Here is a 72,089-nt window from a genome sequence, read left to right as displayed (position 1 = left end):
AGTTTGGGTTTTAGTTGATGCCTGATGCAGTCTAAGTAATATCCCAGAACATCCCAGACCACTGATATACTTGATATTTTTACATGCAACTCTTGATAGGTACGTACAGATCTTTCCAGAAAGTCATCATGGCATATTTGTGAAGGAATAGCCTGTTGCCTTGTTTCCCCCTGGTTGTGAGAACCTGGGACTGCAATTAGCTGATGTCAAGTGCTTAAAATAGTGGTAGACAAAGAATAAAGAATTCCACATAGGACAAAGTCAGCCTAGAAAGCTGTCTCTTGGCAGTCATTGGCTATCAGCAAATAGATCTCAACCCAGCTCTGAGAAACTAAATTGTCTCCCACTTCACCAAACTCTGAACCCAGAAGTCATATAAAAACCAAGAAAATAGCCTGGTGTGGTAGTGCACGCCTTTAATCCCAGCACTCGGGGGGGCAGAGGCAGGCGGATTTCTGAGTTCGAGGCCAGCCTGGTCTACTGAGTGAGTTCCAGGACAGCCAGGGCTACACAGAGAAACCCTGTCTCAAAAAATAAAAAATAAAAACAAAAACAAAAAACAAGAAAGTTTGACTCCCTGTGTAATCCCAATCCTTAGGAGGCAGAGATCCCAACATGGGATTTTGGGGAAAAGATAACTACCTTAGCCTGTGAGTACAATGAGACCATGCTGCAGTGAAGTGTGGCACCATCAAGAAAGACACCTAACATTAAATTCAGCCCTGGACACAAATGTGAATGTGCATGTGCACTTCGACACAAGGTGTGCCCACATATGTGCAAACACCCATACATTCATGCATTGGCACAACACATATACATGAAAAAAAGAAAACTTCTTCACTAAGATGCTGGATTGTCAGTTATCAATTATGCACCTAAAAGGATGGCCCATGGACTCTCTGCAGACATCTCATCTGGTGTTTGAACTCTAATTGTCAGAGGGATTTGTTTATGTAAGGTTGGCAGATGGAAATTAACAAAACACAAGGAGACTATTCTAGTCCCCTTGTAATTTACTGAGAAAGAATTACAAATAAAACTGATACCCCAGTCCTTTTTCAGGGTACCTTACCATGTGACCTTGGATAAATCACTTTCTCTGGGAGCTGTTAATTAATTAGTAAATCAAAAAGGTTTGATTGAAGAAGGACCTTCTCAAGTCTAATTTCAAGATAGCAGGAGAATCCAGCAAGGAATTTTCCATTTGTTGATAGCTCTGTTCTTTTTTTAAGGAGTTTATGTGAAGGAGGGAGACAATGAAGCTTGACGGATATTGCTGTGCAACCTTTCCTGGCATCTCTCACACTCTCAGTAGCAAATTTGCTCTGTTCTTAAATGTTTCTTTACAAGCACATATGGGGACCAGGAAAGTGCTTCAAGATCCCGGGGGGGGGGGGGGAGTTCGCAATGCAGGGGAAGGTATGAACACCTTCAAAACATTTTTGGATCCCAAAAACAGTTAGTGCTTACACCTGTGTGCTGAAAACAACAGTATCTCAAGTACATCTTGAAGACATAGTGGGGAATGTGCTCCCAGGTGGCTATAGGTGATGATGTCAGAGAGAGAGAGAGAGAGAGAGAGAGAGAGAGAGAGAGAGAGAGAGAGAGAGAGAGAGAGAGAGAGAGACAGAGAACTACCTCCATAACTTTGGTCTATGAAAATTTCACTAGAAAATCAATAAAATCTGTTGTTTCAGGACCCATCCTTTATGGGTGCTCAATATCTATCCCTAACATGCCTTGTCACAAAACTTGGAAAGTTAAGGTGTGTTTATAGGAGTCCAGGGATATGTTAATGGGTAAATCGGAACTAGAAATACTATCTTGGACATCTGGAAATAAGTCAACAATATATTTCCTTGACACGGGGGTAGGTTTTGTGTAATTTTCTTCATATAGGATTTCATATATTCTAGGCTGGTGTCAATGTAAGTAACTGGCCTCCACATATCTTTGAATTCCTGAGCCTCAACCCTCCAAATACTAGGACAGTAGACCTGCAGCAGCACCTTATGTGATGCTGAGTGTCACACCCAGGACTACATGCATGCTGAACACACACTCTGAGACCCGTGCACACTGGATTACATCTACTATTGTTCTGTCACTATGGATGTTGCCAGTTGCCAGTGGAGCTTTACCAAACTCAGAAGCATGGAGAGATTGAAATAATATCCACTCCTCTGAAAATATGACCTCTAGAAGAGTTCTTGCCTCCGTATTCTTAACATAAAACATGCAGTCTCTGCACAGGATCCACCCTCACTAATTCCTGGACCATTGTGTAATCTCAACCTCAGCTGCCTGCAGAAAGAGCTGATTGTAGTGAATAGTTCATTCAATAAACTTAGTGAACACACAAATTTAGAATCCTGCACTCACCAAAACAATAGAGGAGATGATGTTGGCCATGGCAGAGTAAAAGAGGAGAGATGAATTTAAATTAGATGTGCATCAGAGAGGTCTGGTGTTCTCTACATTGTCCCTCAGGCTGACCTTCACCTGGTTGGTGCCATGTCCTGCTTGGCCACTGTCTTAGTCAGGGTTTATATTACTGCACAAAACATGACCAGGAAACAAGTTGAGGAGGAAAGGGTTTATTCAGCTTACACTTCCACATTGCTGTTCATCACCAAAGTAAGTCAGGACAGGAACTCACACAGGGCAGGGACTTGGAGGCAGGAGCTCATGCAGAGGACATGGAGGGTCCTGCTTACTGGCTTGCTCAGCTTACTTTCTTATAGACCCCAGGACTACCAGCCCAGGGATGGAACAACCCACAATGGGCTGGGCCCTCTCACTTGATCACTAATTGAGAAAATGCCTTACAGGTGGATCTCATTAAGACATTCCCTCAAGGAAGGCTCCTTTCTCTATGATAACTCCAGCTTGTGTCAAGTTGACACATAAAACTAGCTAGCACACTCACTATTCCTACTTCACTATGTCCATATTTTCTCTAGGTATTTATCTTGCTGTGACACCCTGTGCATCTTTGTCTCTCTGATTTTTAGTCTCATTTTTTATAACTCTCTCTTTTAGAGTCTTTTTTCATTTCATCCCATGTTTTATTAACTATTCTGTTGCTATGTTATGATGCAATGACCTGGGGGCTAGAGAGATGGTTCAGTGGCAAAGATCACCAGAGGTCCTGAGTTCAATTCCCACCAACCACATGGTAGCTCACACCATCTGTGATGGGTTATGATAGCCTCTCCCTGTGTGTCTGGAGAAGACAGTGAAAGTGTACTCATATACATAAAGTAAATAAATCTTAAACAACACAAAAACTCCCAAACAAAACCAGATACCATGACCAAGGCAGGTTACAGAAAAATATATTGGAACACATTTCCAGAGCATGACCATTATGACCACGAGCATGAAAATTGCTCTTTCTAACTCTATGAAGAATTGAGTTAGAATTTTGATGGGGGTTGCATTGAATCTGTAGATTGCATTTGGCAAGATGGCCATTTTTACTATATTAATCTTGCCAATTCATGAGCATGGGAGATCTTTCCAACACCTAAGACCTTCTTTGGTTCCTTTTTTCAGCGACCTGAAGTTCCTGTCATTCAGATCTTTCACTTGTTTGGTTAGAGTCACACCAAGGTATTTTATATTATTTGTGACTATGGTGAAGGGTGTTGTTTCCCTAATTTCTTTCTCAGCCTGTTTATCCTTTGAGTAGAGGAGGCTACTAATTTGTTTGAGCTATATTTTTCAATTTAATTTTATTTGTAATTCATTTTTACACTCCATATTCTATTCCTTGCCATTTTCCATCCACTCTCTGACTACTTCACATCATACACCTCCTCCCCACCCCACCCCTTCTCCATGTGGATGCCTCCACCACCACCACCCCACCTGACCTCTAAATCCCCTGGGGCCTCCAGTTGTGGGACCATGAAAGACATCCTGTTTTGGTTGAGCAAGGCTTGCTCTGGAGACACAGTAGAAAATTCTACAAGGGACAGAACAGTGAGCCACATTCTCAGAGACAGTTACCTGACATCACAGAGCCCCCAACTCCATAATTCTGTGACTATCAGTCACGAAGACAAAGCCCCAAGCTCCTGGCACTCTAGCTAGACTCTACCCTCACAGTTACCTGACAATAGCTAGGTATGCTCCTCCCCACAGCTACCCTGCAACTGCAAGATAACCCAGCCCACTATAAAAGGGGCTGCTTGGCCCCTCCTCTCTCTCTCTTAAGCTCTCACATTTCTTACTCTCATCTGTAGCTCCCCTTCTCCACCCCACTTCTCTCTACGTGGCCATGGCCAGCCCTCTCCCTCTTTCTACCTTCTTTCTTTCTCTCTGCCTTTCTACAATAAAGCTCTAAAACCATAGATTGTCTCTGCTCTTGGAGGCCTGCCGTACTTGAAAGATGGAATAGGCTTTCTCCTAAAGAGCCACATCTAACCTCCCACCGGAAGGCCTTCCTGTGCTCCAGCCATGGACCGACTGTACCAAAGACTCTCACCCAGCGCCCCATCTCCCTCTGCCCTCTCGTCTCTTTGGCCTCAGGGATAACTGAGCTGCCCCCAGGGCCCCCACTTTTGTCTCACTCTTCTGCGACATACAGCAGTAGCTGAGATGTCCAAGACTAGGAACCTGCTATCTCTGGCCTCAGTGAGGCCCAAAGATCTCAGACTGCTCCCTGTCCACCCCCTCAGACTGGGTCTATGGCTTCACACAGCCAGACACCCACTCAGGGCCATGTGGAGAGCACGTGGCAGTCCTCCACGTCCACGTGCCCAGAGCACCGAAACTCTGGTGGGACTCAGGTTATCTCCCACTCCCTCTACTCTCCCATGCCAGTTGCCTGACATCCAGTCTCTTAAGGGTTAGGTGCATCATCTCTGAATGTACACAGACCTGGTAGTCCTCTCCTGTATGTATGTTGTGGGGCATCATATCAGCTGGTATATGCTGTCTGTTTGGTAGTCCAGTGTTTGAAAGACCTCGAGGGTACAGATTAATTAAGACTGCTGGTCCTCCTACAGAATGGCCCTTCTCCTCAGCTCTTTTAAGCCTTCCCCAATTCAACAACAGGGGTCAGGTGCTTCTATCCATTGGTTTGGTGCAAATAATTGAATCTGACTCTTTCAGCTGCTTGTTGGATCTTTCGGAGGGCAGCCATGATAGATCCATTTTTGTGAGTGTTCCATAGCCTCAGTAATAGTGTCAGGCCTTGGGGCCTCCCCTTGAGCTGGATCCCGCTTTGGGCCTGTTGCTGGACCTTCTTTTCCTTAGGCTCCTCTCCATTTCCATCCCTGTAATTCTTTCAGACAGAAACAATTGTGGGTTAGAGTTGTGACTAGAATAACAAACCCATCCCTCATTTGATGTCTTATCTTCCTGCTGGAGGTGGGCTCTATAAGTTCCCTCTCCCCATTGGCAGACATTTCATCAGAGTTCTCTCCATGTGAGTCCTGGGAGCCTCTCACCTCCCAGGTCTCTGGTGCATACTGGCGGGGAGGGTCCCCCCAAACTCCTATTTTCTGATGTTTCCTGTACATTCTTTCTGGTGGCCCTCGAAGCTTCAGACCTTTTCCCTCACCCAATACCAGATCAGGTTCACTTCTACTCCCCACTCCTCTCACCCTGACCTCCATCCACTTTCCCTTCCAAGTCCCTTCCTTCCTCTCTACTTGTGATTACTTTCTTCTCTCTCCCTGGTGGAACTGAAATGTCCTCACTTGGGCACTTCAGCTTGTTGAGCCTTTTGAATTCTGCGGACAGTATCTTATGTATTCTGTATTTTTTTTTTGGTACATTCCACTTATTAGTGAGTACATAACATGCATGTCCTTTTGGGTCTAAGTTATCTCACTCAGAGTGATATCCAGCCAATTTGTTGAATTTCTTTATCAGATTTAGGAGTTCTCTAATGAAATTTTGGGGTCACTTAAGTATACTATCATATCCTCTGTAAATGGGGATGTTTTGACTTCTTCCTTTCCAAATTGTATCCCTTTGACCTCCTTTTGTTGTCTAATTGCTCTAGCTAAAATTTCAAGTACTATATTGAATAGATAGGGAGAGAAAGGGCAGCCTTGTCTAATCCCTGTTTTTATTCAGATTGCTTCAAGTTTCTCCCCATTTAGATTGATGTTGGCTACTGGTTTTCTGTATATTGCCTTTAATATGTTTAGGTATGGACCTTTAATTCCTGATCTTTTCAAGGCTTTTCTCATGAAGGGGTGTTGGATTTTGTCAAGTGCTTTCTCAGCATCTAAGGAGATGATCATGTTTTTTCCCCCCTTTGAGTTTGTTTAGAGAGTGGATTACATTGATGGATTTCCATATATTGAACCATCCCTGCATCCCTAGGATGAAACCAATTTTATCATGGTGAATGATCATTTTTATGTGTTCTTGGATTCCATTTTTGAGAGTCTTATTGAGTATCTTTGCATCAGTATTCATAAGGAAAATTGGTATGAGGTTCTCTTTCATTGTTGGGTCTTTGTATGGTTTAGGTATAAGCATAATTGTGACTTTATAGAATGAATTGGGTAGTGTTTCTTTTTTTTATTTTGTGGAATAGTTTGAAGAGTATTCTTACTAGGTCTTCTTTAAAGGTCTGATAGAATTCTCCACTCAACCCATCGGGTTCTGCGCTTTTTTTTTTTTTTTTTTTGGTTGGGGGACTATTAATGACTGCTTCTAATACTTTAGGGATTATGAGACTGTTTAGATGGTTTGTGTGATGCTGATTTAACTTGGTATGTGGTATGTCTCTAGAAAATCATCCATTGCATCTATATTCTCCAATTTTGTTGAATACAGACTTTTGTTGTAGGATCTGATGATTTTTTGAATTTGATAAATTTCTGTTGCTATTTCTCCCTTTTCGTTTTTTGTATTTTGTTAATTTGGATACTATCTCTGTGCCCTCTGGTTAGTATGGCTAGGCATTTATCTATCTTGTTAATTTTCTCAAAGAACCAGCTCCTGGTTTGGTTGATTCTTCATATAGTATGTATGTAAGTATGTATGTATGTATGTATGTATGTATGTATGTATGTATGTATGTATTTTGGTCTACTTGGTTGATTTCAGACCCGAGTTTGATTATTTCCTGTTATCTACTAATCTTGGATGTATTTTCTTCTTTTTGTTTTAGAGCTTTCAGATGTGTTGTCAAGCTGCTAGTGTATGCTCTCTCCAGTTTCTTTTTGGAGGCAATCAAAGCTATGAGTTTTCCCCTTAGCACTGCTTTCATTATATCCAATAGGTTTCGGTGTGGTGTACCTTCATTTTCATTAAATTCTAAAAAGCCTTTAATTTCTTTCCTTATAGATTCCTTGATCTTGTTATAATTGAGGAGATAGTTGTTCAACTTCCATGTGTACGTGGGCTTTCTGTTGTTATTGACGACAAGCCTTAGTCCATGGTGATCAGATAGGAGGTATGAGATGATTTCAAAATTTTTAGATCTGTTGAGGCCTGTTTTGTGACTTATTATATGGTCAGTTTTGGAGAAGGTAGCATGAGGTGGTGAGAAGAAGGTATATTATTTTGTTTTAGGATGAAATGTTCTATAGATATCTAGATATCTGTTAAATCCGTTTGTTGCATGACTTCTGTTAGTTTCACTGTGTCTCTGTTAAGTTTCTGTTTCCATGATCTGTCCATTGCTGAGGATGGGGTGTTGAAGTCTCCCACTATTATTGTGTGTGGTGTGATACATGCTTTGAGATTTAGTAAAGTTTCTTCTATGAATGTTGGTGCCCGTGCATTTAGAGCATAGATGTTCAGATTTAAGATTTCGTCTTGGTAATTTTTTTCCTTTTTTGAGTATAAAGTGTCTTTCCTTATCTTTTTTGATAATTTTTGGTTTAATGTCGATTTTGTTCGATATTAGAAGGGCTACTCTAGCTTGTTTCTTGGGACCATTTGCTTGGAGAATTGTTTTCCAGCCATTTACTCTGAGGTAGTGTCTGTCTTTGTTAGTTAGGTGTGTTTCCTATATGCAGCAAATTGCTGGGTCCAGTTCATGTATCCAGTCTGCTAGTCTATGTCTTTTTATTGGAACATTGAGTCCATTGGTGTTAAGAGATATTAAGGAAAAATGATTGTTACTTCCTGTTATTTTTGTTATTAGAGGTATAATTATGTTTCTGTGGCTATCTTCTTTTGCATTTGTTGAAAGAATATTACTTTCTTGTTTTTTTTCTAGGGTGTAGTTTCCCTCCTTGTGTTGGTGTTTTCCATCTATTATCCTTTGTAGGGCTGAATTAGTAGAAAAATATTGTGCAAATTTGGTTTTGTCATGGAGTATCTTGGTTTCTCCATCTATGGTAATTGAGAGTTTTGCTGGGTATAGTAGCTTGGGCTGGCATCTGTGTTCTCATAGGGTCTGTATGATATCTGCCCAGGATCTTCTAGTTTTCATAGTTTCTGGTGAGAAGTCTTAGTAAATTCTGATAGGTTTGCATTTGTATGTTATTTGACCATTTTCTCTTACTTGTTTTGATATTCTTTCTTTGTTTAATGCATTTAGCAGATATCTACAGAACAATTTATCCTAAAACAAAAGGATATACCTTCTTCTCAGCACCTCATGGGACCTTCTCCAAAATTGACCATATAATTGGTCACAAAACAGGCCTCAACAGATACAAAAATATTGAAATTGTCCCATGCATCCTATCAGACCACCATGGACTAAGACTGATCTTCAATAACAACATAAATAATGGAAAGCCAATATTCACGTGGAAAATGAACAACACTCTTCTCAATGATACCTTGGTCAAGGAAGAAATAAAGAAAGAAATTAAAGACTTATTAGAGTTTAATGAAAATGAAGCCACAACATACCAAAACTTATGGTACACAATAAAAACATATCTAAGAGGAAAACTCATAGCTTTGAATGCCTCCAAAGAGAAACTAGAGAGAACACACACTAGCAGCTTAACACACCTAGAAGCTCTAGAACAAAAGGGAGCAAATTCACACAAGAGGAGTAGACGACAGGAAATAATCAACTCAGGGGCGAAATCAACCAAGTGGAAACAAGAAGAACTATTCAAAGAATCAACCAAACCAGGAGCTGGTTCTTTGAGAAAAACGACCAGATAGATAAACCCTTAGCCAGACTCACTAGAGGGCACAGGCAGCATCCTAATTAACAAAATCAGAAATGAAAAGGGAGAGATAACAAGAGAAATCTAAAACACCATCAGATCTTTCTTCAAAAGGCTATACTCAACAAAACTAGAAATCTTGGATGAAATGGACAAATTTCTAGACAGATACCAGGTACTAAGGTTAAATCAGGATCAGATTAATGAACTATTCAGTCCTATATACCGGAAAGAAATTGAAGCAGTCATCAATAGTCTCCCAACCAAAAAAAGCCCAGGATCAGATGGGTTTAGTGTAGAGTTCTATCAGACCTTCTAAGAAGACCTAATTCCAACACTCCTCAAACTATTCCACAAAATAGAAACTGAAGGTACTCTACCTAATTCATTCTACAAATTACTCACAGTTACTCTGATACCTAAACCACATAAAGACCCAACAAATATAGAGAACTTCAGACCAATTTCCCTTATGAATATATCCATGCAAATATACTCAATAAAATAATCGCAAACAGTCCAAGAACACATCAAAAGAATCATCCATCATGAACACGTAGGCTTCATTCCAGGGATGCAGGGTTAGTTTACTATATGAAAATCCATCAATGTAATCCACTATATAAACAAACTCAAAGACAAAAACCACATGATCATCTCATTAGATGCTGAGAAAGCATTTGATAAAATCCAACATCCATTCATGATAAAAGTCTTGGAAAGATCAGGAATTCAAGGCCCACACCTAAACATAATAAAAGCAATCTACTTCAAACCAGTAGCCAATATCAAAGTAAATGAAGAGAAGCTGGAATCAATCCCACTAAAACCAGGGAATAGACAAGGCAGCCCACTTTCTCCCTCCCTATACGTTCAATATAGTACTTAAAGTCCTATCTAGAGCAAATAGGCAACAAAAGGAGGTCAAGGTGATACAAATTGGAAAGGAAGAAGTCAAAATGTCACTATTTGCAGATGATAGGATAGTATATATAAGTGACCATAAAAATTCCACCAGAGGACTGCTAAACCTGATAAAAAGCTTCAATGAAGTAGCTCAATATATAATTAACTCAAACAAATCAATGGCCTTTCTCTACAAAAAGGATAAACAGGCTGAGAAAGAAATTAGGGAAACAACACCCTTCACAATAGTCACAAATAATAAAAATACGTTGGTGTGACTCTAACTTAGGAAGTAAAAGATCTGTATGATAAGAACTTCAAGTCCCTGAAGAAAGAAATTGAAGATCTCAGAAGATGGAAAGATTTCACATGCTCATGAATTGACAGAATTAATATAGTCAAAATTGCTATCTTTCGAAAGCAATCTACAGATTCAATGCAATCCCCTTCAAAATTCCAACTGAATTCTTCATTGATACAGAAAGGGCAGTTTGCAAATTCACGTGGAATAATACAAAAACTAGGATAGCAAAAACTATTCTCAACAATAAAAGAACCTCTGGTGGAATCACCAGGCCTGATATTAAGCTGTACTACAGAGGAATTCTGATAAAAACTGCATGGTACTGGTACTTTGACAGACAGGTAGATCAATGGAATAGAATTGAAGACCCAGAAATGAATCCACACATGTATGGTCACTTGATCTTTGACAAGGGAGATAAAACCATCCAGTGGAAAAATGACAGCATTTTCAAAAAATGGTGCTGGCACAACAGGCGGTTATCATGTAGAAGAATGGTAATTGATTCATTCTTATCTCCTTGTATAAACCTCAAGTCTAAGTGGATCAAGAAACTCCACTTAAAACCAGAGACACTAAAACTTACAGAGGAGAATGTAGGGAAAAGCCTCGAAGATATGGGCATAGGGGAAAAATTCCTGAATAGAACAGCAGTAGCTTGTGCTGAAAGATCAAGGATTGACAAATGGGACCTCATAAAATTGCTGTGCTTATATAAGGCAAAAGACTGTTAATAAGACAAAAAGGCCACCAAGAGATTGGGAAAGAATCTTTACCAATCCTAAATCAGATAGGGGACTAATATCCAATATATATATATATATATATATATATATATATATATATATATATATATATATATATATATAACTCAAGAAGATGGAGTTAAAAATGGGGTACAGAGCTAAACAAAGAATTCTCAACTGAGGAATAACAAATGGCTGAGAAGCACCTGAAAAAATGTTCAACATACTTAATCATCAGGGAAATGCAAATCAAAACAACCCTGAGTTTGCACCTCACACCAGTCAGAATAGCTAAGATCAAAAATTAAGGTGACAGCATATGCTGGCGAGGATGTGGAGAGAGGAACACTCCTCCATTGTTGGTAGGATTGCAAGCTTGTACAACCACTCTAGAAATAAGTCTCAAAGTTCCTCAGAAAATTGGACATAGTACTACCAGAGGATCCAGCAATACCTCTCCTGGGCATGTATCCAGAGTATTGTCCAACTGGTAATAAGAACACATACTCCACTATGTTCATAGCAGCCTTATTTATAATAGCCAGAAGCTGGAAAGAACTCAGATGTCCCTCAACAGAGGAATGGATACAGAAAATGTGGTACATTTACACAATGGAGTACTACTCAGCTATTAAAATAAATGAATTTATGAAATTCCTAGACAAATGGATGGACCTGGAGGGCATCATCCTGAATGAGATAGCCCATTCACAAGAGAACTCACATGATATGTACTCACTGATAAGTGGATATGAGCCCAGAAACTTAGAATACCCAAGATACAGTTTGCAAAGCACATGAAACTCAAGAACAAGGAAGACCAAAGTGTGGACACTTTTCCCCTTCTTAGAATTAGAAACAAAACACCCATGGAACGAGTTCCAGAGACAAAGTTTAGAGCTAAGACAAAAGGATGGATCATCCAGAAAATGCCCCATCCGGGGGTCCATCTCATAATCAGCCACCAAATGCAAACACTATTGCATATGCCAGCAAGATTTTGCTGAAAGGACCCTGATATAGCTGTCTCTTGTGAGGCTATGCCAGTGCCTGGCAAACACAGAAGTGGATGCTCACAGTCATCTATAGGATGGAACACAGGTCCCTCAATGGAGGAGCTAGATAAAGAAATGTGCAACATCCTTAGTCATCAGGGAAATGCAAATCAAAACAACCTTGAGATTCTACCTCCCACCAGTCAGAATGACTAAAATAAAAATCTCAGATGACAGCAGATGCTGATGAGAATGTGGAGAAAGCAGAATACTCCTCCATTGCTGGTGGGATTGCAAGCTTGTACAGCCACTCTGGAAATCAGTTTTCTGGTTCCTCAGAAGTTTGGACATAGTACTACCTGAACACCCAGCTATACCACTTCTGGGCACATACCCAGAAGAAGCGCCAACATGTAATAAGGACACATGTTCCACTATGTTCATAGCAGCCTTATTTATAATAGCCAAGAGCTTGAAAGAACCCAGAAATCCTTCAACAGAAGAATGGATACAGAAAATTTGATACTTTTACATAATGGAGTACTACTCAGCTATTAAAAATGATGAGTTCATGAAATTCTTAGGCATATGGATTGAACTAGAAACTATTATCCTGAGTGAGGTAACCCAATTGCAAAAGAACACACATGGTATGTACTCAGTGATAAGTGGTTATTAGTCCAAAAGCTCCAAATACCCAAGATTCAATTCTCAGACCACATGAAGCTCAATAAGAAGGAAGACCATGGCTTTGGTCCTTCTTAGAAGGAGAATAAAATACTCACAGGAGAAAATATGGAGGTAAAGTGTAGAGTCGAGACTTAAGGAAAGGTCATCCAGAGACTCTCCCATCTAGGGATTCATCCCATATACAATTGCCAAACCCAGACACTATTGTGGACACTACCAAGTGCATACTGAAAGGAGCCTGATACAGCTGCCACCTGAGAGGCCCTGCCAGAGCCTTACAAATACAGAGATGGATGCTCACCATCAACCATTGTACTGAGCGTGGGGTCACCAATAGAGGAGTTAGAGAAAGGACCTAAGGAGTTAAAGGGTATTGCAGCCCCACAGAAAGAACAACAATATCAGCCAACCAGTCCCCCAGGAGCTCCCAGTGACTAAGCCACCAACAAAGGAGTATGCATGGCTCCAGCTGCATACCTTGCAGAGGATTGCTTTGGTCTTATGAAGTCTCAATAGATGCCCCAGGGTAGGGTAACTGAGGGCAGGAAGATGGGAGTTGGCAGGTGGGTGGAGGAACACCCTCATAGAAGCAAAGGCGGGGAGGTTGGAATAAGGGGTTTCTGGGAGAGGTTAGGGACCAGGAAAGGGAACAACATTTGAAAAGTAAGTAAACAAAACATTCAATTAAAAAAAAAACCCAAATGGATAGAGCAATCTGTTGAGGATGTGAAGCAAGGGGAACACTCCTTATTTGCTAGTGGGAGTGTAAACTTGTACAACAACTTTGGAAATCAATCTGGCAGTTTCCAGAATATTGAAAATAGACCTATAATTGCTATAGAGTTCCCGGGTATATACTCCAAAAGATGTTCCACCATGCCTCAAGGACATGGACTCTGCAATATTCAAAATAGCTCTATGGGTAATATCCAGCAACTGAAAATAGCCAAGATGTCTCTCAATCAAAGAATGGACACAGAAAACGAGGTTCATTTATATAATGGGATACTATTCAGCTATAAAAAAAAAAGGACATCATAAATTCTGCAAGCAAATGAATGGAACTAGAAATTCAGACCCGAAGGGACATGCATTTAGCACTTATAAGTGGATATTAGACACAAAGTACTGGATACCCATGCTATACTCCATAGATCAAAAGAAGCTAAACTAGAAGGAAAGCCCAAGCAAGGATACTCCAATCACACTTACACAGGAAAACAAAATAGTCACAGTAGGGAAATCAAGGGAGGATCTGGGTGGAGGAGAGCATGGGGAGATGGGAGGACGCGTGGGGGTTATTCATGATCAGGTGTGTAGAGATACCAGAGGGCCAAGAGTATGAGTGGAAATCTGCACTTACCAAAGGTGGGGTGGGGGTGGGGGTATCCTGAGGACATGACAGAGACTTGGGATAGGGGAGGTGCCCAAAACTCAAAGGGATAGCCATACTTACAGCAACAGCAATGTGGAAACTGAAGAGTCTAGCTCTGATAGCCAGACAGGAACCCCTCCACAGTGGAGAGATAAGGACACCAGCCCAACAACAAAACTTTTGACCCAAAACTTTTCCTGTCTATAAGAAATTCAGGGACAAAACGGAACAAAGCCTGAGAGAATTGCTAAACAATAACTGAACCAGCATGAGACCAATTCCATGGACAAGCTCAATACATGAAACTACTAATGATACTCTTTTATGCTTGCAGTCAGTATCTAACATAACTGTCTTCTGAGAGACTTCACCCAGCAACTGATGGAAACAGATGCCAAGACCCAAGGCATTGGACAGAACTCTAGGACTATAATGAAAGAGTTGGAAGAACAACTGAGGACCACAAAAGTGATAAGAACTCCACAGAAAAACCAACAGAGTAAACTAACCCAGACCCTGTGAGCTCTCACAGATTGAACCACCAACCAAAGAGCATACATTGGCTGGATCTAGCCCCATCCCACACACATATGTAACAGATGTGTACCTTGGTCTTCATGTGGGTCCTCTAATAAGTAAAGCTGAGGCTGTCTTGGTCTCTATTTCCTGACATTGGATTCCTATACCCTACTTGGGTAGAACTCAGTGAAAAAGGATGTACCTAGTCCTGCTGAGAACAGATGTCCCAGGGTTAGGTTGTATCCATTGGGGGCTGCAATGGTGACAGGGAATTGTAAGTATAGGTCTGGAAAGAAAGGAGGAAGAAGGGTTATGACTGGAATGTAAACTAATTTTTATTTTTAAAAAAATCTTTATCAACCAAAACAAACAAATAAGAATAGATGGGGTTAGTTGTGGGCCTAGGTGCCAGAAGTTTTCCATGGAGACCTCTATCCAGGCTGGGATAGGTGGGAAGGTCCCGGAGAGGAAAGTGGGTGCAGGCAGGGAGACAGACTAAGCCTCTGCCACACCTTCCAGGTTGCTTGGTAACTCTGAGCCTGAGTTGGTGAAAAGCTACAATCCAGTGAGGAATGTGGTGGAACTCAGGCTAGGCTTATCAGAAGAGAACATAGAGAAAATCTCTTCCCAAGTGTTACAGCTCTTGGAACAAAAGGGTCAGACAATGGAATAGTACTCGCATTCCTTTAATTCCCTGAATGGCTCTCCTATATACAGTTCTGGCAGTGATTTAGAGTTTGACAGCAAGCCCCTCTCATTGGCTTGGGCTGAGAGTTTGGGGGAAACCTTATTTGCATGTGAGAGGGCTTGGTGCTGTTCCTAAGTGGCTGATAGCCACGTCTCTCCTGTGGGGGTTGTGGGGGCGGGAACTCCGACAGGAACCAGGGTCCAGGAGAAATTAGAGAACTCCTTCCATCCCATGTAAGTGAATTATCACTACCTTGTCCCGGGGTTCAAGATCTAGCCTTCAAGATCTGCAGAAACCAGGCTGTCTGCACGTAGCCCAGTGCACCATAGTAACTGGGACAGTTGATGCTGGCTAGCTGGGTGGAGCTAAGGAATTAGTGGTGATTGAGAAGAGATGAGCATCACTGAGGTGAATTTTTCTTAGAAGTGTTTTCTAAGACCACAAAGAAGTTTTGTTTCATACATAGACTGTGATGGCAGCTGGACTTGGCAATATATTGGAATCACCCAAGTGGTACTGGTTTTGAAGGCATGGTTTCAAAGTATGCTTGCTATGAAATTCAAGTTGCCTTGGAGACCCCAAGATGTTAGAGAAAACAGAGCCATGGAATACCTGCTGAGGAAAACTGCTAACAGGGACTGGAACCAGCCCAAGAAAAAGAAGTTGGAGATCTGAAGAGCACTTTGTCATCAGACACAGAGATGCAGAGATTAAAGTTTGCCCAGCTAGTTTTCTGTCTTGCTTTGGTCCAGTATTTCCTCACTGTGACATTTTGAAAAGGTAGTATATGTTAGATTTTATAGAAGATCATAGTTAAGTGATCAGATGAATCTCAGAAAAGACTTTGAACTTTGGATTTTTAACATTGTTGAGTCTGTGATAGACTTTTGAAGTTGGACTAAAAGTATTTTGCATTATGCTACGGCTAGGTATGTTCTCTATGCTGGTTTAAATATGCTTGGCCCAGGGAATGACACTATTAGGAGGTGTGGCCTTATTGGAGGAATTTTGTCACTGTGGAGATGGTATTTGAGAACCTCCTCATAGCCACCTGTAAACCAGTTCCTCTTGGCTGCAGTTGGATCAAAATGCCGAACTCTCAGCTCCTCCTACAGCACCATGTCTGCCTATTTGCTACCATGCTCCTACTATGATGTCAATGGACTGAACTTCTGAACCTGTAAGCCAGCCACAATTAAATGTTGCCTTTTATAAGAGTTTCCTTGGTCATGGTGTCTCTTCACAGCAGTGAAACCCAAACTAATATGTCGACATAGACTTATGTGTATGAATGAACCTATGGGGGCCAGAGAGTAGAATGTAATGGTGTGGATGTGCTTGGACCATGGGAAGTAGCATTATTTGGAAGTGTGGCCTTGTTAGAGTAGGTGTGGCCTTGTTAGAAGTGTGTCAACGTGTAGGCAGACTCTGGAGGGCTCAAATGCTCAATCTCTATCCAGTACTGAAAAGTCTCCTCCTGGCTGCCTGCAGAAGAGTCTTCTCCTGGCTGCCTTTGGATCAAGATATAGAACTCTTAGCTCCTCCAGCACTAAGTCTGCCTGGAAACCACCATGCTTCCTTCAATGTTGATAAAAGACTAAAATTCTAAAAATGTAAGCCAGATCCATGTTGTCTTTTATAAGAGTTGCCTCACTCATCTTGTCTCTTCACAGCAATGGAAACCCAAAGACAAAGACATATGTAAAAATCAGGGAGGTCAGGAGTCTGGGTATTGTGGTGGATGCTCTTGGGTATTACCTTGATTGCACCTGGTATCAACTAAAACTCAAACTGCTGGGTACTCTTGTGATGGAGGAGTCTCTTGATGTGATTATTTAAAACAGGAAGACCCTCCCTAGACCTGGGTCATACCTTCTTCTGAAAGACACAGGAAAGAAGGAAATTGTGCTCTTTTATCCTGCCTACCCTCACTCACTCTCCATGGCTAGCTCATCTAATTTGTTACTATGGCTGGTAATAAATCTAACTTCATCTGTATTGCACCAGACATGGAAATACCAGCAAGTCTCCAGACACCTTCCAGGACTGTAGCACTCATGGGACAGAGGAAACTTAACAACCTCATGGAGCAACAACTACCCAATCCTTAGCCTTTCCATTATGGGACAATCATTGTTTTACTGTTCAGACATAGCCTGTTAGCCAGTCTAATAACTCTCATAGAAAGATGGATGATAGATAGATAGACAGATAGATAGATAGTTTAATCAATCATTAGATAGATGGATAGATAGATAGATAGATAGATGATAGATGATAGATAGACAGACAGACATGATAGATACTTAAATAGATGATAATACACATATACATAAATACTTGATGGATAGATACATAGACAATGGATACATATATACATATACACATACATGAGAGAGATGAGGGATAGAGAGAGGCATATATATAGACAGACTGATGGATTGATTGATTAATTGATTGATTGATTGATTGATTCTGAAAATACTGTTCCTTTAGAGAATGCTTACTAATACAGGCATTGCTTTGATTCTTCTTATGAGATTTCATGAGAAACATATGGAAACCTGAGGCCAATGTTCAGAAACATGCAGCTCAGGGGCCATGGGCTGAGAAGGCCTCTGCCTAGACAGAAGCTGGAGGAAAAGTATGCTAAGAAAGAGCATGAGAAAAAACCATTAAAAAAAGAGAGAGAAAAAAAAACTCATGAAGGTGTGTGACTGTGGCCTGTAGAATAAAGAAACCTAGATAATACTATGTGAAGTAAAGGCACAAGACACCAAAGATCACACACTATGTGATTCTGTTTACCTGAGCCATACATACTAGGCAAGTCTGTAGACATAGAAATCAGACCTTATATAGAGTCCACTAGCACAGATCACAGATCATGGAGAGCTGATAAGTGGAGACTTGGACTGTTGGGAGGAAGAGGGAAGTGACTCAGCATGAGTTGTGGACTCCAGAAATCAAAACAGACAGTTGATTGCTTTCTCCAGCGCCATTCCCAGGGAAGAAGAACATGCCTTGGAGCTTTGGAGAACAACAGTAGAAGGAAGGGTGTGAGCAGCTACCAATGGCCTGGTTTCCAGCAGCTCTCTTAGAGGCACAAAGATAGAGCCATTCTCAACATAAGTGGTGACACCTGGCTCCCTCACCCCAATTAGCGGGCTAAGAAGTAGATCTGGTGTGCTGGAGGTATTTTTCCAATACCACTCTCTTTGGGAGTGAGGTCAATGTCCTTTGGAGCAACAGGGCTTGCCACAGAGAAGTTCTGGAGAATGGTTGTGAAGAAAATGAACAATTCGTTGCGGGCAATGCTTTCACCAAGACAAATGCGCTTTCCTGTGGGCACAGAAAATAATCCAGGTGAGCACCCATCCATTGTATAGCCTTTGGATTGTCACATCCCTAAACCCATTTAGACATCCCTGTCCAATGCACTAAACAACAAGGACTTTGACTATCACCCTGCAATTCAAATAAGAATGTTAAGAGGATTTTATAGGCAAATGGAACTAAAAAATACCATCTGAGTGAGATAACCCAGACCCAAAAGCTCATGTGCAGTATGTACTCACTGATTAGTGGATATTAGGCACAAAGTACAGGAGGATAGCAACTATGTACCCCAAACACCCAAAGAAGCTAAACAAGAGAAAGGCCCAAGTGAGGAGGTTTGAATCTCGCTTAGACAGGGGAATAAAATAGTCATAGAAAGAAAGAGGGAACTGGGTAGGAGATGGCATGGCAAGGATAATGGGGGGGGGTGTCAAGATCATTTAAAGCAAAAAAGAAGAGGGGACCAGGAGAATAAATGGAAATTTGCAGCTGCTGGGAGTGGGGTGGCACATGGGGAATCTCTAGGAAATCTCAGAGACCTGGGATGGGGGAGGTCCCCAGAGGCTATAGGGGTGACTTTAGCTGAGACTCATAGCTATGGGGATGTGGAAACTAAAGACTCCACCTCCTGTAGCAAGGTAGGACCCAAGTGGATGGATAAAGAAACCAAGCCACCCACAAACTTTTGATCAAAAATTTGTCCTGTCTGAAAGAACTGCAGGGACAAAGATAGAGTTGAAACTGAGAGACCAGCCAAGCAATAATCAGCCCCATCATTCCAAGGACAAACACCAATCCCTGACACTATTAATAATACTCTGTTATGCTTTCAAACAGGAGCCTAGCATAGGTGTCCTCTGAAAGGCTCCACCCAGCAGCTGACTAAAACAGATATACCCACAGCCAAATATTGATGGGGCTTGGAGATCTTTAAGGAACAGTTGGGATAAGGATTAAAGGCACTGAAGGGGATAAGAACTCCACAAGAAAATAAACAGAGTCGATGAACCAGGACCTTTGGGCACTCTAAGAGACTGAACCACCAACCAAAGAACATACGTGGCTTGACCTAGCCCCATTACACACTCAGAAGTAATGATGTGCAGCTCAGTCTTATGTGAGTCACCAAACAACTGGATCAGAAGCTGTCCCTTAAGCTGTTGCCTGACTATGGAATCCATTCCCCAACAGGGCTGTTTGTCTGGCCTCAATGGGAGAGGATGTGCCTAACCCTGCAAAGACTTGATGCTTCAGGAGACACCAAGGGGGCCCACCATCCTAGAGAAGAAAGGGAGGTGGTAAGTCTCTTGTGTGTTTCTGTACTTGTAGGGGAGGCATTGTTTAGGATATAAATAAATAAATAAAATTCTCAAACATTAAAAAAACTGGTGCAAGGACCAGTGCCTTAGCATGGGCAGGAGCTTTCCATCAGTCCTGAGGACATGAGTTTAATACCCTGGACCCACATGATGGAAAGAGAGAACCAACCCCACAAGCTATACTCCAACATAAATACATATCAGAGCACACATGTATGCACATGAATCACATATCTAATAAATAAATCATAAAATGAAGTGCTAATTGTTGGTGGATGTTTCATGGTCACTTTTGACAGATTTGTAATTTTTGTTAGATTATCAGAGTCCTTGCTCCAGAACTGTAATAACCTTATTGTGGGTTGCACTGATGCTGTTTGTATTCTGATGTTAATTCTGCTTCCTCAAGAGGGGCTGCCTCAGCCGGGCAGTGGTGGCACACACCTTTAATCCCAGCACTTGGGAGGCAGAGGCAGGCAGATTTCTGAGTTTGAGGCCATCCTGGTCTACAGAGTGAGTTCCAGGACAGCAGGGATATTCATAGAACCCCCCCCCCAAAAAAAGAGGGACTGCCCCCAATAAAGAGTAGATAACACATTCAGATGATTGCATGTGAATCTTCTCTACATTCTAACTGGTTAAATAAAGGCTAGAACCTGTGATTGGGCAGCAGAAGGGAAAGGTGGGACTCAAGGTCTTAGAGAGTGGGAAAAGAAGGAGAAACGATGGAGGAAGAAGAGGTAGAAGAGAATATGGAGCAGGAGCACATAGCCTAGAGAAGCTGAAAGTGGCGAGGGTCCTCATAGCTGGGGAATAAAATAGTATATTGATAGATCTGCCCAATCTAGGTATATAGATTATAAATATAATAACTGGGTTGTGTGGTTTTTATATGGGCTTATTGGGGTAAAAAATTACCACAATATAACCCAATTAGAATAGGTATAGAATATGTTTATGTACACATTATAAATACAACATCTCCAGTGTCCCTCATTTTTCATATGAGGAGATTGATAACCATCTCATAGTACTGTCCTGAGGTTAGAGGTACTGTTTAGAAAGAATCCTATATAAGCTTGACATGGAAGTGCATGCCAGTATTCCCAGAACTTGGCAGACTGAGGCAGGAAGATGATGTGTTCCAAATACTCTAGACTACAGAAAAAGTCCTATGTGTCTCGCATCTTTCTCTGTCCCCTCTGTCACTCATGCCCCTCTCTATCTCTCTGCCACTTTTCTTCGTCACCTTGATATTAATGAACTTGATCATTATAGTTCAGAAATACAATTGTTCAGACCATTGAGAATGGGCAGGTACATGTGATAAGTGTTCTGTGGCTCCCACTGTGTTATCAGAGACATAAGTATCCCTTGCTGGTTTATAAACTAAGGCATGGAGCACCATGGAGCAATGGGAGCCTGAAAGGTCATACACAGGCACCACAGCCTGCCCTGTACCTTAGTTATTCTTAGCTGCAACTGTCTGGAACCTCCAGGTACTAGAGGGATTTCCAAGCAACTCCTGTGCCCTCCATGTTATAGCAAAATTGTGCCTGTATGGGAGTATTTAGAAAAAGAACTTCATACCTTTGGCCATCTATTTTCCATAATTTAGGTGACATAAGCTTAGAAATTTGTGGAATAGCCCTCTGAGATGGTTCTTCTATAAATAGTTTTGTGACCTAGATTTTTCCTAAATAGTTAAATGATTAATATCACTCTAAACATAGTGTTCTCATGTCTGGGGCTGACAATTTGGACACCTTCCATTGTTCTTTGGCTCTATTATTCTTTTAGTTTGTTTACCCCCTTGTTCGCTCACTTGTGTCCCACAGCAGTCTACCTGAACCTGTGTCTATACCTATCATTACTATGTGTCTTTCTTTTTTTTTTAAATTATTTTCCTCGTTTACATTTTCAATGCTATCCCAAAGGTCCCCCATACCCACCCCCCCAATCCCCTACCCACCCACTCCCCCTTTTTGGGCCTGGCGTTCCCCTGTACTGGGGCATATAAAGTTTGCAAGTCCAATGGGCCTCTCTTTGCAGTGATGGCCGACTAGGCCATCTTTTGATACATATGCAGCTAAAGACAAGAGCTCTCGGGTACTGGTTAGTTCATATTGTTGTTCCACCTATAGGGTTGCAGTTCCCTTTAGCTCCTCCACTTCACTCCAGTCAGAATGGCAAAGATCAAAAACTCAGGTGACAGCAGATGCTGGCGAGGATGTGGAGAAAGGGGAACACTCCTCCGTTGTTGGTGGGATTGCAAGCTTGTACAACCACTCTGGAAATCAGTCTGGCGGTTCCTCAGAAAATTGGACATAGTACTACTGGACGATCCTGCAATACCTCTCCTGGGCATATATCCAGATGTCCCAACCGGTAAGAAGGACACATGCTCCACTATGTTCATAGCAGCCTTGTTTATAATAGCCAGAAGCTGGAAAGAACCCAGATGCCCCTCAACAGAGGAATGGATACAGAAAATGTGGTACATTTACACAATGGAATACTACTCAGCTATTTAAAAAAATGAATTTATGAAATTCCTAGGCAAATGGATGGACCTGGAGGGTATCATCCTGAGTGAAGTAACCAAATCACAAAGGAACTCGCACAATATATACTCACTGATAAGTGAATATTAGCCCAGAAACTTAGGATACCCAAGATATAAGATACAACTTGCCAAACGCATGAAATTCAAGAAGAACAAAGACCAAAGTGTGGACACTTTACCATTTCTTAGAAATGGGAACAAAACACCCATAGAAGGAGTTACAGAGACAAAATTTGGAGCTGTGACGAAAGGATGGACCATCTAGTGATTGCCATATGCAGGGATCCATCCCATAATCAGCTTCCAAATGCTGACACCATTGCATACACTAGCAAGATTTCGCTGAAAGGACTGTGTCTTTCTCTCTATTCTTTTTGGCCTGCTTTTCCTAAATGCTCTAGCTATCATCCTAACCTCTTCACCTTCTCTGTCTAACTATAATTTCTGATACATTCTTTCCTTGTATTTCTCTTACATCCCTTTTCCTCCGCATCTCTGTCTTGCTAAACGTAGAGTGTTATACAGACAATTCAGTTTTATCTCACTGCTCCACATGTTGCCAACACTGAAGATGAAGTAAGGCCATTATACCAAACAGAGCCAGGAGAAGGGCTGAGTCCAGGATCACTGAAATCACTTACATTCAAGACTACACAATTCTTTCCTGAGACATGGCTGAGCCTAAGACATCTCAGCAATGGATGAGGTCAGAGAGGCTCACCAGGAAAGGACCTCCTAGAATGCATCAGGGAGAGGCTGGAGGTATAGAAACTTTAGAAGATAATTTGCTTGGCAAACACAGAGCCTTGGTTTTCATCCCTAGGATGAGGGTGAAAGGGATGTGAGGTCTGGGGGCAACTTAAGGTGTGAGAATTGTTTCTAGAACATCCTTTTCTCCAAAAAAAAAAAAAAAACAGCATAGCTAAAACAATCCTGAACAATAAAAGAACTTCTGGAGGCATCATCATCATAATCTCAAGCAGTAATACAAAGCAATAGTAATAAAAAAGAATGCATTGTGTTGGTGTAGAAATAGAATAGGTTGATCATTGGAATTGAATCAAAGACCTAGAAATAAATCCACACACCTACTGACACTTGATTTTTGACAAAGGCAAAACCATACAATGGGAAAAGAAAGCATCTTTAACAAATGACTCTGGTCTAATTGGATATCTGCATGTAGAACAATGCAAATAGATCCATATCTATCATCTTGCACAAAACTCAAGTCCAATTGGATCAAAGACCTCAACATAAAATCTGATACACTGAATATCTTGGAATTGAAAGAGGTAACCTTGAACGTCTTGATACAGGAGATTATTTCCTAGTCAGACCACCAATTGTTTAAGCTCTCAGATCAACAATTGGTAAATGGGACTTCATAAAACTGAAAAGTTTCTATAAAGCAAAGGACACTTTCAATAGGACAAAATAGCCACCAACAAATTGTGAAAAGGTCTTCACAAACCCTACAACTAACAGAGGACTAATATCCAAAATATATAAATAACTCAAGAAGTTACACACCAACAGCCCAAATAACCCAATTAAAAATGGGATACAGAGCTAACCAGAGAATTCACAACAGAGGAATCTTGAATGACTAAGAAACACTTAAAGAAATGTTCAAAGTCCTTAATCATGTGGAAAATGCAAATCAAAACAACACTGAAATAACACCTTACAACCATCAGAATGGTTAAGATAGAAAACAAAAGGGACAGAACAATCTGTTGAGGATGTGGAGTAAGGAGAACACTCCTCCATTGCTAGTGGGAGTGCAAACTTGTGCAACCACTTTAGAAATCAATTTGGCAGTTCTCAGAAAACTGTGAATAGTTCTGCCTCAAGTCCCAGCTATACCATTCCTGGATATATACCCAAAAGATGCCCCAATACACAGGGACACTTGGTCAGCTATGTTCATAGCAGCTTTATTCACATAACCAGAAACTGGAAACAACTTACATATCCCTCAGCCTAAGAATAGATAAGGAAAATGTACATTTATATAATGTAATAGTATTCAGCTATTAAAAAACAAAGATATTATTAATTTTGCAGGTAAATGAATGGAACTTCAAAATATCATCCTGGGTAAAGTAACCTGGACACAAAAGGACATGAATGGTATGTACCCAATGAAAAGTGGAAATTAGCCATAAAGTACAGGATACCTATGCTACACGCCACAGACTTGAAGAATCTAAATAAGAAGGCAAGCAAAAGCAAGGATGCTCTGATCTCACTTAGAAGGGAGAATAAAAAAGTCATGAGAGGCAGATGGATAGGGGAACTGGATGAGAGAGAACATGGGGCAGATAATGTTGGGGGGGGGGAGTCATTCAGGATCAGGTGTGAGGAAAGATAGGAGAGATGGCCAAATGACCATGAGAATGAATGGAAATCTGCAGCTGACAGGGGGAGGATGCAACTTGGGGCAGCCCAGAGACATAGAATAGGGGGTTCTCCCAAGAATCACTGTGGGGAACCTTCACTGAGACTGACAACAGTGGGGATATGAAACATAGAAGAGCCCACCTCCTGTAGCCAGGCAGGGAAAGCGTAGGGACACCAACACACCTGCAAAACTTGATACCCAAAATTGATCCTGTCTACAAGAAATGCAGGAATGGGTGACAGAACAGAGACTGGGGGAATGATCAAGCAGTAACTGGCCCAACTAGAGACCTATTCCATGGGCAAACACCAATCCCTGACACTATTAATTATACTCTGTTATGTTTGCAGACAGGAGCCTACCAAAGCTGTCCTCTGAGAGGCTCCATCCAGCAGCTGACTGAAACAGATGCAGATATCCACAGCCAAACATTGGACAGAGCTCAGGGACTCTTATGGAAGAATTGAAAACCCTAAAAGGGATAGGAACACCACAGGAAGGTCAACAGAATCAACTAAGCTGAACCCTTGGGGCTCTCAGAGACTAAACTACCAATCAAAGTACATACATAGGCTAGACCTAGCACCAGCCCCTGCACATATGTAGCAGATGTGCATGTTAGACTTCATGTGGGTTCTGAAAAACTGGAGTGCTTGCTAACTCTAAAGCTGTTGCCCCTTTGTGAGATATGGTCTTCTGGCTGGGCTGCCTTTTCTGGCCTCAGTGAGATAGGAGGCACCTAACCCTGCAGAGATGTGCCAGGGTTGGAGGATATTCACAGGGGTCCTAGACCCTCACAGAAAAGAAATGTAGGGAAGGAATGTGGGAGGCATTGTGGAAAGGGAGACCAACCGAGGTGGGCAGAGATTTGGGATATAAAGTGAATAAATTTAAAGAGAGAGAAATGGAGGTGGAAGGTAGAAGGAAGGAAGGAAGGGAGGGAGGGAGGGAGGGAGGGAGGAAGGAAGGAAGGAAGGAAGGAAGGAGGGAGGGAGGGAGGGAGGGAGGGAGGGAGGGAGGGAGGGAGGGAGGGAGGGAGGGAGGGAGGGAGGGAGGGAAGGAGGGAAGGAGGGAAGGAGGGAAGGAGGGAAGGAAGGAAGGAAGGAAGGAAGGAAGGAAGGAAGGAAGGAAGGAAGGAAGGAACCTGAAAACAAAGTTTTAATGTTTATAGCCTATCAAGTCCATCAAACTGACTGAACTTGGCTGAAGGCAACTTCTGTATGTAACAAAATAACCAAACACAATACTCAACTGGACTACACCGTAACCTGAGATTACATTCTTCCAACTAAAGACAAGTCTCAGTCACTCTTGAAGTTGACCAATCCTGTCCTGCCAACTCCTCCCACATGGCCAAGTAAGGCAGAAATTGAGCTGACACCAATCAAGATATCTGCATATACCCAGCTCCCTCTTTTGTATATAGATACAGCCTGCTGACACTGATGGGTGCTGTAATTCTGAACTTTCTCTGGATTGGAATATTATCCAGTATGAATGGATTTCTTTGCTCAAATAAATGTCCTTTTATTATTTTATCTTTCTTGCAACATAACAGGTCAGAGTACACAAACAGGGTTTCTGTTGTTTCTTAAGAAAATGAATTTGCACAGATCTAGTGTGTTGGCTTACAGAGTGTCGCTCTAGGTTCCCCCAGGTACCTAGCAACAGCTTGCAGCAGCATCTGCAGCCATTTCCTGACAGGTGGAAACAAGATGTATCAGTGGCAGTGTATAAAAAGGACTGCTCACTACTCCAGACCCCTTCTCTTTCTTTCCCTCTATTCTACTCACCCTCCTCTTTCTCTGTGTCTGCACATCTTCCCAACTGACTCCTCTTTCTGTCCTTCTTTCTTTCCACCTTTGCACCCATTTCTCTGGCCTTACCCCTTCTCTGGGTCCTCACTCTTCTTTCTTCCCCAAATAAACCTCCCTTATACCAGATCTGTCTCATTGTGTGATTTCTCTGGTGAACACCTTGACACGGCCTGCCAGGTACCCCCTTAGCCCTGCCTGTCACTGAGTTATATTTCATAACGTTGGTGCCAAAAGTCTTGGGAGGCTTTCCTGGTGCTTGTGCTTCTCGGGGGTCTAAGTCACACACCAGGACCCTACATCCAACACAATGCCACCTGCAACAACTATGCTTTATGGCTCACAGATTGCTAGTCACCACATCCACCTTCAACAACTACCTACACATTCATTCTGGTCTTAAATTTTATTTTGTTTTATTTTTACTTATTCACTTTACATCCCACTCTCTGCCCCCCCCCCCGCCACCCCCTCACCTTCTCCTCTTTGTCACCAAGTTGGAAGAAATGAACTTTCAGTGCCCAGCATTCCTTTTATACTTCTCACCTGTCCCTATCCCAACATGCCTGGAGCTTGCAACCTGCCATGTGACTTTACCATCTTAAGATTACCACCCAGGATGAAGCAGCAATTATAGCCAGGTTAGATGGGATTGTTCAGCAAGGCAGCTAGGATACATTCAGTAAACAGGGACCTATTGCTGTTTGTGTCTCAAAGGTTGGGCCTGCCCTCTAGTGTCTGGGAAACGAATCACAGGTCTGTCTCACCTGTGGAGAAGGGCAGAAAAGCTTCACATTTCTTCAGTGCCCCATTGGCATCTAGAAAGTGCTCAGGATTGAACTTGTCTGGTTGTTCAAAGTACTGTGGATCATGTAGAGCTGAACTAAGGACGGGGTACACCTCAGTGTTCTAGGAGACATTACAAGATACAAAGATATTAACAAACCCTGACTCTCATATGGAAAACAGGCAGTCCCTAAGTAAAACAGAATGCAGGGAGAACACAGACCAGATGAGCTTGGTGATTAGAAGCATAGTGTGCTCATGGAGTAGTGATGAGGAATCAAAGCTGGTCTCACCTTGGGGAGCAGGTACCCTCGGAACAGTGTGTCTTTGATGACTTTATGTGGTAGACCAATTGGGACAAGATCTGAAAATCTCTGAATCTCATGGATGACTGCATCTGTGTATGGCATTTTGGTGCGGTCATCAAGAGTTGGTAGCCGGTGTGAGCCGATCACCTGATCAATCTCCTTTTGGACTTTCTCTGCACAGAAAAGGTGGAATGTATACCTGTGTTACTGACTTTGTAGCAATGGTATTGTATTCTAACAGCCAACAACCCAGGAAAAGTGTGCAGTAAGGAGACCCTGCTGAGAAACTGAGAAACTGTCCCACTCTTAAGTGCCTGCCTCTCCATGCCCATGTTTAAAACTATATTAAATCTCTCCTCCATGAGCTTCAACCTCATTTCAGCAGGCTTTCACTAAAAAAAGAGAAAAATAGACAGAAAAGGGCTACTGCACAGGGAGACTTCAGAGCAGTCATGATAAGGAAAGAGTGGAGTGGGGAGAGAGAAGCAGAAGATATTATCACGTTGGCAAATAATTGACTACACACACACACACACACACACACCACAACTTTTCATGAGACTTTATATTAAGAGGTTGAAGCTATGTCCTCAGAAATGTGACAGAGAAGTTGGTATATCAGTAAATTAATCATTCAATAGACACATGTAGAAATGAATACATAAGAAAATCATGGATAAACAAATAAATGGACAGATTCATGAGTTAGTAAACACACTAAGTACTGGATTATGTATTCAACTTGTAAGTCAACAGATGATTCAATTAGTGGATAAGTGGGGGAATGGATAAACAAACAGAAGGGGAAATCAAAGGCCGCTTAGAGAAAGGATTAAGAAATGGAACCTGTTGATAGTAGGAGAAATGAGTGTATGAATGAATTTATGGTCAGTAGTTTATTCAACTCTGGTGATCAAAGGAACAATACTTAGGTTGGTTTGATGAAATAAATAAATGAAATATCCACTTTGGTGGTTAAAAATCAATAAGCACACAAATAATCAGTTGAATTTTAAGTGCTTGACTGGGAGGATTCAAGGTATGCTTCTCTGTGTGTGTGTGAGAGAGAGAGAGAAAGAGAGAGAGAGAGAGAGAGAGAGAGTTCACTCACATGTGCTTTCAAGTGAATGCATGCATCTGTGTGCATACATGTGTGTATTTGTGAATAAATGTTAAGTAGGAAGATATAAGGATGAGTGAGTAAATAGGCCTTTAGCTAGATTGATGATTAGTTGTGTGAGAATGACTGGAGAGGCTGATGACAGGTTCATTGATGGGTGGATAAATAGGTGGGTGAATGAGCAGAATAAATAGACAGATGGAGAGGTAGGTGTATAGAAAGATGAATAATAGATGAATGTAAAGATTGGAGAAAGGCAGAAAAGAGATGGATGGATGGATGGATGGATGGATGGATGGATGGATGGATGGATGGATGGATGGATGGATTGATGGATGGATCTATCGATCAATCAATAGATGGACAGAAGAATGGACAAATTGATGAGTGGGTGAGGGGACAGACAGATGGTTGGATATAACTTTTAGTGATAGGAGAAAATAACAGAAAACTGGTCAGCTGAGTATTCATTCACACACCACCCACCACTGCCTTAGTAGAAGTAGAGCAGATGTAAGTGATCCATGTCTCATTCATCCACACAAATCTCTGCAGGCAAAAGGGAGCTAGAAAATCCCCAACGGTCCACATGTGGCATACCTGTGACATGGGGGTACTTGAGCATGAGCAGGACTCCATAGTGGAGGGTGGCGCTTGTGGTCTCAGTTCCAGCAAAGAAGAGAGAGAGCACAGACATCATGAGGTTCTGGTGATGGAACTCTGTGTTGTGGTTTGACTTCTCCTGGTTCCAGATGGGAAAGAGAAGAGATTGTCAAGATTGGCTTGCAAGATGAACACATTTATGAGCACTGTCATTCTGTTTGTGACTCTCACACTATTTGCACCATTTGGTATTTCTCAGCACTTAATACTGTCCCTTGGTTTCTTCTGTCTTCTTTCTCTCTACTTTGATCTTTGGGGGATTATTGGGTTTTGTCTGCCAGCCTCATTCTTCTGTGGTCTTTCTGCTCTACGCCCTTTATCCTGTGTTTCTTTCCCAGCCATGTGACTTTTCTCCTCCCTATTCATTCACCCTTCTTTACTCTGGTCTTTATTTTCCAGAGGTTCTGCATCTCCTCCACTCTGTTTCTTCCTCTCCTCACCATCCTCTTTCCCCTCCCATCTTTTTCTCTGACCACATCCCTATTCATCACTCTCACCCATCCCCTCTCTCATCCATGCAGGATTAACCTTCTCCATCCTCAGAAGGTAGGTATCAATGTAGTCTCGTGGAGCACTGGGGTCCAAGGTGGCCTTGTGCTTCTCCACACTATGGGCAATGTAGTCGAGGAGTTCCTGCTGTTTTTTGACAATTTGTCTGTGTACACCAGGAAAGTACTTCAGGAATCCAGAGAAGAGCTCAAACATCTGCAAGAAAGAAGGGCCTAGGAGGTGACCTGTAGCTATCAGGTCTCAAGAAGTGGACAGTGCTCTACCACAGTAACTGATTTAATATTTTGGGAGACACCATGACCATGGAATCTCTTTTTTTCTTTTCCTTTTTTATTAGATATTTTCTTTATTTACATTTCAAATGTTATCCCCTCTCCTAGTTGCCCCTCCAAAAGTACCTTATCCCTTCCCTGTGCTCTCCAACCAACCAACTCCTGATACTTGGCCATGGTATTCTCCTATACTGGGTCATAGAACCTTTACAGGACCTCTCCTCCCATTCACCAACTAGGCCATCCTCTGCTACATATGCAGCTAGAATCATGAGTCCCAGCATGTGGTTATTTTTTTATTGGTGGTTTAGTTCCAGGGAGCTCGGGGGGGGGGGGGATTGTTAGTTCATATTGTTGTTCCTCCAAGGGGGCTGCAAACCCCTTCAGCTCCTAGGGTACTTCTCTAGCTGATTGATTGGGGACCCTGTGCAACATCCAATGGATGGCTGTGAGCATCCACTTTTTTTTTTTTTTTAGAAGTTACTCAGCCATTCGGTATTCCTCAGTGGAGAATTCTTTAACTCTGTACCCCATTTTTAGTAGGGTTATTTGTTTTTCTGGTGTCCAACTTCTGGAGTTCTTTATTAGCCCTTTATCAAATTTAGTATTGGTAGAGATCTTTTCCCAACCGGTTGGTTGTGGTTTTGGCTTATTGACAGCATCCTTGGCCTTACAGAACCTTTGCAATTTTATGGGGTCCCTTTTGTCGATTCTTGACCTTATAGCACAAGCCATTGGTGTTCTATTCAGACAAGATGGAGTGCGTTCAGGGTGGTATGGCCGTAGACTGGTATTCTATTCAGGAATTTTCCCCTGTGCCCATATCTTTCAGGCTCTCCCCCACTTTCTCCTCTATAAGTTCAATGTCTGTTTTTTTGGTGGAGTTCCTGGATCCACTTATACTTGAGCTTTGTACAAGGACATAAGAATGGATCAATACCCATTCTCCTACATGCTAACCGCCAAGGCAGTTTTTACAAAAGAGAGATTTAATTGGGATTGGCCTATGGTTTCAGGTTATTTCATTAGTATTCATGGGTAGGAAGCACCCGTGCAGACAGGCAGGCACAGAGGTTAAGGCTTACACCCTGATACATAGGCAAGCAGGAAGAACAAAGGGAAACACTGGGCCTTACATGGGCTTCTGAAACCTCAAAGAACACCCCAGCAACACACTTCCTCTAACAAGAACACACCTGTCTATTCCTGAGTGAAATCTCCTCTCCCCTTTTCCTTAATTTGGGACTCCTGTTTCTTAACTACAGGACTTAAAAGACTTAAAAGATTTAAATACACATCCAAGATATGTTTTTTTTTAATCTGTAACTTCCTTAACTTTACTTCCATCCCTACTCTAGCTGTTCCAACAACTTGAAAGCCATTTACAGACTGTTCCAGGAACTCTCCACCCCCATGATTATCCTTGGAATCTACTTCCTTGTCCAGCCTCACAGACAGTATGTTCGTAATCCCAGATATTCCAGAAGAACCTTAATCATAAATAAACAGCCTGTTCTTCCTAAACTTGACCATCATTCTCTCTTCTTTGGGTCCCTAACAACAATGAACCAGTATCAGCAGGAATTACCCAGAGAGAATGACACCCACTTACCTACCATGCATAGGAATCTTGAATGTCTGAGAAGCAGATAAGAAATGTTCAAAGTGCTTAGTCATCAGGGAAATGCAAATCAAAACAACCCTGAGATTCCATCTCACACCTGTCAGAATGACTAACATAAAAACTCAAGTGATAGCACATGCTGGGGAGGATGTGGAGCCAATACTACTTCATTGCTGATGGGAATGTAAAGTTGTCCAACCACTTTGGAAAACAATTTGGTGATTTCTTAGAACACTGGGAATAAGTCTACCTCAAGAACCAGCTATACCACTCATAGGCATATACCCAAAAGATGTATAAACATCCCACAAAGACACTTGCTCAACCATGTTCATAGCAGCTTTATTCATAATAGACAGAAACTGTAAAAAAAACCTAGATGTCCTCAACTGAAGAATGTATAAAAAAAGTGCAGCCCTTCCGGTCAGCGCCAGCACCAGGGCACCTTGGGCACTGAGTCTGAGGACACCCAAAGGTCCCCACAAGACTCTCCACGGGATCTTAGGACCTCTGGTGGGTGGAACACAACTTCTGCTCCAATCCAATCATGCGGGACCTGAGACAGCATTAATTAAGGAAGCAGAAAACCCGGCCTGACCAGGGTCAAAAGTCCCTTCCAGTCGGCACCAGCACCAAGACACCTTGGGTGTGGAGCCTGCAGACACCCCCAAGGTCCCCAGAAGACTCTCCACAGGATCTTAGGACCTCTGGTGAGTGGAACACAACTTCTGCCAGGAGGCAGGTTCGAACACCAGATATCTGGGCACCTTCAATGCAAGAGGAGAGCATGCCTGCAGAGAGTACTCTGAACACTGAAATTCAGGAGAGAGCTATTCACCCTGGTCTGCTGATAGAGGCTAACAGAATCACGAGAGGAACAAGCTCTAACCAAAGACAACTATAACAACTAACTCCAGAGATTATCAGATGGCAAAAGGCAAACATAAGAATCTTACTAACAGAAACCAAGACCACTCACCATCATCAGAACGCAGCACATCCAAACCACCCAGACCTGGGCACCCCAACACAACTGAAAAGATAGACCCAGATATAAAAGCATATCTCATGATGATGGTAGAGGAAATCAAGAAGGACATTAATAACTCACTTAAAGAAATACAGGAGAACACTGCTAAACAGGTAGAAGACCTTAAGGAGGAAGCACAAAAATCCCTTAAAGAATTGCAGGAAAACACATCCAAACAGGTGATGGAAATAAACAAAACCATACTAGACGTAAAAAGGGAAGTAGACACAATAAAGAAAACCCAAAGTGAGGCAACACTGGAGATAGAAACCCTAGGAAAGAAATCTGGAACCATAGATGTGAGCATCAGCAACAGAATACAAGAGATGGAAGAGAGAATCTCAGGTGCAGAAGATTCCATAGAGAACATGGGCACCACAATCAAAGAAAATGTAAAATGCAAAAAGATCCTAACTCAAAACATCCAGGAAATACAGGACACAATGAGAAGACCAAACCTACGGATAATAGGTATAGATGAGAATGAAGATTTTCAACTTAAAGGGCCACCAAATATCTTCAACAAAATTATAGAAGAAAACTTCCCAAACCTAAAGAAAGACATGCCCATGAACATACAACAAGCCTACAGAACTCCAAAGAGACTGGACCAGAAAAGAAATTCCTCCCGACACATAATAATCAGAACAAAAAATGCAGGAAATAAAGATTGAATATTAAAAGCAGTAAGGGAAAAAGGTCAAGTAACATATAAAGGCAGACCTATCAGAATTACACCAGACTTTTCACCAGAGACTATGAAAGTCAAAAGATCCTGGACAGATATTATACAGACACTAAGAGAAAACAAATGCCAGCCCAGGCTACTATAACCAGCCAAATTCTCAAATACCATAGATGGAGAAACCAAAATTTTCCACGACAAAACCAAATTCACACATTATCTTTCAACGAATCCAGCCCTTCAAAGGATAATAACAGAAAAAAAAAAAAACAGTACAAGGACAGAAACCATGCCCTAGAAAAAGCAAGAAAGTAATCCTTCAACAAACCAAAAAGAAGACAAACGCAAGAACAGAATGCCAACTCTTACAACAAAAATAATAGGAAGCAACAATTGCTTTTCCTTAATATCTCTTAATATCAATTGACTCAATTCCCCAATAAAAACACATAGACTAACAGACTGGCTACACAAACAGGACCCAACATTTTGCTGCTTACAGGAAACCCATCTCAGGGGAAAAGACAGACACTACCTCAGAATGAAAGGCTGGAAAACAATTTTCCAAGCAAATGGTCTGAAGAAACAAGCTGGAGTAGCCATTCTAATATCAAATAAAATTGACTTCCCAACCCAAAGTTATCAAAAAAGACAAGGGGGGACACTTCATACTCATCAAAGGTAAAATCCTCCAAGAGGAACTCTCAATTCTGAATATCTATGCTCCAAATGCAAGGGCAGCCACATTCATTAAAGACACTTTTGTAAAGCTCAAAGCACACATTGCACCTCACACAATGAAAGTGGAAGACTTCAACACACCATTTTCATCAATGGACAGATCTCCTCGTAAACAGAAACTAAACAGGGACACAGTGAAACTAACAAAAGTTATGAAACAAATGGACTTAACAGATATCTACGGAATATTTTATCCTAAAACAAAAGGATATACCTTCTTCTCAGCACCTCATGGGACCTTCTCCAAAATTGACCATATAATTGGTCACAAAACAGGCCTCAACAGATACAAAAATATTGAAATTGTCCCATGCATCCTATCAGACCACCGTGGAATAAGGCTGATCTTCAATAACAACATAAATAATGGAAGGCCAACATTCACATGGAAACTGAACAACATTCTTCTCAATGATAACTTGATCAAGAAAAAATTAAAGTCTTTTTAGAGTTTAATGAAAATGAAGCCAAAACATACCCAAACTTGTGGGACACAATGAATGCATTTCTAAGAGGGAAACTCATGGCTCTGAGTGCCTCCAAAAAGAAACTAGAGAGATCACACACTAGCAGCTTGACAACACACCTAAAAGCTCTAGAAAAAAAGGAAGAAAATTCACCCAAGAGGAGTACACGGCAGGAAATAGTCAAACTCAGGGGCAAAATCAACCAAGTGGAAGCAAGAACTATTCAAAGAATCAAACAAACGAGGAGCTGGTTCTTTGAGAATATCAACAAGATAGATAAACCCTTAACCAGAATCACTAGAGGGCACAGGGACAGCATCCTAATTAAAAAAATCAGAAATGAAAAGGGAGACATAACAAGAGATGCTGAAGAAATACAAAACACCATCAGGTCCTTGTACAAAAGGCTATACTCAAAAAAACTGGAAAACCTGGATGAAATGGAGAAATTTCTAGACAGATACCAGGTACATGTGTTAAATCAGGATCAAGTTAACGACCTAAACAGTTCCATATCCCCTAAAGGAATAGAAGCAGTCACTAAGAGTCTCCCAACCAAAAACAAGCCCAGGACCAGATAGGTTTAGTGCAGGGTTCTATCAGACCGTCAAAGAAGATCTAATTCCAGTTCTGCACAAACTATTCCACAAAATAGAAGTACAAGGTACTCTACCCAACGCATTCTATGAAGCAACAATTACTCTGATACCTAAACCACAGAAAGATCCAACAAAGATAGAGAACTTCAGACCAATTTTCCTTTGAAAATCAATGCAAAAATACTCAATAAAATTCTCGCTAACTGAATCCAAGAACACATTAACACACCGATCCATCCTGACCAAGTAGGTTTTATTCCAGGGATGCAGGGATGGTTTAATATACAGAAATCCATCAAAGTGATCCATTATATAAACAAACTCAAAGACAAAAACCACATGATCATCTCGTTAGATGCTGAGAAAGCATTTGAGAAAATCCAACACCCATTCATGATAAAAGTCTTGGAAAGATCAGGAATTCAAGGCCCATACCTAAACATGATAAAAGCAATCTAGAGCAAACCAGTAGCCAACATCAAAGTAAATGGTGAGAAGCTGGAAGCAATCCCACTAAAATCAGGGACTAGACAAGGCTGCCCACTTTCTCCCTACCTATTCAACATTGTACTTGAAGTTCTGGCCAGAGCAATTCGACAGCAAGAGGAGATCAAGGAGACACAAATTGGAAAGGAAGACGTCAAAATATCACTTTTTGCAAATGATATGATAGTATATATAAGTGACCCTAAAAATTCCACCAGAGAATTCCTAAACCTGATAAACAGCTTCGGTGAAGTAGCTGGATATAAAATTAACTCAAACAAGTCAATGGCCTTTCTCTACAGAAAGGATAAACAGGCTGAGAAAGAAATTAGGGATTCAACATCCTTCTCAATAGTCACAAATAATATAAACTACCTTGGCGTGACTCTAACTAAGGAAGTGAAAGATCTGTATCATAAGAACTCCAAGTCTCTGAAGAAAGAAATTAAAGAAGATCTCAGAAGATGGAAAGATCTCCCATGCTCATGGATTGGCAGGATCAACGTTGTAAATATGGCGATCTTGCCAAAAGCAATCTACAGATTCAATGCAATCCCCCATCAAAATTCCAACTCAATTCTTCAACGAATTAGAAAGAGCAATCTGCAAATTCATCTGGAATAACAAAAAACCTAGGATATCAAAAACTCTTCTCAAGGATAAAAGGACCTCTGGTGGAATCACCATGCCTGATCTAAAGCTGTACTACAGAGCAATTGTGATCAAAACTGCATGGTACTGGTATAGAGACAGACAAGTAGACCAATGGAATAAAACTGAAGACTAGAAATGAACCCACACACCTATTGTCACTTGATCTTTGACAAGGGAGCTAAAACCATCCAGTGGAAAAAAGACAGCATTTTCAACAAATGGTGCTGGAACGACTGGTGGTTATCATGTAGAAGAATGTGAATTGATCCATTCCTATCTCCTTGTACTAAGGTCTAATCTAACTGGGTCAAGGAACTCCACATAAAACCAGAGACACTGAAAGTTATAGAGGAGAAAGTAGGGAAAAGCCTCGAAGATATGGGCACATGGGGAAAATTCCTGAATAAACAGCTATGGCTTGTGCTGTAAGATCAAGAATTGACAAATGGGACCTCATAAAACTGCAAAGCTTCTGTAAGGCAAAAGACACTGTCAATAAGACAAAAAGGCCACCAACAGATTGGGAAAGGATCTTTACCTACCCTAAATCAGATAGGGGACTAATATCCAATATATTTAAAGAACTCAAGAAGGTGGACTCCAGAAATCAAATAACCCCATTAAAAAATGGGGCTGAGAGCTAAACAAAGAATTCTCATCTGAGGAATACCGAATGACTGAGAAGCACCTGAAAAATGTTCAGCATCCTTAATCATCAGGGAAATGCAAGTCAAAACAACCCGGAGATTCCATCTCACACCAGTCAGAATGGCTAAGATCAAAAATTCAGTTGGCCGCAGATGCTGGTGAGGATGTGGAGAAAGAGGAACACTCCTCCGTTGTTGGTGGGATTGCAAGCTTGTACAACCACTCTAGAAATCAGTCTGGCAGTTCCTCAGAAAATTGGACATAGTACTACTGGACGATCCTGCAATACCTCTCCTGGGCATATATCCAGAAGATGTTCCAACTGGTAAGAAAGACACATGCTCCACTATGTTCATATCAGCCTTATTTATAGTAGCCAGAAGCTGGAAAGAACCCAGATGCCTCTCATCAGAGGAATGGGTAAAAAAAAAAAAAATGTGGTACATTTACACAATGGAGTACTATTCAGCTATTAAAAAGAATGAATTTATGAAATTCCTAGGCAAGTGGTTGGACCTGGATGGCATCATCCTGAGTGAGGTAACCCAATCACAAAAGAACTCAAATGATATATACTCACTGATAAGTGGATAGTAGCCCAGAAACTTAAAATAACCAAGATATAAGATACAATTTGTGAAACACATGAAACTCAAGAAGAACAAAGACCAAACCGTGGATACTTTGCCCCTTCTTAGAATTGGGAACAAAACACCCATAGAAGGAGTTACAGAGACAAAGTTTGGATCTGAGAGAAAAGGATGGACCATCTAGATATTGCTATATCCAGGGATCCATCCCATAATCAGCCTCCAATCGCAGACAACATTGCATACACTAGCAAGATTTTGCTGAAAGGACCCTGATATAGCTTTCTCTTGTGAGACTATGCCGGGGCCTAGCAAACTCAGAAGTGGATGCTCACAGTCAGCTATTGGCTGGATCACAGGGCCCCCAATGGAGGAGCTAGAGAAAGTACCCAAGGAGCTAAAGGGATCTGCAACCCTATAGGTGGAACAACAATATGAACTAACCAGTACCCAAGAGCTCTTGTCTCTAGCTGCATATGTATCAAAAGATGGCCTAGTCGGCCATCATTTGAAAGAGAGGCCCATTGGTCATGCAAACTTTATATGCCCCAGTACAGGGGAACACCAGGGCCAAGAAGTTTGAGTCGGTGGGTAGGGGAGTCGGTGGGGAGGGTATGGGGGACTTTTGGGATAGCATTGGAAATGTAAATGAGGAAAATACCTAATACAAATATTTAAAAAGAAACAAAAAAGAAAATGCAGTACTTCTACTCAATTGAATACTATTAAACTATGACAAATCAAGACATCATGAATTTTGCAGGCAAGTAGTAGAACCTCAGTATATCATCCTGAGTGAGGTAACACACTCTCTAAAGAACATCCATGATATGTACTCACTTATAAGTAGATACTAGTCATAAAAATACAGGTATCACACATGTTAGAGTCAACAGACCTGAAGAAGCTAAACAAGAAGGACGGCCCAAGTGAGGAAGTTCAAATCTCATTTAAAAGAAAGAATAAAAATAGTCATAGGAGGTAGATAGAGGGAAGAAACTGGGAGGCAGAGAGGATGCAGAGGGAAGGATTCAGGATCAGATGTGGGAAAGGACAGGAGAGATGGCTAAATGGCCATGAAAATGAATGGAAATCTACAATGATGGAGGTGAGGAGGTGGGGGGAATCTCCAAGATGAGTAGAGCTGGGATAAGGAAGGCACCTAAGAATCAATGGGGGAAGAATTTAGATGTTACTCACTATACTGGAGATATGGAACCTGAAGGACCCAACCCTTGTCAACAGAAAGAAACCCCAGTGGGTCAATAGATAAAACAACCCACCCACAAAACTTTAGACCCAAAATTTATCCTGTCTACAAGTAATGAAAACACACATTAGGGATGAAGAGGAGAGTCCAAGGGAAAGGCCAACCAATAACAAGCCCAAACTGAGACCCATCCAGATGGCAAGCACCATTCCCTAACACTATTAATGATAGTCTGTTATGCTTGCAGTCAGGATCAAGTTGCCCTCTGAGGGGTTCCACCCAGCAGGTGACTCAAACATATACATACACCCACAGCCAAACACTGGGTGGAGCTTGAGGATTTTATGGAAGAACAAAAGGAAGGATTGTAGGGCCAGAAGGGGATAGGAATGCCATAGGAAGACCAACAGAGTCCTTAGGAATCTCAGAGACTGAATCACCAACCAAAGAACATACACAGGTTGGACCTAGACCTCCATGCTCAGATGTAGCAGATGTGTAGGTTGGTATTCATGTGGTTCCTGAACAACTTGTACGGGGGCTATCCTACAAGCTGCTGTGTATATGTGGGATTATGTGGAATACCTTCTTCTATCTGGGCTCACTTCTCTGACCTCAGTGGGAGAGGATATGCCAAGCCTCAGAGAGACTTGAAATGCCAAGGTTGGGGGAACCCTGGGGGCTCACCCACTCAGAAAATAAGGGGAGAGGGGATGGAAGAAGGATTGTGGAAGGAAGGAGATAACCAGAGGGGGGACAGTAAATGGTATGTAAAGTGAATAAGTAAAAAACATAAAATAAAATTTAAAAATAAAAAAGGAAATAAAGGAAAGAAGGGAAGAAGAAAGGGATGAGACAAGGGAGGGAGGAGAGAGAGGAAGAGAGAGGGGGAGAGGAAGGGGGAGAGAGAAAGAGAGAGGGGGAGAGAGAGGGAGAGAGAGACAGAGAGAGAGAGAGAGAGAGAGAGAGAGAGAGAGAGAGAGAGAGAGAGAGAGAGAGAGAGAGACCGAAGGACTCTGGCAGGGCAAAGGATGGCAATCATGGCAGACATGGTATCAGTAAATTTTGTGTTTGACCTTTCTCCCCTTGCTAAACCATTAGATTCTATTTCTACAACCAGTTCACAAGGCCCATACCCTCATTTGGCCACTGAATCATTCCTGACACAAAACACCAAGGTTCAGCAATCAAAATTCATTATTTCAGGAATGTGCAGTCAGGTTTTAAGAACTCACCCCAGACAGACTCCAACTTTGCCCTTAAAAATGCCAACCTGCAAAAAAGACCTCCTTGTTGCTGCTGTTGCTGCTGGGTTTTGACTTTGAAGCCTCACCTCCTACTTGTTTCTCAAGGGGGATAAATCTCATTAGTGCCAAGAGCTTGGGGTCTGAATGTGCACATTATACTTCTGAATCTATCTCTAACCTTTGTCATTTATTCTCTGTATCTCCCTTTTCTATTCCTCTACTATCTCTTACAATCTGCTTTGCTTAATTGTCTTTGTTTTAATTTCTGTTTTGTTTTGTTTTGTTTGTTTTGTTTTTTTTTTTTTTTTTTTTTTTGGTTAATGGGCACAAGGTCTCATGTAAGCAAGACTGGCCATATGTATGTGTATGGCCCTGTATTTCTACATTCAGTTCTCACCATCACTCCTGCCCTGCCTCAGGTCACAGCATCCTTGTCTATCCATGATGTCTATGACTTCTTTCCGGCCCTAAGACACTCCCTCTTTCAACCACAAATCAGCTTCTTCTTAACTATACCCTGGATGCTCCTTTCTTCCCAGGCACTGACCTGACCAGAGAATGAGCTTAAGAGTGAAAAGATCTTATACATCAGATTCAGCAGATGAAGGAACTGGTCATCTGTGTAGTCAAAACGCTCTCCAAAGACAATGGAGCAGATGATGTTGGCTGTGATGCACTGGAAGAGAAAGGTGGGATCCAGGGGCACTCCTAGAGGATGAGGAGGCAGGATAGGAGAAATGGGGTCAAGGACATGGGGAACATTTGGCATCAGCCTCACCTCGGTGAAGCTGCCCCTTTCACTACTCAAAGAATAGAAACACCTGCTACCATGTTTGCATATATCATGGTGCAGCCCCTATGGTCAGTGATGCATGTACCATTTTATTTAATTTCCATCAGTGGTGTAAAGAAGATGTGATGCTATTCATATACACAAGCAGGAAGGCTAACTTCAATAGTGGAATTAAACTAATCACAACTGGGATGCGGATTCTGGGACTCAGAGGTAGAGTGTATGTAGTTAGTCTACATACTGCACCTCCTCCCAATCAACATTTTTACTCTGAGGTGATAGTTCACTCCCAATGGCAGGAAAGGATGGAGAAAGGTTCAGGGATTTCCTGTGTGGATTCATGAGTCCAGCCCACTCCACTCCCATCTGCTACTCTTCCTCAATCACTTCTCAGACTTCTAGACTCTGGTGTTCCAGAAGCCATCAGGACCTGCTGCTGGCTGCCTTTGTACTCCAGATAGAGTAATAGACCCAGGTGGTTGGAGGGATGTCATTGGTCAAACAGAATTGGACTCTTGCTCTGAAACTCACCCTGGTATTTCTTCAATTCCTCCACCAAACATTGGGCCTCCTCCTTTATCCTCTCCTCCACACTCCGCTTTCCCATTCCAAACTCTTTCATGGTGGCCAGAGAGAATCGCCGAAGGGTCTTCCAGCGTTGCCCACTGGCAAAAAATATACCTAAGAAGGAAGGAGGAACATAGGTGGGTAGGTTACATTGGAAGTTCAGAGAATCCTCAGTCATTCCTCAGAGCTTGGGTCTCACCTTTCAAGCTCACTTTCCTGGGTCACATTGTCCACTCTACCCTCTCCAATATCTCACCATAGTCCTGCATAACTAGCTGAGCTGCAGCAATGGTCCCTCGGCCAGAAAAAGCCTCAGCGTGGTCCACCAGAGCCTCCCTTATCGTCTGTGTCCCACACAACACAACCACGGGCCTCGGTCCCAAGTGCACTGTGAACACATCTCCATGTTTTTCTTGAAGCTGCCAAGCATAAGTGTAACAGAGTTGTAATTAACCTGCACAAAAGTTCTTGTTAAACTGTTTTTAAAAAAACTTAGTAACAGATTGGTAAATTGCCCCCTCCTACCCTGGCCACACTTACCCATCTGAAGACATAAAAATTAAAGAGTTCTTTTATCACTGACTCTGTAATGATTGATAAGATGTCCTATCAGTGTACCAGTGCTGTAGAGTAGGGGAGCAAGAGCAACACAGGCTTATAATTCTGGCACTGGGGAAGGAGAGGCCAGAGAATCAATAAACATCCTTGGCAATATATCTAGTTGGAGGCCAGCCTGGCTACCTAAGGCCCTCTCTCAAAACACATGCACACCTCTCTCTCTCTCTCTCTCTCTCTCTCTCTATATATATATATATATATATATATAGATAGATAGAGATAGATATATATACACACACACACACATATATATATATACACGCGCACACACACACACACATATATGTATATATTCACACACACACACACACACACATATATATATATATATATATATATATATATATATATATATATATATATACACATATATATATACACACACACATATATACCCATGCCTATGCTCCTCCCTCTGGCCAGATATCTCTGGCATCTCACCTAAGAACCATCCTTCCTGTGACTCAGCTTCAATCTTATCAATGCCTCTGACAATATATATGGAAAACAAACCTGACCCATTCGCTGAGTACTTGGGACAGGAAATGGAATACCCCTGGGGTCTCCTGACTGTCAATCATATCTGTAATACAGATCACTGGGAAACTCTATGGCAATACAACCATCTCTGGACATTTCCAGGGAATTGGTGCCTGGAATATCAAAACCATCCAGTGCAGAAAGCTGTTGAAAAGAATGGTGCATGTTTGCAAATAACCCACCCTCATCCTCTTGAGACCTTTAGCTCAGTTTAGATTTCCATGTAGCTAAGAAAAATTAGAAACTGTGGAAATAGTCAGCACCTGTGTTGTTTAGGGAATAATTCTATGAAAAAACAAAACAACCTCTATACATGTTTGGATTAGCTGTACTTATGGTTTCAGATGGGGTCACCCCATCGAATCTTATGCAACAATGAACTAACAATCCATACCTTAGAATAATGATAAGAATGAAACTTGCTGACTAAATGTTAACATGGAAGTCAACTTTGTTTACATCTGCTGCATCTCAATGATGTTCATACACTGGTACAATCACTGCACTTGTTGAAATGGTGGGAAGGTAGTGACTACAAAGGCATAAAACTGGTCTTCATGTTAACTGATATGCACCTAGATGATAAGCTTGTGTTTATTCTAAAGATTCACTGAGCTGTGTTTTTTTAGATAATGATCCACTGCAACAATGTCTTACCTCAAAATTATAACTGGAGCTAGAGAGATGGCTCTGTGACTAGGGGTACTTATGGCATTGCAGAACTTCTGAACTTAGACTTTCTCCAATGTCACATTGCAAATGACTGCCTGTAATGCCAGCTTCATGGGATTTAAGGTTCTCTTTTGGCTTCTGCAGAAACCAGGTATGCTTTTGTGTACTTTTACATAAACACACAATTATGATGAGAGATGAGAGAAGAGGGAGAGATGACAAATAGATGAATGGATAAATACATAGATGATAGAGAAATTAAAATACTTGACAGAGATGTAGATACATACATGAATAAATAGATAAATGACAGATTAATGGATAAATAAATAGATGACAAAATGGAGAGATAATAAATGATAGAAGGTAGATAGATGGTAGATATGTTATTGACACATAGGCAGTTTAGCAATACAAGAGAGAGAGAGAGAGAGAGAGAGAGAGAGAGAGAGAGAGAATGTTTGGGGCTAGCAGTTACGAGCACTTGCTCATGATGACCAGATTTTGGATCTCAGCACCTATGTAACAAGTCATGGGGTTCATATGTGCTTCTGACCCCAGGTATAGTATTGGAGGGTAAAGATAGAAGATTTCTGAGACTTGCTGACTTCATGACCCAGATTCATGGAGAGACCCTACTTCCAAAAACTAGGTAAAGTGACAAAAAAAGGATACATGGGACCCTCCTCTGCCTCTGTCTCATGAATAGGTGTGCGCACACAATATGAAATATAGTCACACATATATGCACACATACATATACACATAAATACATAATACTCATGAATAAGCATTTTTTAGAAGTTATAGTTAAGGTTACCTTAAAAATGGTATACACCTTCCTCTCCAAGCCCCTTGCTGTTTTCCCTACTTCTCTTCTAACATCTGTAAGAACAGTTTTACCATGACCTAGGTCAGATTATTCACTGAAACCCATATTACTTAGTACTGCTTACCTTCCTCAAGCTCTGTGGTATCTGCATGTTTACAAAAATAAGATCAAAGACTACCATGGTCTGCACAGCAGTACCTTGTAGGGCATTGGGCTATGCACAGACAACCCAGTCTCCATTCGAGTTGAGAGGTGAACCCTAGGAACAGGTGGTGATAATTCACCTACATGGGACAGAAGGAGTTCTCTCATATCTCCTGGATTCAAGGCTCCTGTCAAAGTTACCCACACACACAGCCAGCCCCCACCGGAGAAGCATGGCTAGTAGTCACATAGGCAATGTCCCAAACTTCTGACCTTCAGGCTAGACTCCTCCCTAGTTACCTAGCAATAGTAAAGATAACAGAATACCATAAGAGGGGCTGCTTGGCCCCACCTGTCTTACTCCTCTTACTCCTCTTACTCTCCTCTCTCTTCTCCTCCTTTCTCACTCCCCCCTCTCTCTCTCCTCTCTCTCTCTCCCTCCTTCTCTCCCACTCTTTCTCTCTCTCCCTCTCTCTCTCCCTTCTCTCTTTTCCCCTGCCTTTCTACAATAAAGCTCTAAAACCATAGACTGTCTCTGTTCACAAAGGCCCACTGTGCTTACTCTCACCTGCGTGGGAACCTCTCTCCCTCGGATCTCACTCCCATAACCCTGCAGCACAGGGTGCCACCATGGGGCCCCTGGATTTGGGGACTACCTCTTGTCCATCCCCCATGGGGTGTGGTCAGTGGCTTAGATGCCCATCTGAGGCCAAGAGTAAAGCATCCAGCAGCCCTCCCATATCTGCCTGCCCAGAGCACAGGAGCTCTGGCTGGACCTGGGCAACTTCCCTCCCCCTCTTTCCCCACACCCCTCTGCCCTCTCTCTCATAACCAAAGGGCAACAGGATTTTGCCCGGGGCCCCTGGTCAGGGGCTGTCCCTTGTCCATCCCCTGTCGAGTGGGGTCAGTGGCTTATATGCCCACCTGGGGCCGAGTAGAAAGCATCTAGCAGCCCTCCCACGTCTTCCTGCCCAAAGCATAGGAGGAACTCTGGCTGGACGTGAGCTATCCTCCCTTTCTGCTCTTTCCCAAGCACCGTTTAGTTGCCACAGTACCTGACTTGACTTGAGACAATCAATTCTCCTGCTGCTCCATTTCTCATTGTTTCTCATTTGTACAAGCCCCATGTTGCTCACAGATCCTGTTCTTCTTCATGGCTGTCAGCAACCTGGAAACTTAGCATCCTGAAAATTCTGTCTGGACCAGCTGCCCTTTTTTTCTTGCCTGGTCTATGTACTATGCCTTCAACATGGTATCCTCCATGGGTTCATATGCTAGAAGCTTGGTCTGCAAATGGTTGTATTGCGAGGTGGTCCAGCTCTCAAGTACTAGAGCCTAATGAGAGGAATTGGTTCCCCAAGGCAGATCCACAGAATATATCTATATAGGTCAAGAGGAGAAGCCTGGATTTGTGGGATACTTTATTATAAATGAAAGTCATCCAACATGATGATCTGCAGGGCATGCAGGACCATGCTACCTGACAGGCATTAGAACTTGTAAGGTTCAGTGAGTTCAAACCCCAGAAATCTCAGACATATGAGAAAAACAGAAGTAAAGTTGCTTCCTACTTGTCTCTGTACCTGCTCTGGAAAAGGTAACTAGGACACACACCCAAAAGAACCACAGGCACTCAGTCCTGTAACATAAAATCTGGAGCTCTTCTCCATGGTAAGAAGGGATCTAGATAGCCTCAAATCCAGCCAATACTTGAAGCCAATACTTCTTGGTTATTGTCATGCCATTCCCCCAACAGATATATAAATTCCATTTCATCCCAGTAGAGTGTATGTATTCACATTCTGCCCCCAGTAAAGCAATATCAACAAGCAATGATCATCTCAGACAGCTACTTCATTAAATATTACCTAAAAGAGCCATGACTAAGACTACTAAAGAAGAAATTTCTCTTTTCCCAGCCCTTGGATGCTCAGCAATCACTCCCATTTAGACCACAACCTGTTCAACTTAGTCTCAGATTCTACTTTCCTGCTGCCATGCAGATGCACCAAGGATAAACATAGACCATGGGCCCCTGTTCCTGGTTTTCTCCAGGAACTTTACTGGTGGCACCTGGATAACCAGAGAGGAGATTAGGAACCACAGCATTTGTCTGAGAGCCCACAGTTCCCCTTCTGGTCTGGTGTATAGAGATATCCTAGGACTCAAAAAGCAACAGACAGTGGACTCTCTGTTCCATCCTTTTCTATGTGTACTCTGGGCCAGCATGCAAGCTGCATCCAGACATCCCAACAGAGGTACAACAATTAGCATCTTCTGTATGTGACAGATTTTAATTTTCTCTTATGTTTTGTGACATATAGAGGGATCCTCACCAGAGTCTGGAAAAAATGTACTGTCTGAACTTAGAATGTCAAACTCCCTACAGGGAAAAGATGCAACAAGTCACACTATAGTAACAGAGTATTATCAGCCCTCTCTGTGAGTCTGTGCACAGTTAAAGTACTTGGGGAGGATTCAACTTTCTTCAGTGGTGCAGGCACTTATAAGTTGCTCGTGTTCCGATGAACAGTACATGCATCCATACTGATTAAAGCAGCCATAATTTCTTCCAAGTAGGAAGGAGCTTCAGAGGAAAACATAGACATGAGAATGAGAAAGGAAGAAATTAGATTATCAGAGAATTTTTTAAAATAACAAATTTAAAAAGATGTCAACTTGACATTTACAAAATGTGGGAAGCACATTTTTTAAAACACTTAGGGACAACTGTACCACACATACTGTCATTACAGCCCATGAAACATTTTGTCAGGTGGATCATTAGCCTGTATATAGGGTGACATTGTTCCAAAACCTAATTTTAAAAACATAAAAGTGAATACAACATTGATACAGGTGGTCCTATACAAACCAAGGGGTAGCAGGTAGTTGAGATTATTGCCAGTTGGGTCTTACCAGGACACATTACGCAGAGCAAGTTGTTTATGGTCCCCTGAACTCCATTCTCTAGCTCTGGGCTCACTCATCAGGCCAGAGGAGCCATGTGAGACCCCAAGAGAGTCTACTTCCCTGTGGAAGTCTTCTGGGCCACAAAACTAACCACAGAGGTCTTCCTAGAAGTCAGAAGAGAGCTGATTTGTGCATGATCCCCTGTATGCCATTGTGCAGGTGTGTGCTTACCCTTTGGTCCAGAGGGGCATGCTGGATCACAAGAGCATTCTGCTTCCCCTGTGAGGCATACAAAGAACACAAGAACTACCACCTGGGAATATGGCCCCAACAATCCTTGCCAGTAGGGGCAAACATCAGAGTCAGGTACCCTGACATCCATTGTCTGCTCCACAGCTCCGTACACCTTTCTGAGAAGTCCTGCTATCATCAGGATAATCCAACCAACACCAGGAAAAACCAGATGCCTAAATGACAGCATAAGAACACAATCAATAAATCAGACAGTGCCCAGAGGAGGCTACACTCCCAAGTACTCTAGCACACTGAGGATCTTAGGATCGGGGTGAGTAGGACACAACATCTGTTCCAACACAACCAGGAGAAACTGGGACCATCAGTATCCAGGAACACAGGAACCCCACCTAAACAGTAACTTGGGTTCCTTCCGGTCTTTGCTGGTTTGCCTTGGGCAAAAACTCTGCAGCCAGTGCTATCACAGGCAAGGCACTGGCATGTTCTCATCCTGTGGAAAGTTTCTGATTTGGACCTCTGAAATCTCCCCACCTGGGTCACTAAGTTCCCATTGGCAGTTCAGGTGGCTGCCACGCCAGCCTTACACTTCCAAATTCCTGCAGCTGGCTAGTTTGCCTCGCCACCATACCTTTTCTCTCTAGAACCCAGTTGAGTTACTGAATGAAGGAAAACACCACACAAACGTAGTTCAGAATCAACAGTTAACTCAATCTCAAGACACAACAACTAGCATCCTAATCTTGTAAGCCACATTAAATGTAAATCCTCCAATGGCAAATCCTGGCAGATTTGCCATCTAAACCAGGGGCTACTTGTTACCTACATATTGTCCTCCAAGCTGTCCCTGACCAAAAAGCCTGTATCTCTCTCCTGCCTCCACTCTTCTTGTCCCTGACCCAGAAGTTTCACCTACTCCTTGCCCAGTTATTGGTACCCTGAAAATTTTATTCATTAGGGGAAAGTTCTGCCACAAAACTAAGACTTGGTTCTTTGTGAAAATCAACAAGATTGTAAAACCTCTTAGCTAACATTTCTAGAGGGCACAGAAACAGTATAAAAGCAAACAAAATCAAAATGAAAAGGGAAACATAACAGAAATGGAGAAAAATAAAAAAAAAATCAGATCCTACTACAAAAGTCTACATTCAACAAAACTGGAAAGTCTAGATGAAATATATTACTTTCGAGACAGATGCCAGGTACTAAAAATAAATCAGGATCAGCTAAATCATCTAAACAACACCATAACCTCTAAGGCTATAGAAGCAGTCATTAGAAGTCTCCCAACCAAAAAAGGTCAGGGCCCGATGGTTTTAGTACAAAATTCTATCAGACCCTCAAAGAAGTCCTAATGCCAATACTTCTCAAACTATTAGAAAAAAAAAAGAGACGCTATCAAATTCTTTCTATGAAGCCATAGTTACACTGATACCTAAACCATAAAAAGACCCAACAAAGAATGAGAACTTCAGACCAATTTCTATCATGAAGATCAGTGAAAAATACTCAATTAAATTCTGTCAAACTGAATCCAAGAACTCATCAAAATGATCATTGACCATGATCAAATAGGCTTCAACCCAGAAATGCAGGGATATTTCAATATATGGAAATCGATCAGTTTAATACACTATCTAAACAAACTCAAAACAGAAAAAACACATGATAATCTCATTGGATGCTGTAAAGGCTTTGACAAATCACAACACTCATTTATGTTACAAGTATTGGAGAGATCAGGAACTCAATGTTTGTACCTAAATATAATAAAAGCAAGAGACAGCAAACCAATAGTCAACATCAAACTAAATGGAAAGCAACTCAAAGCAATCCCATTAAAATCAAGGACAAGAAAAGGCTGTCCATTCTTTCCTATCTATTCAATATAGTACTCAAAGATCTAGCCAGAGCAACTTGAGAGACAAAAGATATTTAAGGGATACAAAATGGGAAGGAGGAAGTAAAAATATCACTATTTGAAGATAATATGATAGTATACATAAACCACCCAAAAAATTCTACCAGAAAACTCCTACAACTAATAAACAACTTCAGCAAAGTGGCTGGGTATAAAATTAACTCTAGCAAATCAGTATTCTTCCTCTACTCAAAGGAGAAGTGGGCAGAGAAAGAGAATAGGGAAACAACATCCTTCATAATAGTCACAAATGTCTTGGTGTGACTCTAACTAAGCAAGTGAAAGATCTCTGTGACAAGAAGCTCAAGGCTCTGAAGAAAGAAATTGAAGAAGACATAAGGTGGAAAGATATCTGATGAGTGGATTGGCAGGATTAATATAATAAAAATGGCCATGTTCCTGAAAGCAATCTAGATGTTCAATGCAATCCCCCATCAAAATTCCACTTCAAGTCTTCATTGAGCTAGAAAGAGCAATGCTCAAATTCATTTGGAAGAAGAAAAAAACAGGTTAGCCAAAACTATTTTCAACAATAAAAGCACTCTGAGAGAATCACCATCCCTGAACTCAAGTAGTACTACACAGCAATAGTGATTTTAAAAACTGCATAGTATTGGTACAATGACAATCAGGTAGGTCAATGGAGTAGAATTGAAGACCCAGAAATGAACCCGCATGGCTATGGTAACTGGATCTTTGACAAAGGAGTTAAATCATCCTGTGGGAAAAAAGAGAGCATTTTCAAAAAATGATGCTGGTTCAACTGGAAGTCAACATGTAGAAGAATACAAATTTATCCATTATTCTCTCCCTGTACAAAGCTCAATTTCAAGTGGATCATGGACCTCCACTTAAAAGCAGATACACTGAATCTAATAGAAGAGAAAGTAGGGGAAAGTCTCAAATACATGGGCACAGAGAAGTTCCTAAACAGAACACCAATAGCTATTGCACTAAGATCAAGAATAAACAAATGGGACCTGATAGAATGGCAAGCTTGTTGAGAAAGTAGTTAGGGAAATAACATCCTTCACAATACTCACAAATAATGTAAAATACCTTGATGTGACTCTAACTAAGGAAGTGAAAGATCTGTATGATAAGAACTTCAAGTCTCTGAAGTAAGAAATTGAAGATCTCAGAAGGTGGAAAGATATCCCGTGCTCAAGAATTGGCACGATTATTATTGAAAAGGGGCTATGCTGCTGAAAGCAATCTACAGATTCAATGCATCAAAATTTCAACTCAATTCTTCACAGAGTTAAAAAAAAAAGCAATTTACAAATTCACCTGGAATAACAAAAATCCTAGAATAGCAAAAACCATTCTCAACAATGAAAGAACCTCCGGTGAAATCACCATGCCTTATCTCAAGCTATACTACAGAGTAATTGTGATAAAAACTGCACAATACTGGGCAGCGAAAGACAGGTAGATCAATGGAATAGATTTGAAGACCCAGAAATGAACCAACACACTTATGATCACTTAATCTTTGACAAAGGAGCTAAAACCATCCAGTGGGAAAAAAGACAGCATTTTCAACAAATGGTGGTGGTACAAGTGGCAGTTATCATGTAGAAGAATGTGAATTGATCCATTCTCATCTCCTTGTACAAACCTCAAGTGTAAGTGGATCAAGGAACTCCACATAAAACCAGAGACACTGAAACTTATAGAGGAGAAAGTTAGGAAAAGCCTGGAAGGTATAGGCACAGGGGAAAAAAAAATCCTGAACATAATAGCAATGGCTTGTGCTGTAAGATCATGAATCCACAAATGAGACTTCATAAAATTGCAAAGCTTCTGTAATGCAAAAGACACTGTCAATGAGACAAAAAGGACACCAACAGATTGGGAAAGAATCTTTATCAATCCTAAACCTGATAGGGGACTTTGTATTTCTTTCCAATAAATACAAAGAACTCAAGAAGCTGGATTCCAGAAACTCAAATAACCCTATTTTAAAAATGGGGTACAGAGCTAAACAAAGAATTCTCAACTGAGGAATACCGAATGGCTGAGAAGCACCTGAAAAAATATTCAATGACCTTAATCATCAGTGAGATTCAAATTAAAACAATCCTGAGATTCTACCTCACAAACGTCAGAATGGCTAAGATCAAAAATTCAGGTGATAGCAGATGCTGGCAAGGATGTGGAGAAAGAGGAACACTCCTCCATTGCTGTTGGAATTGCAAGCTGGTAAAACCACTCTAGAAATCAGTTTGGTGGTTCCTCAGAAAACTGGACATAGTACTACCAGAAGATCTGGCAATACCTCTCCTGGGCATATGCCCAGAAGATGTTCTAACTTGCAATAAGGACACATACTCCACAATGCACATCACAGCCTTATTTATAATAGCCAGAAGCTGGAAAGAAACCAGATGTCCCTCAACAAAAGAATGGATACAGAAAATCTGGTACATTTACACAATGGAATACTACTCAGCAATTGAAAACAATGAATTTATGAAATTCTTAGGCAAAAGGATGGATCTGGAGGATATCTTCCTGAGTGAGGTAACCCCATCACAAAAAAAAAAAAAAAAAAAAAAAACACATGATATGCAACTCACAGATAAGTAGCAGTAGGCCAGAAACTTAGAATATCCAAGATACAATTTTCAAAACACTTGAAACGCAAGAAGAAGGAAGACCAACGTGTGGATACTTCATTCCTTCTTAAAATGGGGAACAAATTACCCATGGAAGGAGTTACAGAGACAAAGTTTGAAGCAGAGCCTTAAGGAACGACCATACAGAGACTGCCCCACTTGGGGATCCACAACCATAAGCAACCACCAAACCCAGTCACTAGGCAAATGCCATCCAGACCCTGCTGACAGGAACCTGATATAGCTGTCTCCTGCAAGGCTCTGCCAGTGCTTGCAAATACAGAAGTGGATGCTCACCATCATCCATTAGACAGAGCACAAGGTCACCAATGAAGGAGCCAGAGAAATACCCAGGGAGTTGAAGGGGACTGAAGCCTCATAGGAGGAACATCAATATAAACTAACCAGTACCCAAGAGCTTCTTGGAACTATACCACAAATCAAAGAAAACAGATGGTGGAACTTGTGACTCTAGCTATATATGTAGCAGAGGATGGTTTAGTCAGTCATCAATGGGAGGAGAGGCCCTTGGTCTTGTGAAGGTTCTATGCCCCAGTATAGGGGAGTGCCAGAACCAGGAATGGGAGTGGGTGGGTTTGGGAGCAGGGGCAGGGGGAAGGGATAGGGGATTTTCAGAGGGAAAATTAGGAAAGGGGATAGCATTTGAAATGTAAATAAAGAAAATATCAAATAATAAAAAGAAAAGAATTTCAAGCTTATGTAAGACAAAGGACACTGTCAATAGGACAAAATGTAAACTAAGAGATTGGGAAAAGATCTTTACCAACTCTATATCCTATAGAGGGTTAATTTCCAATATATACAAACAACTCAAGAAGGTTGACTCCAGAGAACCAAGTATCCCTATTTAAAAAGGAGAACAGAGCTGAACAGAAAATTCTCAACTGAGGGAACTCAAATGGCCAAGAAGCACCTAAAGAAATGTTCAACATGCTTAGTCATGAAGGAAACGAAAGTCAAAACAACCCTGAGATTCCACCTCACACCAGTCAGAATGGCTAAGATCAAAAATTCAGATAACAACAGATACTGGCGAGGATGTGGAAAAAGAAGAACACTCCACCATTGCTGATGGTTATTCTGGAAATCAGTCTGGTGGTTCCTCAGAAATTTGGACATAGTACTACCTGAGGACCCAGCTATACCACTCCTGGGCATATACCCAGAAGATGCTCCAACATGTTATAAGAACACATGCTCCACTATGTTTATTGCAGCCTTATTTATAGTAGCCAGAAGCTAGAAAGGACCCAGATGTCCCTCAACAGAAGAATGGATACAGAAAATGTGGTACATTTACACAATGGAGTAATACTCAGCTATTAAAAACAATGACTTCATGAAATTCATAGGCAAATGGATGGAACTTGAAAATATCATACTGAATGAGGTAACCCAGTCACAAAAAAAAAATACACATGGAGTGCACACATCGATAAGTGGATATTAGTCCAAAAGTTCGGAATGCCCAAGATTCAATTGACAGACCATATGAAGCCTGAAAAGAACAAAGACCAAAGTGTGAATGCTTCAGAGCTTCTTAGGAAGGGAACAAAATACTCACAGGAGGAACTACGTAGAATGACTGCCACAAATTGAGACGTATCCCATGGGGAAGAACCAGTTCCCAACACTACTAATAATACAATGTTATGCCTGCAGACAAAAACCTAGCATAACCTACCACTGAGAGCCCAAGTCTCATGGAAACATATGCAGAGATCCAGAGCTAAACATTAGATGAAAATCTTGGAGTCTTATCAAAGAGTTGGGAGAATGATTTAGGGACCAGAAGAGGACAGGTAGTCCACAGGAAGACGAACACATTTAACTAAACTGGACCCATGGGAGCTCTGAGTGACTGAATCATCAAACAAAGAGCAAGCATGGGCTGGACTTAGGCCCCCTGGCACATACTTACCAAATGAGCAGTTTGGTCTCTAACAACACAAGCAAGGGATCACCCTGAGTCTATTGCCTGCCTGTAGATCCTGGTCCCCTAACTGAGATGCCTTTTCTGCCCTTACTTGAAGAGGATATGCCTCATGATGCGGTGACAAGATGCGTAAGGGGTGGCTACAGGAAGTAGGTGATACCTAGAGGAGGATTCCTCCTCTCAAGGAAAAGCGAAGGGAGGGATAAGGGAGGGTCTATGTGAGGGGATACTAGGAGTAGACTGGGGAAGATATTGGAATGTAAAATAAATAAATAAATAAATAAGGAGAAAATAAAGAGAAGAAAAGTAACTGCAAAAAAAAAATTAAATCCCAAGTTGGGATAATTGACACTCTATTAGCTATCTTAACAGGAACTAGAACCATGAATGTTAACTGATTTTTAATGAAAAGTTGCAATTAAATATGGAATCCCACTTGTAAAGGCTGGTAAAGATTGTACCACAAGCAAATGCTTGGCTGTTGCATGGTGTTTATAACTGATTATCCTTAATCACCTACCTAACCACAGACCTTACCTACTGCCCTGCCTCTTGTCCTCTTTGTTCTGGAACACTTCAGGATAATCTCTTTTGTGAGCAAAAGCAAACCTTAATGGTGATGCCTCTGATATTTGTCTTTGTCTGGAATGGACAAAAAAAAAAAAAAAGGACTAAAATTCTACATGCTTAAATCTCTGCATGCCTACATCTCAGTACTTCTATACCTCCAAACAAAGTACCCCCACAGAATTCCAATAAAACAAAACTCACCTGTCAACTCAAAAAGGAGTCAGCATCCATTACAAGTCAGTATTTCACCCTCCCTTTAGCAATCTTCCCACCTGAACCAACAGCTCCTTCCAATGATTGACCTCCAAAACAAAAGCAGGGGAAAACCCATACTAAGACTCAGTATAGTTCTTACCTGAATGAAACACTTAAGAAGGCCTCCTCTATCCATCTGCAACAGGTTCCCCAAGAGGGGTAGAGGATGGGGTCCTGGTGGAAGATGGCCATGGATCTTTGCATGGCCCCTGACCAGGAGTAGAAATAAGCTCAGAAGGACAGCAAGGAGGAGCAGGACACTAGGATCCATGGTCCGGTCTAACAAGAGTCTGCTTCAGTGCACAGTCCAGCAGGACTTTTGATGCTTAAGCCACCTCCCCACTAGGTTATACAACTCCAACTGTTCCCACCTCCTGTCTCACACTGTCCAGGAATGTGAGCACCATAGTTCCTACCTGGGCTGCTGGTGACCTGCTCATTCGCTATTCCATTACAACCACCCTAGACTTTGGCAAGGACATGGGCAGATACATGCGAAAATAGGGCATTTGAAGAGAAGCCTGTTGATATCTGGGAGGTGGGGGTGCACTTTTCAGGTCAATTTTATCTATTTATTTACTGAAGCATGGATCTGTGTGTGTATGCTGCCTTTGTGAAGGACATTTCTTATATGAATAAGATTGTGTGTTCCTCTGTGTTCTGCTAAATGTAGGTATATGTGAGTGTGTGTGTGTGTGTGTGTGTGTGTGTGTGTGTGTGTGTGTCTGTGTGTGTGTCTGTGTGTGTGTGTGTGTCTGTGTGTGTGTGTGTGTGTCTGTGTGTATACTAGGCTCTTAGTACTGGAATTACACAGGCATACCACCTCATCTAGCACATTTCATTCATTAAACTACATGTTTGGAAGCCAGCTATTGATCTCCTCAACATAGTTGAAATCCACTATGTGACTATAGTTAATTTACTCAACTCCTCTGTATTTCTGTTTACCAATAGGGGAAGGCAACAGACCTCCCCAAAGTATGAACACTATGTTAGATACTGCATGGAACCCACTACATATCTTGGGCCAAAATGATGACCCAAATTCAAAGCCAGATAACCCAGCTTTGCAGGAGCAAAATCCTGGTGTCATTTAAGTCCTTGATGGCACTGTGTCAAGATCAGGAAAGTACTGGTAAGGTGACTTAAAATCACCGTGTCTTTCTTTTCTTCCTCCTTGGTAACCAGATTTTAATCCTGATGTTGAGGTTATGTCCTGGATAAGATAGGCATTGACTAAATTTTGCAAGAATGGTGCTGCCTCCACTTTTAGGCATAATGTTTTGTACACTTTATAAAGTTTAATCTTAGGTTATTCAAATGCTTGTTTCTCTGCCTTCATTTCTTGTTCTGATGTGGGCACAGCATTGTAATGTTTGTACCAAGAATCTCCTGTCTCAAACTTGTGTAACCAAATTGTACCATTAATTCTCTGCCTTGTGAATAAATGCTGATTGACCAGTGGCTGAGCAGAATAGACAATAGGGTGAGCAGTGCTTTGCTCCCTGGAATGTCAACCATCTGACCTAACCTGCCTTTGGGGGTTAGAGATGAGATGGAACAGAATCAACAGTTCATACTCCAGGAGAAGGTGAGAAGGCCACAAAAGCCTCTTAAGAACTCCACTACAAGTTCACTCATTAAACCTTGGGAGGGTGAGGGCATGATTTATAACCTCCACCCACATCTCATTGGTCCCAAGTAGGCATCTCTTTCAAGTAGCAGTTCCCAATTAGCTGGCATTGTCTGAGTCACCAATCTTTGAGCTCTTGATCCATCTTCAGTTAGGTCCTCATGCAGGAGTTGCCTCCAAGACTGCACAGCCTCCAATGTTTAGGTGTAAGCAGCCACCACCCTTCCTCCTATATTTCTACCCTTTTGTTTTCAGATTTTGGTAGCCTACTGGGAGCCAGGGTGCCATTGCCTCAACATTGTTGACCCATCTCAGAGGATTCCCAATATACTGGACTGTACGTGTTTTTAGATGTTCTGTCTTCCAGGATGTTACCCTTCATTGACTACCAACCCTCAAAGAGAAATTACTCCAGAGGCATGTCACACAAGCGGGAAATGAGGGTCAGCCTACATGGTAGTCTCATGGATCTCTGAAATCCAGGCTTTGATCACTTCCTTGGGGTTTGTGGGGGCACAATCAAGAAGGTTGACTTATTTACAGAGTGCTACCTAGAAATATTCTGTGCAAGACACTTAGAATAATTTTTAGTATAACAATTCCTCCCATCATAGGATAATTGGCTATCCATGAGATGTCAAACAACCTCTTAATATTTTTCTATCTTTTACCAAGAACCCGGCATCCAGGGAGAGCACAAATTCCCTCATTACACTGAAGATGGCTATGTTCTCCATTACCAGCACAGAATAGTTAAGGAATTTGTCTGACTAGGTACCTTTAAGATATTGAGTCAACTGTTGTCATGCTTCAGTGACATTTTGTATGTAGAAAGGGTTTAGGCAGAGTTAGTGAAACCTCGGGTGTCAGGCCAATAAAGATATGTCTCTACCAAGGGTCAACTCTTCTGTCAGTAACTCAATCTGATGTTTTAAAATGTGGATTGATTGATTGATAAAGATGTTGAGTTAGTATCTCCTGGGCCTGACTCAGAGATTACAGCCTTGACAGTCTCCACTCTTGTGGCTCTCTGAGTCAAGGCTACAGCAGCTGTTGTCACCCAGGCAATGCCTGAAAAGATGGCCACAATAATGGCAGCTATAATTCCAAAATCCCTCTTTTCTCCAATGTTTGGCTTTTAAGTGAGTCTGGGCCATCAGAGAGACAGCATAGAAGTGAGTGGTATTTACCACAGGCACCCATATGGTGGCTGATTTCCTTATCAAGATGGCCTTTGTAATATATCTTATCAGCACACCGTCAGGAGAAACTTTTTCAGTAAAGTAGTTAAGACTCTCCTGATAATGGAGGTGTGGTTGACTAGACAGACAATTTGAGGTCAGACACATACTAGGGTGGCTTTCCAGCCAATGTGGCAGCCAATCACCAGGGTTTTCCCAGTCCACATTTTCATTGATCACTTTACATGTAAAAAAACAATCCCTTTAAGAAGACAGCCATATTTTATGAGTGAGTGGCTATAAATCAAGATCAGTACAGGGGTCACATAAATCCCAATTGCTCATGATGAGTCATATCAGAATCAAATTGGATCCATGTTAACATAGGGAGTAATGTTGGAAGGATCATGTGAGGTAAACCTCCACAAGCCAAGTGTAACTTTAGATGACAATATTGGGTAGTGCCTAGTGACTCTGAAACCCAGTAGAGGCTGGCAGTGCTTATTCCCAGGGATAGGAAGTTCCACAATTCTGGGCACATGAGAGACCCTTGTACAGTGAGGCAGGGGTGGATGTGATATGCTTGGGGGATCCCTTGGAAATTTGTAATCAGTAAGGGGAATGTGAATTTCCAAGCCTAACATGGTGGCATAGGTTGGATTTCCATGAAAGCCCCCTGTAGTCATATTGTGTGGTTGGATACAAGGGCCAACAGAGAACGCATTGGTGATAAAGCAGAGACATTCGTCCTTGTACCACATACCTTCGAGTCATCTTGCTAATGACTAAGTCGAAGAAGAGTAAACCAAAACTCTCATTGGAAAAGAAAAGAACAATGTAGGCTGGGGGTTAAATGACACAGGCAAAGGAATGGGAGCAGGGGTACCAAAGCCCAGAGCTTATCGGCTGTCACAGGCTGAAGAAAAATAACCACAGGAAGTTCTTTACATCTACAGGTCCTCTCTTGACTCCTTCATCACCCACTTATCCATAGCCAGATGAATATTTCTGCAGGGCACTCATATTGGTGCAGTTGCATCCTGGGAAAAAACAAAAACATAACTTTACCCCCTTGTCAAAAGTGGAGAGGGCTGATGCTATTGGGAATTTATTGGGTCCCACCATCTGACCAAAGGGAGGAAAATGTCCCTCAGCAAAAATGCCCAATGATTGTAAACAGGGCTCAGATCTTTCTCATTGAAGGAGGGAGAATTCACATGAAACAGGACTTCCAACAATGGTAGGTATGGATCTCTTTAGGATTCCAGGGAGCACACCAAAGGAGTGACTGATCCTCCATGTGTATAAGAAGGTCCTGAACTGCTGAAATAAGTAGGCAGGTTCATTGTCAATCTTCAGTGCCCAGGGCACTCCCATTAATTGTATAGCTGATTATATGGCCTTGATAGTATGAGAGGACTTTTCACCTTCCATGCCCACAGCATATAAAAAGGTCAAACAAATATCTACCACAACATGTACATACATAAGATTACCAAAGGCTAGGTAATGGGTGACATCCATTTGCCAGATTGCATTAGGAAGCAGACCTGTAGGGTTAATTCCTGATCAGCCAAGAGGCCCCAATGGCAAAAGAGGTGCCCACATTGCACAAGAGCATGCAACATGTTTACATTGCAACACAGGCAGTTCAGCCAGGAACTTACGTAAATTTTGAGGGGAAAGGTGAAATTGTTGGTATAACATTCTGGCTTATTCTAGCAACTCCATATCTACAGCCATAATCAGGGCATCAGTTCTCTCATTACCTTCTGCTAATATGCCAGGCAGTTTAGATTGTGATCTAATGTGTGAGTTGAACCATTGATATGCCCTATTCTCGAGAGCCTTCTGAATAGATCACATGCATACATGCACAGGGCTATCTTGCTTTTTAATATAGAAGGACAAGGTACAACAGCCTATATTGCATATTGACTCACTGAAAAAATATTGACTGGCTCCTGTTGGCAACACTGAAAAATTTTCAGGATACTAAATTATTAACCTAGTTGCACTGAGCCAGGATTCGGGAGAATGTGAGTTGTGTCTTCACTCCACCCATGTCTTTAGATAATAACTCCATATGTGGCTGTATTAACATCAGAAAGAGCCATATTTGCCTTGGGAATGGGGTGAGAGCTATGTATGCTATGGGGTTTAACTGTTATTGGCAGCTGAGAGAGAGCTGAAAGATGCTTGTCTGGTGGCAGGTGATTATCCAACGAGCTTGAGAACCCCACCAGTATTTGAAAACTGATGGAATCTTCCCCTAATGATTAAGAATATTGTAGGGTGAATGGTAGGATTATTTTGTTTGGTTCCCTATTATAAGTTCTTCGTTCTAAGCCTCTCACCTTAAGGAAAAGGCAGAAAACAATCTCAAACATGAGGAGACCTTAAGTAAATCAGAGTGGGCCGGGTCAAGCACATGGGGGGCACATTCTGCCATACCACTCTTAAGACCCTCTCAAGGGACGAGAATTATGGGCTGGAGGGGTTTCTTTGAATCAGACCTTTACAGAGCTGATAAAAAAGGAGTGCTTTAACTTTGGTTGTAGCTTGCTAGCCTGAGATGTTAGTTTAACCATAGTGTCGAGGATGCTAGGCCCCTCCAAGTTAGAAAAGAGGTGCCTCATCTCCTGGTCTGCAAGAGACAGGAAAGGTTTGAGCCAGTTTAACAGCTGCACAAAATCCCTGTAACTTCATAAGGGAGTAGGATACATTTGTCAAGACGGAGAGAGCCAGAACCTAAATCCTTCTAGAAATAGAAAACCCCAGGAAGACATTTAGAGGGACTCTGAATATTTTCAGTAGAAATCTTCAAGCTGAGTTTTCTATGTTAAGTAACAATTGAGAGGACATCCTTTCAAGATCTGGCAGGCTAGAATGTGTATGCATATCATCCCTGTAACAGACTACAAGGACATCCCTGGAGACTACCTATATGACTCCAAACACCTATAGCTGACAAATGGTCAGGTTATGCATGCTCTGAGGCAGGGCTATCCACAGATATCTTTTGGCTGGTTATTTATATTAGATTCTCATACTGTGAGGGCAAAATGGCATCTATTCAGGGAACCAGAGGGATCTAGAAAAAAGCAGTCTTATAGCTCCAAATCATCACATGGTACTTGGGCGGGATAGCACTATGAAGAGACATTACCACTTGAGTGGTCTCTATTGTTCCATATGTTCATGAATGGATCACAGGTCCTGTAGAATCCTATATTTCCCTGAATTCTTTTTAATGACAAAAGTAGGAGTATGATTTCTGCTGGTTGAGGGCTCCAAATAACCCAAAGCTAATTGTTCCAAGACCAGTTCCTTGAGAGCAGAATGCTTAGATTCCAAAATGGGCCCTGGTCCACACATATATTGGATTCAGACAGCCAGGAAAATGATATGGAGTCAAGTACCTTGATGCCAAATGGTGCTGGGTATACAGTAGCCATAAGAATTTGGGGCAATCCTCAATTTCAGCACTTGTGAGGCCTAGTTGGTCATGTTTTTCAACATCATCAAAAAAAGGTGTGATTGTCCATAATGTCTTCTAATGTCTTCCCCAGAGGTTATGGGGAACATAAGACACAACAGATATAAAATATCCCTGACTGCTCTCCAAGGCCTGCCAACAGACAGGTCAAGTAGTCATTTTGGTGGTCTGTTAGCCTCCATTACTCATAATGGAAGGACAAGGCCAGAATCTCCAATAGGGGAACCTCTTTAATTCATCTTTGATATTATGGTGGCATATGCCCATGGCCACCAACCATTTAATGGATATACTGTCTAAATGTACAATCATCATCAGGGAGTGAGAAAGCACAGGCAAGGTCCAAAAGACTCCTGTCCAATTAGGGCTTCCACTTACTAACAGGGCTGAGGATTGCCCCTTTTGAGGTTCAAATTGTCTTCCTGATTTTGAGAATGGCAATACCTACCCTAATGAAAACCTTTGTTACAAAAGTCCTTTGTTACAAAAGTCCTGGGCCTAGCTAAGGGGCAGTCCTATCTAAGGTGACCAGGTTTACCACAGCCCCAACAGGTGCTATCATGCTGCCCTTCAGGAGGAGAACACATCATTTATATATACTCTATGACCAAGGCATCGATGGATTCTAGGAGGGCTTCAATGGGGCCCAAACCAGGGTCAAAATCATGAGTGACAACAACCCATTTATGGATATCTTCATTCCTGTGGTTCCCACAGCATCTCAAAAGGGGCCACTAAAGCCTTCCCATGTGAATTGCTTGATTAGCATGTCTCTGTGGTAGGGCAAGTATCAGCCTCTCTTTCCACTGCCTCAGTCAAACAGGACAGGATGTCCATGAAGGACTCCTCAGGCTCTGAACAAGATTAAGAAAGTAAGAAGAGGGGTCTAGGGGGATACAGGCCTTAAGGGCCTTAAAGGCAAGATCAGCCACTTGGTTAAAATCAGCATGCAATCTGATATGCCTTTTGGCCAGTAAGCACGTCAAGACTAATGTTAAAATTAGATTCCAGGTTAATTCTAGCTTGAATCTCAGACAAATTATGTCATGTGGACCTCCATTTAAGAAACAAGGTTGAGTTGATCACTGCCTTAATGAGATTATACCAATCATAATTGATCTAGAGTTGCATGGCTCATTGCTTTAGTACTTGTTCAAAATCACGGGAATCTGGTCCAGAATCATTGGCAGATTTTGTGATTAGTTCCAAGTTTGTCAGATGAGTGGGATTACAGGGCCTATCTCTGTATCAAGGCCAAGTTTGATAGAGAAAGCCTCATGCTATACCTGAGGAGGATGAGGCCTGTTGGGGTGAGGAAATCCATCATGATGGTCAGGCATCACAGAAATGGCAGCTGAAAGGCAAAGTCCCCCTTGATCATGCAAGGGGTAAGCTGGGGGTACCGCCAATGGGACAGGAGTGAAAGGGCTAGCGAGCAAGCAGTCTGGGACAGCAGGTCCAGAGGATAGTTTGAAGCTTGACAACTTTGGGTGGGGGCGCTAGAGCAGAGGTGCCTTTGTCCTCATCACTGAGATCATCCTGTTTACCCTGAGAAAGGGAGACAGGGTCAATAATAGAAAGGTGTATATTAACCTAATCTTTTTAAGGCATTTATTATTAAATATTTTCTTCATTTACATTTCAAATGCTATCCCCTAATCCCCCTATACCCTCCCCTCACCCTGCACCCCAACATACCTAACCCTGCTTCCTAGGCCAGGCATTCCCCTGTACTGGGGCATATGATCTTTGCAATACCAAGGGCCTCTCCTCCCACTGATGGCTGACTAGGCCATCCTCTGCTACATATGCAAATAGAGACCCAGCTCTGGGGGTTACTACTTAGTTCATATTGTTGTTCCTCTTATACGGTTGCAGACCCCTTTAGTTCCTTGGGTACTTTCTCTAGCTCCTTCATTAGGGACCCTGTGTTCCATCCAATAGATGACTGTGAGCATCCACTTCTATATTTGCCAGGCACTGGCATAGCCTCATAAGCAAGAGTGTCAGGGTCCTGTCAGCAAAATCTTGATGGCATATGAAATAGTGTCTGCACTTGGTGGTTGTATATGGGATGGATCCCCGGGAGAGGCAGTCTCTGGATGGTCTTTCCTTCTGTCTCAGCTCTGAAATTTGTAACTCCTTTCATGGTTATTTTGTTCCTGATTCTAAGAGGAGGTGAAGAATCGACATATTGGTCTTCCTTCTTCTTGAGTTTCATGTGTTTTTCAAATTCTATCTTGGCTATTCTAAGTTTCTGGGCTAATATCTGCTTATCAGTGAGTGCATATCATGTGTATTCTTCTGTGATTTGGTTACCTCACTCAGGATAGTATCCTACAGATCCATCCATTTGCCTAAGAAGTTCATGAATTCATTGTTTTTAATTGATGAGTAGTACTCCATTGTGTAAATGTACCACATTTTCTGTATCCATTCCTCTGTTGAGGGACATCTGGGTTCTTTCCAGCTTCTGGCTATTATAAATAAGACTGTTATGAACAGAGTGGAGCACGTGTCCTTATTACAAGTTGGAACATCTTCTGAGTATATGCCCAGGAGAGGTATTGCTGGATCTTCTGGAAGTACTATGTCCAGTTTTCTGAGGAACCATCAGACTGGTTTCCAGAGTGGTTGTACCAGCTTGCAATCCCATCAAAAATGGAGGAGTGTCCCTCTTTCTCCACATCCTCACCAGCATCTTCTGTCACCTGAATTTTTGATCTTAGCCATTCTGATTGGTGTGAGGTGGAATCTCATTTTGTTTTGATTTGCATTTCCCTGATGATTAACGATGTTGAACATTTTTTCAGGTGCTTCTTAGCCATTCGGTATGCCTCAGTTGAGAATTCTTTGTTTAGCTCTGTACTCCATTTTTTAATAGAGTTATTTGATTTTTGGGAATCCATCTTTTTGAGTTCTTTATATATATTGTATACTAGTCCCCTATCAGATTTTGGATTGGTAAAGATCCTTTCCCAATCTGTTGGTGGCCTGAGTATTTTTTTATAGGCAGCCACCACTTCACCTGGGGAAAACTTTTTAAGAATAGTGATGACTGTAAGTAGGATGAGGACAAAGAATAAGGAAGGGGTAATCCTAGACTGTGCCCAGTGTTGTCAGGCAAGGAAGAGAACATGCATCCAGTGGTCAGATTCCCCAAGATATTCTGAGGGCCAAATTAGCAGCCTCCCCCTTATATTGGTCCATATCATGAGATTTATCATTGTGACCTCATGTCACCAGAATGGTTTTCAGTGCACTACTCTGGTGTCCCTTGTTGGAGAAAGGAGAGATAACCACAAACAGAAGGAACAATGAACAGATAGATATAAGAGATGAGGTGTCAAAAGTCCCAATCTAAGCAGGGGATTCTCTCAGGTATTATTTCAAGGCTGTACAGGCCATATGCCTGCATGGTTCCTTGGGAAGTAAAAGGCATTAGGGAGCTGGTCCCCAGTACTCCTAACTGGTAGACTAGCACTTATTCGAGGAACCAGGACCAATCCAAACCAAAAGTGACAGTGAATGGCTCACAGAGACAAGTGGACAAAGACAAAGTTGACACTGAGCTCACCCTCTAACTGTAATAGAAAGTGAAAGTGTGTCCATTTCCAGGGCAAGCTGAGAAAGTCAAAGGAAGAAGAAAGTAAAGATGTCCCCTATTCACACTCTAACCAAAACTGAAAGTGAAAGTGAGAAGGTCACCAGGACTAACATACAAAAAAAGACAAAGATGACAGTAAAGAGGGCTGCATGCTCACCTTCGTGGAGCCCACAACATAAAATACCAAGGGGGCAATGCACCAAAGAAGCAAATGATAGGAGCTTGACAGCAGTGCCTTGAGAAGAACAGATCAGGTCAAACCATGGGCACAGTCTTTGTGGCAACAGACAAACAAAAACAAAAACAAAAAACAAAAAAGGAACCCCCCAAAAGCAGGTTAGGAAGCAGCCACAAAGAACGAACAAGGAAGTAGTCAGTAGACCATATTGCGAAACAGATGCTGCTTTGCCCCCTGAACCACCCACGGTCTGACCTACCTTCCTTTGGGGGATGGAGATAATGTGACTGAGAATCAACTGCTCAGTCTCCAGGAGCAGATAAGAAAGCCAGTGCTAGCTCATAAAAAGACAACCACAGGCTCATTGTGTAATCCATGGTGCCCTGTATACCAACTTTCCACGTCCCATTGGTCCTAAGTAAGCATTTCTTCTAAGTAGCAGTTCCCAGTTGGCTGGCATTTACTGTATCACCAATTTTTAGGCTCTCAGGAAGTCTTTGATTAGGTCCTCATGCAGGAGTTGCCTCCACAGCTTTTCAGCCCCATCGTTTATGTAGAGACAGACAAAGCCATTCATCCTACAAGTGGCACACCCACAACAAAAGGAAGAAGACAAAAAGATGGAGAGGAGCCAGGATGATGAAGGGAATTTGAGCAATGAATAATGGGTCTGAAGAGCCAGATAAATAATAACATGCAAGTATCATGGGATAAGCCTGGGAGGTAGCCAGGTTAGCAAAGAAGTTTAAGGTACATCAATTAAATGCTCAGATATTGAGGTACAGTTTTAAATAAATCTTAGTTTCCTTGTAAAATTATTGGAGATTAACATAAGTTAAATAAATACAGCTGCCAGATTAATTTACTAGTTACATTTATTTTTTATTAGATATTTTCTTTAATTACATTTTTAAATGCTATCCCCTTCCTTATTTTCCCCTCCAAAAACCCCCTATTGCATCCCTCCTTCCCCTGCTCACCAACCCACCACTCCTTCTAACTGGTCCGGGCATTCCTCTACACTAGGACATTGAACCTTCACAGGACCAAGGGGTTCTCCAACCATTCATGACTGACAAGGCCTTCCTCTGCTGCATATGCAGCTGAAGCCATGGGTCCCTTCATGTGTACTCTTTGGTTGGTGGTTTAGTCCTTGGGAGCTCCCTAGGGGAGGGGGTACTAGTTGGTTCCTATTGCTGTTTCTCCTATGGGATTGCAACCCCCTTCAGCTCCTTGGGTCCTTTCTCTAGCTCCTCTATTGAGGACCCCATGCTCAGTCCAATGTTCACTGAATCTTCCACCTATGTATTTGTCAGGCACTGATAGAACCTCTCAGGAGACAGCTATATCAGGCTCCTGTCAGCAAGCATTTGTTGGCATCCACAATATTTTCCGCATTTGGTGACTGTATAAGGGAAGGATTCCCTGGTGGGACAGTCTCTAGATGGCCTTTCCTTCAGTCTCTGCTCCACACTTTATCTCTGTATGTCTTCCCATGGGTATTTTGTTCTATAAAGGACAGAGATATCCACACTTTGGTCTTCGTTCTTCTTGAGCTTCACGTGGTCTGTGAATTGTATCTTGGGTATTCTGAGCATCTGGGCTAATATCCACTTATCAGTGAGTGCATCCCATGTGTGTTCTTTTGTGATTGGGTTACCTCACACAGGAAAATATTTTCAAGTTCCATCCATTTGCCTAAAAATTTCATAAATTAATTGTTTTTAACAGCTGAGTAGTACTCCATTGTATAAGTGTGCCATATTTTTTGTATCCATTCCTCTGTTGAGGTATATCTGGTTTCTTTCCAACTTCTGGCTGTTATAAATAAGTCTGCTATGAACATAGTGGAGCAGGAGTCCTTATGACATGTTGGAGCGTCTTCTGGGTATATGCCCAAGTAGTGGTATAACTGGATCACCAGGTAGTACTATGTGCAATTTTCTGAGGAAGCACCAGACTGGTTTCCAGAGTGATTGTACCAGCTTGCCATCCTGCCAGCAATGTTCATCTTCTCCACATCCTTGCCAGCATCTGCTGTCACCTGAGATTTTTATCTTAACCATTCTGACTTGTGTGAGGTAGAATCTCAGAGTTGTTTTGATTTTAATTTCTCTGATGACTAAAGATGTTAAACGTTTTTTCAGGTACTTCTCAGCCATTCAGTATTCTTCAGATGAGAATTCTTTGTATAGCTCTGTACCCCATTTTTAATAGGGCTATTTGGTTCTCTGGAGTCTAACTTCTTGAGGTTTTTTTGTATATATTGGATATGAGCCCTCTATCAGATGTAGGGTTGATAAAGAACTTTTCCCTATCTCTTGGTTACAATTTTGTCCTATGGACAGTGTCCTTTGACTTACAGAAGCTTTGCAATTTTATAAGGTGCCATTCTGTTCAGGTTCTCCAGTGGTGGCTGTGTGACCGACCCAAAAGCTTGAACGCAGTTCCGAGGCAAAAAGTTTAGCAGAAACTTAGTCTCTTGGAGCCTTGTGACCCTGTAAAAACAAATGCTCCACACCTGTACTTGCGTTAGTCAGTGAACAGATCTGTGTGCTTTCTTTCAATATTGTTTTATTATAAGTGCCTCTAAGGAATGATTTTGACATATAGCTAAGTTAGATTAACCTCCAGAAGTGTTTCAATATCCTAGGAAATCGTTGAGTCAACCTTGGGCTTTAGTTTTTGTAAGAATGTTACTCATTCAGATGAAAAGCCTCCAGTGTTGACAGAGAGACAGTAAGAGAAATCAGGCATTACAATTTACCGGAATAGAGCTACAAATCTCAGAGCTAGTATCCAAAGTACACTTAGAGCAATAGATACGTCACTCCTATACACAGGAATTTACAATGGCCTAGGAATAAGGAAGGTTGTGGTCTAAAAAGGAACTAGAGTAAATACTTAGAACAATTGCTGAGTTTCTCGAATACACAGAAATTTACAATGGCCTAAGGAGAAGGTGGATTATACAATAGACTAGAATTGGAACTATCACAAGGGCTTAAAGCCCTTGCCCCTGCCTTCTAAGAATAAGCTAACCTTAGGTGGGGCTGATTTTGATCCCAGTTGTTAACATTAATTTTTATCCCAGTTGGTTCCTGTTAGCTTTTATATATGCATTTCTCTGTTTTTGTGTAAATCATTTTACATTGGGTAACTTAAATGTGCCTTGTTGGATGACCTTAATATGTGTCTGATGCTTGCTTTGAGAAATTACATTCAGATACAGCACTCTCTGTGGTGACCCTGTCTGTCATCCCGCTGACTCCTTGCCTACCTGAATACAGGGACCCAGATTCCCCACGAGTTGAGGGACCCATGGAGTCCAGTCCGCAGCATTCAGAAATATTCCCCATTGCACATGCCCTCGAGGCTCTTCCTCACACTATTACTTTCAGTGCATCTGGTTTTATGTCGAGGATCTTTATCCACTTGGACTTGAGCTTTGTAAAAGAAGATAAGAATGGATTGATTTTCATTCTCCTGCATGTTAACCTCCAGTTGAAACAGCCCCATTTGTTGAAAATGCTGTCTTTTTTTTTCCACTGGATGGTTTTAGCTTCTTTGTCAATGATCAAGTGATCATAGGTTTGCAGGTTCACTTCTGGGTCTTCAATTCTATTCCATTGATCTACCTGCCTGTCACTGTACCAGTGCCATGTAGGTTTTTATCACAATTACTCTGTAGTACAGCTTGAGGTCAGGAAAGATGATTCCCCAGAAGTTCATTGTTAAAAGTAGTTTTTGCTATCCTGGGTTTTTTGTTCTTCCAAATGAGTTTGGGAACTGCTTTTTCTAACTCTACAAAGAATTGAGTTGGAATTTTGATGAGGATTGAATTGAATCTGTAGATATTGGCAAGATAGCCATTTTTCCTATACTAATCCTGCCACTCGATGAGCATGGGAGATCTTTCCATCTTCTGAGATCTTCTTCGATTTCTTTCTTCAGAGACTTGAAGTTCTTTCCATACAGATCTTTCATTTCCTTAGGTAGAGTCGCCTTAAGGTATTTTATATTATTTATAACTATTGTGAAGGGTGTTGTTTCCCTAATTTCTTTCTCAGCCAGTTTATCCTTTGAGTAGAGGAAGGCCACTGGTTTGTATGAGTTAATTTTATAGCCAGCAATTTTCCTGAAGTTATCAGATTTGAGAGTTCTCTGGTGGAATTTTTGGAGTCACTTAAGTATGCTATTTTATCTTCTGCAAATAGTGATAGTTTGACTTCTTCCTTTCCAGTTTGTCTCCCTTTGACGTCATTCTCTTGTCTAATTGCTGTAGCTAGGACACCAAGTACTATATGGAATAGGTAGAGAGAGAGAGAGAGAGTGGTCAGCCTTGTCTAGTCCCTGATTTTAGTGGGATTGCTTCAAGATTCTCTCCATTTACTTTGACGTTGGCTACTGGTTTGATGTACATTGCTTTTACTATGTTTAAACATAGTATGGCCTTTGTATTTCTGATCTTTCCAAGGCTTTTGCCATGGAGGGGTGTTCAATTTTGTCAAATATTTTCTCAGCATCTAATGAAATAATCATGTGGGTATTTTTTCTTTCAGTTTGTGTATATAGTGGATTACATTGATGGATTTCTGTATATTGAACCATCCCTGCATCCCTGGAAAGAAGCCTACTTGATCATGATGGATGATTGTTTTGATGTGTTCTTGGATTCAGTTTGCAAGAGTTTAATTGACTATTTTTGTATCGATATTCATAAGGGAAATTGGTCTGAAGTTCTCTTTCTTTGTTGAGGCTTTGTGTGGTTTAGGTATCAAAATAATTGTGGCTTTATAGAATGAATTGTGTAGTGTTCCTTCTGTTTCTATTTTGTGGACTAGTTTGAAGAGTATTAGTGTTAGGTCTTCTTTGAAGGTCTTATAGTACTCTGCACTAAACCTGGGCATTTTTTGGTTGTGTGACTTTAATGACTGCTTCTATTACTTTAGGGAATATGGGACTGTTTGGGCCATTTATCTGATCCTGATTTAACTTTGGTATGTGGTGTCTGCCTAGAAAATTTTTCATTTCATCCAGATTTTCCAGTATTGTTGAGTATAAGCTTTTGGAGTAGGATCTGATGATGGATTTCCTTGGTTTCTGTTGTTATGTCTCCCTTTTCATTTCTGATTTTGTTAATTTGCATATTTTCTCTGTGCCCTCTGCTCAGTCTGGCTAAGGGTTTATCTATATTGTTGATTTTCTCAAAGAACCAGCTCCTGGTTTTGTTGATTCTTTGAATAGTTCTTTTTGTGTGTATTGGTTGAATTCAGCCCTGAATTTGATTATTTCCTGCAGTCTACTCCTCTTCTGTGTATATGCTTCTTTTTGTTCTAGAGCTTTCAGGTATGCTTTCACGCTGCTACTGTATTCCCTCGTCAGTTTATTTTTGGAGGAACTCAGAGCTAAGAGTTTTCCACTTAGCAGTGCTTTCATTGTGTCCCATAAGTTTGGGTATTGTACTGACTAGTTTTGTGTCAACTTGACACAGCTGGAGCTATCACAGAGAAAGGAGCTTCAGTTGAGGAAATGCCTCCATGAGATATACCTGAAAGGAATTTTCTCAATTAGTGATCAAGGGGGAAAGGCCCCTTGTGGGTGGAACCATCTCTGGACTGTAATCTTCATTATATAAGAGAGCAGGCTGAGCAAGCCAGGGGAAACAAGCTAGTAAAGAACATCCCTCCATGGCTTCTGTGTCAGCTCCTGCTTTCTGACCTGCTTGAGTTCCAGTCCTGACTTCCTTGGTGATGAAGAGCATTATGGAAGTGTAAGCTGAATAAACCCCTTCCTCCCCAACTTGCTTCTTGGTCATGATGTTTGTGCAGGAATAGAAACCCTGACTAAGACAAATTGGTACCAGCTTAGTGGGGTATTCCTGTGACAACTTGACCATGTTTGGGGGAGGACTGTGGAAGGACTTTGAACTTTGGGCCAGAAGATCCATTTGGTGTTAAGAGCTCTGTGGGATGTTGTGTAGGAGCTTGGAAGATAATGTTGAGAACAGTGCAGAAGATGGAGGCCTGGCTTGTGAAATTTCAGAGGGAAGATTAAAGACTCTTTTCAGGACCACTGATATTTTGATTGTAAAGATTCTGTGGTTCTCGTTAGCTGGGGCTGAAGAATCAGCTGTGATTAACAAGATACCAGAACTACTAAAGCAAAAACTTTACATTACTAAGACTATTGATGCTGGTTAGCTGGAGCTAAGAAATTAGAAGTGATTAAGAAGAGACCAGCATCGTTGAGGTGACATCTTCTGGGAAGTGTTTTCTGGAAGCACAAAGAGGCTGTGTTCCAGAGATAGCCAAGGTTGTACTCCTGCTGCATTGGGACGTGGTAATGTGTAAGGGTCACCCAGGTGGTACTGGTTTTGAAGGCATGAAGGGGTCACGCAGAGCAGCTGAGGCTCAGCACTGTGAGAGGCCATGGACAGCCACTAGTGAAGGTGCAGCCTCAGTTGCAATTGACGGCCCAGGACTGAAGGGGTCATGCAGTGTTTTGTAGATGCCAGTACCATGAGATGACCACCAAGAGCAGCAGTAGTGGAGTACAGGCATCTGGAGCCTAGAGGATGACGAGTGTGCTACAAAGGGCATGGCTGGAGAAGTGACCCATGCCCTTGGAAGAGCCCAGAAGATCGTGAGTTGGATCCCAGAAATTGGATGGTTGGAGATTGATTTTTGCTTTTGATTGTGACTGTGCCCTGATATTTTCCCTCTTGAAGGAAGAAACTATTTTAGTGGAGCCCACAGTTAAGAGACTTTTAATTGTAAAAAGACTTTGGATTTTAAAAGAGATGGATATTTTAAAGAGATTGAAATTTTAAGAATATGTAAAGACTGTGGGACATTTAAAGTTATTTAGACCTTGGGGATGAATAAGAATGTAAGGGTTGAGGCTTACTAGTGA

At 41.7% G+C, this 72,089-nt stretch overlaps 1 protein-coding gene across 2 annotated transcripts; it reads right to left on the bottom strand.

Annotated features, from left to right (window-relative positions):
* Window positions 1–18,119: 18,119 nt before the first annotated feature.
* Window positions 18,120–55,431, bottom strand: Cyp2b9 (cytochrome P450, family 2, subfamily b, polypeptide 9). Of its 2 annotated transcripts, XM_011250431.3 has the most exons (11): window positions 55,177–55,431; window positions 47,871–47,967; window positions 47,732–47,779; window positions 42,038–42,200; window positions 41,746–41,895; window positions 40,969–41,129; window positions 30,187–30,363; window positions 29,596–29,737; window positions 27,861–28,048; window positions 27,549–27,690; window positions 18,120–18,678 (listed from the first exon to the last, which is right to left on the bottom strand). In XM_011250431.3, the coding sequence occupies exons 1-11, from the start codon at window positions 55,278–55,280 to the stop codon at window positions 18,497–18,499; spliced, it is 1,554 nt and encodes a 517-aa protein (XP_011248733.1). In that variant the 5' UTR covers window positions 55,281–55,431; the 3' UTR covers window positions 18,120–18,496. The 2 variants fall into 2 exon arrangements, with proteins under 2 accessions (XP_011248733.1, NP_034130.1); NM_010000.2 differs by lacking the exons at window positions 47,732–47,779; window positions 47,871–47,967 and having other exon boundaries at window positions 18,121–18,678; window positions 55,177–55,372.
* Between the last annotated feature and the right edge of the window lie 16,658 nt (window positions 55,432–72,089).

This window comes from Mus musculus, chromosome 7 (genome assembly GCF_000001635.26).
Source record: "Mus musculus strain C57BL/6J chromosome 7, GRCm38.p6 C57BL/6J".
Taxonomy (NCBI): Eukaryota; Metazoa; Chordata; class Mammalia; order Rodentia; family Muridae; genus Mus; species Mus musculus.
This window is presented reverse-complemented; position numbering and strand designations above follow the sequence as displayed.

What these genes read in the sequence shown, in the direction of transcription:
- Cyp2b9 (XM_011250431.3), bottom strand. Translation starts at nt 55,280, where the DNA reads ATGCAAAGATCCATGGCCATCTTCCACCAGGACCCCATCCTCTACCCC. An exon ending in TAAGCTCATTCTCTGGTCAG is followed by an intron (nt 30,364 to 40,968) that starts GTCAGTGCCTGG and finishes TCTTTCTTGCAG; the next exon opens with ATGTTTGAGCTCTTCTCTGG. An exon ending in TTTTCTGCCCTTCTCCACAG is followed by an intron (nt 18,679 to 27,548) that starts GTGAGACAGACC and finishes CTGTGCCCACAG; the next exon opens with GAAAGCGCATTTGTCTTGGT.